Raw genomic sequence first — 72,089 nt, forward strand, 5'->3', positions numbered from 1 at the left:
ATGGGGGAGTTAAGCTGCTGGTCAATGGTGATTAGAGTGCTGTTTGTTTCTGGATTTTAAGAGGTCATACAGTGGAAACATTGGTCCAAGATCAGCTTCCATCTGATTTTGTTGGCTGTAATTGGAGTGATAAGGTTTGCTGTGTACTTGATGAAGTGGAGAACAGGCAGGGTGATGAGCAGGATGGCCGAGGGGAAGAACCCCTCCACGGTGGTCTGAAGATATGCTGAACTCCCACAGCCACAGTGCACTGACTGCTAGTGACCCTGATCACTCCAGCACTGACATGGAACCAATGCTCTTGCACTCGTGCCTCTAACTTTCTCTATTTCTATGCCATCCATCCATCCAACCATCCATCCTTATAATAATAATTTCTTCTTGCCATTACATAGCTGTGGTTTTAAAGGGATAATTCACCTAAAAATGAAACATCAAAAAATGGAAGTTATAAACAGGTATACTTTGTTCAGTTTTGCGCACACATTTTTACAGAATTGGTACTGTTAAAAATACAATTCTGATTTCAACTTAGATTGTTTTATTGTAATATTGTATATTCAACCAAAAATACTCTAGAATATCCTAATATTCCATGTATTCTGAAGCCATACAACATCTTTGTGTGAGAAACAGACAAATTTAAGTTGTTATTCCAGTCTGATCTCATTAGCATTTGTGGGTATTCATATGCAACGTTTATGTATAACGGATTTCAATTCGATTTCGATTCAATATCGGTTATTTTGAATATATATCAGGTACAATACATGCCAAAATTTCTCAAGGAAAACAAATCTATTAACTAATAGGCTACTGTACTGTAACTATGGGAGTCAGTTGTATAGCCTACTATAATATTGAAGGTAAAACTGAAAGCAGGATGACTAATCGATTCTTGGGATTTAAGAATCGAAATGGTTTCGTAAAAATGAGAATTGATTAAAATCGAGAAATTGATATTTTTTACCCAGCCCTAATATGTATATACAGCTTAAGAAACTAAAAAAATATGTGAACCATTATATTTATATTTTGAATATAGTTACATTATTGAATAGTTGATTTTATTATTATGTAGGTATAATAAACCTAACAACATTCCAACGAAATAAATAACATAATAGATAGATAAATGAATTGTGACAATTATTTTAATTTATTAGGATTTTTAAAGTTGTTTTTTATTTACTTGGTTGATTTGTTGGATATATACAGTACACTCATCTTCAAAAATGTTTAATGTTTTTATTTGATCAAAATACAGTAAAAACAGTAGTATTGTGAAATATTATTACATTTAAAATAATACTTTTCTATTTTAATATAATACACATTTTTATTTATTCCTGTGATGGCAAAGCTGAATTTTAAGAAGTCATTACTCCAGTCTTCAGTGTCTTAAATGCTGATTTGGTGCGCAAGAAATATTTCTTAGTATTTTGAATGTTGAAATTGAAAACAGTTTAAAACCGCTTAGGATTTTTTTGGACACTGTTACTTTTTTTCAGAATTCTTTGATGAATAGAAACTTCAAAAGTGCATTTATTTTGAAATAGAAATTATTTGTAACAATGTAAGTCTTCACTGTTACTTTTGATCAATTTAGTGAATGTTTGCTGAATAAAGTATTATTTTCTTTAAAAATCTTTCTGACCCCAAACTATTGAACAGTAGTGTAGATACTTTTATAACTTTTCTATTATAGAAATGACGTGAATAATGATAGACATGATCTGCATTGGTATCTATCCTGCTTTCTTACCTTACAAAATATGCAGTGGTGTGTCCTGCAGTCCAGGCAAGAAACCGATATACAGTACATCTTTTGTTGTGGCACAAACATGGATTGGAAGATAAAACTAATTCAAGCATACTTTTCATGTTCAAATAAACACAAGTGTACTTGTGTGGAAACATGGGGCAGAGAGGAACAAAACACACATTCACCAGCAATACAGCAAAATGAACCCCAGACTAAATAAGACAATCAAACACTGCAACTGACCCTTGGCGTGCCCAGGTTGGTTGGTTTACACCCAGGCCACCGGCCACCCCCTTCTCTTTACCCACAGCCAATCTTTGCCTTGACTGATGGATTGTATTGTTTGGCCTTCCTTGACTATAATTGGCTGTGTTGTATAGATTAACGCTTGAAATATACTCAGCAGATCCCAAACATGCCACGCATGGCCCCTGGGTCAATAACACTTCTATCAGTCTAGGGGCCTCTAAATGATAAACAGGGTCAACTTCAGCTCCAACAGAGGTCCGCTCCACGACTCCAGTCCACCAGGACCAAACATACAGAGCCGATGGAACAAATGACGCTTTTTCCCCCTCTCTTTTCACTGAACTGATAAATATTTAGTCAGCCCTAAGATGATGTGACAGACTGGTAGTCCAAACAATTCGCTAAACAATTGTCGAGACACGATCTGTATACTGTTCAGCTTCTTTGTGGTGAGTGTTGAAAATATTATTCCTAAACAGAGGGGCATTTGTATTCCCTTATCGCTAAAGGACCACCGGATTTACTCGAAATTATACATATAAAGTCATACAAATGCAATCTGAATTATAACAATGCTCCAGGTCGAACATGCAACCTATGCGGCCAGGACATTCCAGTGCAATGTGAGGTCTTTGAGCAGAAATCCTTATATGGAATGTGCGGGAAAGGCCTCACCTGCCATTCAGCGCAGGGCGTGACTTTGAAGTCCACTGCAATTAACATCATGTCTTACTTGGAGCTGCAATGCGACAATAATTGTCTGCGCAGACCTTTCAATGCATTCCATTCATAAAAAGGAGAAAAGGGAGAAAATGAAGCCTGGAAAGATGAAAAGAGGCAAAAGCAGTTAGGTGTGAGGTAACTGCTTATGAGCTCACAAAACAGTTCACTCAGAGTTCGACCAGTCTGTTTGCAACCTAACATCAAAGGAGAAAGCCATCATTTCGCAGCGACAATCCCACAATCTCATGTTAACAAAGATTACAAACTACACTGCTACAAATAGTGCTTGCTGACTTTTCCTAAACATTGAATATCGGCATGTTAAGCTGTTTTCCGCCATGAAATTTGAGTCAAAAGATCCATATCTACATCTTATCTCCACCTATATCCTTCATCGGAGTACTATGGCGTGTAATTTAAAGAGTTAATTCTCGGAAAGCTCAAGAGTGTTTGGACATCACTCGTGGGCAGCGACCGCAACAGTACACTGTCCAATTGACCATACAAATATTTGGAGTCATATTTGGCAGGCGACTCTTCCTCAAAGTGGCTTGGAAACCGCAGGTTGAGAGCGATAGAAAAAGGCCCTCCTAAAGGAAAGACAAGTGTTGAAAGGTCTTTGAGAGTTCCTCTGCGCACAGCAGTGATTGATGATTGATCAACCTCTTTGTTGCTGCATCAAAACAGGGTGTGTGAACGCAGCGAAGCAGATTCGTTGTGAGAACTCTGCAAACTTGGTGGGCCAAATGCATCCGATTGTAATGTCTCAGCTCATTAAACGTTTAATAAAAAACACACCTTGTGGCCTTGTTGCTTGGCACACGGAACAGCGGAGACGGCCTCGGTTTGTGAGAATCAAAGGGGCGCATGCAAATGCTACATTGATTCAGAGATTGATTAGAAACACTGGAAGTATGTGTGATATGACGCACACACACACACACACACACACACAAACCAAGTTCCTAAAATGAATACCTTCTGGATTAGATATTTATGCCTCATTAGCTGATTCTCAATATTTGGTATTCAGGCCATGCATTACAATGGAAAATTCCCATCTGTGGCACACAACACTCAAAAAGTGATGACAGCTCTGAATAATACAGTATGTTTCTTTTCTTGATCCCTTTTCACATACTGTTCTCCCATTGTGTTTGTTCCGGAATCTTCTTATGGAATATACTTCCAGGAGCATTTCTGAACAACACTGTTATGCTGAGTTTCACTCAAGTGCTTATGACATGTGATATTGTTCGCCAAAATATATAATATGCACATAAATTATAGCTGTGGTTTAACAGGGTATACAGGTTTCCTTCTTTTCACATTAGGTTTCTGCTTCAAGAGACAGAAAAGAACCAGAGGCAACGACAGAACGCTGCTCTGCTCTGGAAGCACAGACCTCACTGTCAAGTAGGGGTGGGCGATATATGGTCGTCTGGGTCATTAATGTTAATCAAACGGCAAAAAAAGAGAGAAAAACTCTCACTGCTCTTGACTGAATCACTTTTGTAACTTTAATAAGAATAGGTACAGTATATTTAATTTACACAGTGAAGACTATGCATTGTTTTTATACATTTGATTACGCTATACAATTTATGTATTAATGTTGGTTAAAAAACTATTGTAGTTTGTTGTCTTATTGTTTCTTTGTTCTTATTTTATCACTTGTCTTCAGTAAGCTTGAGGGTTTTTTGGGGGGTTGTTTTTTGTTTTGCTTAGGCTAGTAGGTATTTTTTATTTCAATGGTTCAAAAATGTTGATATCATAAGAAGCTTATTTAAAGCAGAAATAACTATATTGTCATATATATCATTATCGTGAAATAAAATTACTCATATCGTGTGATATAAGATTTTGGGCATACCCCTACTGGCAAGCCACAAAATGGACAGCCAATGTAGCAAAGCCCTTTATCTGAGTCTATATACATCTTAAGTCAATAAAGGGTACTTTGTGTCTTTGGTGGTCCGCTGGTGCTATCAGCATCTGGAATGCAGCAAATGTGGCGTGGACCACAGCTAGCTTAAGCCACAGCCCTGTGTCTTTGCAATTAGCTTAAGATAAACTTGGGGTTTGCATTTATCCTGATTTATACTTTGTTCTCTTGGATATTTACAGAATGGGCTTTCCAGCACAAAAGCAGCAGAACCTAGTGTCTGTTTATAGTTATTGGCACTGCTTAATTTATTACCAGGCTGATGTGGTCTGAGGATAACAGAAGGGGATGTTTGTTCAAAAACTGAGTGTAGTTGTGTGCTCAGTAATGTTTTTGTGTGAGAGCATTTGCGTGTAAGCCATTTTTAATATATGTATGTGTGTTAATTGATGTGTTTCCCAAATATGATCCCATTGCAGAGGCCCCATTTGATATATAATTCAAATGAAGCTATATACCTTAACGTTTGAAGACCCATTTATAGTGTATTATTTGTCAAATTAAATCATTATTTTGAATTATTGTTATTAAGACAAAGCATATTTTTGAAAATTATTTAAATGTATCATTATAAATGATTTCAATTATATTCATTTCATTATATTCTTTTTATCATACTCATAATTCCAGAGAAGTTTGACAGCCCTTTTCTTTCGATCTCTCCATGGAACCCCTATAAAACCATCTTGTCCCCACCTAGACGTCCCAGTTTGAAAAATGTACAGTAAAAAAATTATGAAATCATAATGTAAAATAAAAAAGCAGTTAGGCTATACTTAAAATAAAGCACTTAGTAAAAAAAGATGAAATAATTTTTTTGGTTACCTGCATGTCATGTGGACATCAGAGACCATGAATATGCAAATGTGTTGTTCAATTATGAAATATTACCTTAAAATCTCAGGGGTTAGTTCAAATAAATATTTATTTAAATAGTTTAGGTCAAAAGGGCTTGGCTCCAAAAAAAAGTTTGGGAATCTAGAATAACACATCTTACAACTCCATTTCCAAAAAAGTTGGAATGCAATAAAATCAAGAATCTGTGATTTGTTCATTCTTTTGAACCTTTATTTAACTGACAGAAGTACAAGAAAAGATGTCCAATATTTTCACTTACTTTTTTAAGATTTTGATGGCTGCAACGCACTCCAAAAGAGTTGGGACAGAGGCATGTTTACCAGTTTATCACATCACCTTTCCTTTTAATTAAACCTTTTAATCATTTGGAAATTGAGGATACTAATTGTTGCAGTTTTGCGAGTGGAATTTTTGCTCAATCTCACCTGATATAAGACAGCTGCTCAACAGTCCATGGTCGTCGTTGTCTGATTCATGATGGGCCATACATTTTCAATAAGAGACAGATCTGGACTGCAGGCGGGTCTGTCAAGCACATTCACTTTAGGGTGTAGAATGTCTAAGAAAGTACTTTGTTGTAGCACATGCAGAATGAGGAGGCTTAGCATTTTCTTGGCTCCCAGGGAAGAGGTCATCTTGATGCCGCTATACTGTATGTCTCTGTACAATCCCAATATACACTCACCTAAAGGATTATTAATACTAATACTAATACTGTGTTTGACCCCCTTTCGCCTTCAGAACTGCCTTAATTGTACGTGGCATTGATTCAACAAGGTGCTGATAGCATTCTTTAGAAATGCCATATTGATAGGATAGCATCTTGCAGTTGATGGAGATTTGTGGGATACACATCCAGGGCACGAAGCTCCCGTTCCACCACATCCCAAAGATGCTCTATTGGGTTGAGATCTGGTGACTGTGGGGGCCATTTTAGTGCAGTGAACTCATTGTCATGTTCAAGAAACCAATTTGAATTTATGGAATGATTCGAGCTTTGTGACATGGTGCATTATCCTGCTGGAAGTAGCTATCAGAGGATGGGTACATGGTGGTCATAAAGGGATGGACATGGTCAGAAACAATGCTTATGTAGGCCGTGGCATTTAAACGATGCCCAATTGGCACTAAGGGGGCTAAAGTGTGCCAAGAAAACATCCCCCACACCATTACACCACCACCACCAGCCTGCACAGTGGTAACAAGGCATGATGGATCCATGTTCTCATTCTGTTTACGCCAAATTCTGACTCTACCATCTGAATGTCTCAACAGAAATCGAGACTCATCAGACCAGGCAACATTTTTCCAGTCTTCAACTGTCCAATTTTGGTGAGCTTGTGCAAATTGTAGCCTCTTTTTCCTATTTGTAGTGGAGATGAGTGGTACCCGATGGGGTCTTCTGCTGTTGTAGCCCATCCGCCTCAAGGTTGTGCGTGTTGTGGCTTCACAAATGCTTTGCTGCATAGCTCGGTTGTAACAAGTGGTTTTTTCAGTCAAAGTTGCTCTTCTATCAGCTTGAATCAATCGGCCCATTCTCCTCAGACCTCTAGCATCAACAAGGCATTTTCGCATACAGGACGGCCGCATACTGGATGTTTTTCCCTTTTCACACCATTCTTTGTAAACCCTAGAAATGGTTGTGCGTGAAAATCCCAGTAACTGAGCAGATTGTGAAATACTCAAACCGGCCGGTCTGGCACCAACAACCATGCCACGCTTAAAATTGCTTAAATCACCTTTCTTTCCCATTCTGACATTCAGTTTGGAGTTCAGGAGATTGTCTTGACCAGGACCACACCCCTAAATGCATTGAAGCAACTGCCATGTGATTGGTTGATTAGATAATTGCATTAATGAGAAATTGAACAGAAATTCCTAATAATCCTTTAGGTGAGTGTACACCTCCACATCAATGGTGCCTTCACATATGCAAGTCACCCATACCGTTTGTACTAATGCACCCCCATACCATGACAGATGTTTGCTTTTGTATCTGTCGCTGATGAAAGTCTGGATGGTCCCTTTTGTCTTTGAGAACTCCATGTCCATTTCTCCCAAAAACAAGCTGAAACGTGGACTCATCTGACCACAGCACACATTTCCACTGTCTTTTGACCATCTGAGATGAGCAGCATCTCTGCATTGAACAGATTATGTATAGTTTTCTCCTTGCATAACAGATTCTAGTTCCATTTCTTGATGCAGCGTCAGACTGTTAAGTGACAACGGTTTTCCAAAGTACTCCCAAACCCATGTGGCTATATTTAAAGTGCCCCTATTATGGTTTTTCGAATATTCCCTTTCATGCAGTGTGTAATATAGCTGTTTGTGAATGTAAATGTTCTGCAAAGTTGTAAAGCCGACAATGCACGATAAATAAAGTTATTGTCTCCCAAAAGATAGAATCGACTCTGAACCATCTTATCGAGTCATTTTTAATTAGAATCCTACTGCTTTACAGTTCTATGTCACTAGAAGACACATTTGCATAATGTCCGCCTATGTTGTACGTTGTCAACAAGCGAACAACTTGACACACCCTCAAACGTCATTTTACTGATGACTGCTTCTCAAATCTCGGAGTTCAACGTAGGATTCACAAAACGCCTGCTCTTGAAAGATGGGTCAGTACCCAGTTTATTTGGACCAATTTGTTCCTCAGAATCAAAACCTGTAAATATGAATAATTATTGATGTATATATTTTCTACCGGATGTTCAAAATACGTAGTTTTGTGTTTTATATTCTGTAGGTCTCTGGCTAACTGACTAACTCACATTATTACTTTCTTACTGAAATAATACTGTAAGTTGTTATGGTAATGGACGTTTTTGTTTTCGACACGCGCTGTAAGTGGTAGACCAATCACAACAGACTGGGCCTCTGTCTCAACTTTTTTGAAGTTACAGCCATCAAAATCATCATTTGTTTATATTTCCAAAATATAAGTTGGCCAATGAAATCATTGGGAATCTTTTCTTTGTACTTTTGTTAGTTAAATAAAGGTTAAACAGAATTAACAAATCACAGATTCATGATTTCATTGCACTTTACAAAATGGGAATGGGGTTGTACATGTAAATAAACTATAGTAAGATGAAGGACATGAAGTGATCATATGCCTGCTGAGTTTCAGCAGAACAGACTGTCCCATGGCTCTATCTGGCTCCATGACACAGCTAAGGAATGAGAGACGACGTGTGGTTGTTAGACAGGGAGATGACCCCACTGCTCGCGAGGGTGAAGGCCCTGCTGGGAAAAGTCTGAGGCCCCGGTCCCACTAGCGCAATCATATTGGCTCAAGCCACCGCTTGCTGGGTGGACCTGGAGGAACACCCTGACACCAGCGTCACCCGGGAGCTAGCTAATGAGAACCTTCAGGCGAACCGCACTAACACCCATATGTATAAATAAAAAATAAATAATGCATAAATAGCAAACGCTTTGGCTGTCAGCAGCTTTTCGAAATACTCAGGAAAACACTTCGGACCAAATGGAGTGAAGCAACACGGGAGGGCATAAAAGAAATTCAATGTGAATGCTTGACCTGCACTGTCTGTACAACCAAATACCCACCATGAACTGTATCAGCAAATACAACACCAGCCGCAGTTTGTGTTTCATTCAGGGTGGCAGGATGGAAAAAATATTCTGAAGCTGTTGTTATATGGTTTCTGTTGGACTTACCTTCTGCTTAAAGGAGAAAAAAAGATGTAAAAAAACATATGGATGTAGAAAGCTGAGCTTACTAGTGGCATGAGTCATTCCTGGTAATAAGATGCACGTCAAAGGGAAGTTTTCACTTTGGTTTTTGATATAAAAGAATAGCCGGAGGACTAAGCTGGGAAATATTATTCTGCGAATGAGACCTCAGACCCTTTCCTGGGACAATAAAACATGGCGCAGTTACAAACTCATGACCTTTTGAACTGAGATGAAAGTGAGAGCTCAGCACGGAGCACACTGGACCAATCTACCGCCTGCCCACTGTGTATCTGAGCCTCTCGGCACTATCTGATCTGGGCACCCGCTCTTACTGGAAAAAAAGGCAGACTGAGTCAACATTGTTTCCATGTCACATTTCAGATTCCCACACACATTGTAGATCAGAACCTTACAGTGTTTAAAGTGTTAGTTCACCCAAAAATTTTAATTCTGTCATTTACTCATCCTCATGTCGTTCCAAACCCTTAAGACTGTTGTTCATCTTTGGAACACAAATTAAGATATTTGTAATATTCTCTCATCCTTTTAGTCCATAGAAAGTCTAGCTACAAAAAGTTCACAAATTGAAAAAGTAATCCAAATGAATAGACCTGTTTAAGTCTTCAATATAAACAGTAATTTCTCGATATCAGTCGGCAATATGTAACATGAGTATGCACAATGTCACACCGCAAATATACCAGTGGTGAACCGTGACTCTTGGACTTGGTGTCACAGACACGTCAGGTTCCACCCTCCACCAATCACAGCGCACTCCTTCCCCAGAGTACTGATCACCATCACCTGCACCTCATCACCACACTCATCACCAGCACTACAAGACTCACAACCACACAGCACTCCACGTCCGGTCTCGTTCGCATATACTTCAGGCTATGCTTACCTCAAGGACTCTACTACTGATACTTACCTGTCTCCAGCGTGTCTCCTTCCTTCCGTGTTCCTTGTCTGCTGTGTGGGTGTGTTCCTGTCCGTCCCTCAGTACTCCAGCGATCTCCAGTCTCCAGCGACCTCCAGGCTCCAGCGTCCTTCCATCTACAAAACAAAAGACAGTAACTCTCTCTCTCTCGTATCACCTTCTAATCTACCAACAACCGGTTTACTCACCTGCTCCACAACACCTGCTCTACTGTGGTCTAATAAACTACCCTTTCCTGTTAACATCTGTGTCTGCCTCCTGTGTACTTGTAACACTTGGCCCTCTCACCCCCTTTTTTCTCAGGGAAAAAGGTAAACTAAGCCTAAAATCAGCCTTAAAGCCAGTTTACGGTGTTCTTTTTTTATAATGCTGCATGTTACCTTTGACAAGAAATGCCACAAACAAACATCAGCGTGAGCGTGAGAATTATCACACAAAAAAACCCCAGTAAAAATGCAAATCATATTACAAATAATTGCATCACACAATCGGTGTGTTATTTCAACAGAATATGGTGACAACTGGCCACAAAACCATAATTTTAAACAAAATTTTATGTAAGCCAACACATCATGACAGCGCTCAGACCAAAGCACACATTAGCGAGATACGTCCGCATGTTGATAATAAATCACATCATTAGACTGGCACAGCAGCCAATTAAATATATGTAACAGACCGTATTAAACTTATGATTTGGGGAAAATGTAACTATTATGCAGAATCAAAGCAAATCTGCATGGTCGGTCACTCAGATTGTACATTTACAGACTGACCAGAATTTGTGCAAAATAACTGTTTTCTCAATTAAAGCTTAACATATAGAACAGTGGCAGCGATGGCCAGAATAAAATCAGTCACGTAACTATTCGTTTTTTTTTTAAAACTTACCCAAACAGCAAACAATGCTAACAGTAAAGCTTTAGCTTCTTGATTGATACTGTCATCCAGTTGTATTGCTTATAATTGCTGTGATTGAAATGCTTTCAAACGCTTTGGCTTTCTGCTCAAAATTAAGCTCTGGTGTAGGTCTTCCTTTTCCGATCTCCACCTTTTCTTTAAAAATTAATCTTGAAAACGGCGGAAATAATAAATTGGCAACGTTGTCCTCCTTATTATTGTTGCTTGCGGTTTCCATAGCGAATAGCGCTAGCTATTTTATCAGCAATCATGTTCCTCACAGCGGGCGGAACGCGTCTTATCCACAGCGATAACAAGTCCCACCCATTAAAAGGAACTATGTGATTGGTAAATTTTCCTGTCACTTGAAATTCGCCTGTCATTGACTTGTTATGGCTTGGCCCTCTGTAATTTCACAGCTGGACCACCAATCACAGAGCTGAAAATGTTGGAATGGAAAAATCCTAATATGAGCTGTGTCTCATTTCGAAGGCTGCGTCCTCCGGAGGTTGCATTTGAAGGCTGCATACGTCATCAATGATGTCTTATTTAAGAAAATTAAAGGGATAGTTCACCCAAAAATGAAAATTAGCCCATAATTTACTCACCCTCAAGTCATCCTAGGTGTATATGACATTCTTCTTTCAGACAAATAAAATCTGAGTTATATTACAAAAGTCCAGGCAAATCCAAGCATTCAAATTTTCGGCGGTCGGCCGATAGTTTACTTGATAAAGTTTAAAATATGGATATTTTTCTTACACAAACGCATCGATTCGCTTCAGAAGGCCTTTATTAACACCCCAGAGCCGCGTGTAGCACGTTATTTGATGGGCAGATGCACTTTTTATGGACTTCAAAAACAGAGCAACTATGAATCCAATTCTAATGCTTGGATTAGCCTGGACTTTTGTAATATAACTCAGATTTTATTTGTCTGAAAGAAGAATATCATATATACCTAGGATGACTTGAGGGTGAGTAAATTATGGGCTAATTTTCATTTTTGGGTGAACTATCCCTTTAACCGTAAAAAATTTGACTGTTATTCCTTGTGAGGTGTAAAATACTGTAATTTCTTTCTTACTTTGCAATCTAACGGTTACTTTTCTTAAATGAGAGCCTTGATGACGAATGCAGCCTTCAAATGCGACCTCCGGAGTACGCAGCCTTTGAAATGAGACGCAGCTATGGAGTAAACGGACGTCTGTACAACACAACCACAAACTGAATTGGCAGATTTGAAGGGTGAAATGTGTTTATTGTCACATTATAAATTACAAAAATAACATTAGAACTGAAGACTTTTTATTAAAAAAGTTTTTTTTCTTAAAAAAACTATTACTTAAGTTTGTAAATATAATTTTTCCTAGAGGACCCTGACGGTTCCCCCCTGGAATATACAAATAAGAATATTAACCCAGGGTTTAGGAATGCATAGTGTGAAACGTCAGTTTATGAATCCAGGATTAATTGTTAATGCCGGGTAAATTGAGCAACGTGAAACGAGAAGCAAGATAACCCAGGATTCTGTTTACCAAGAGTTAACTATTTCAAGGGTTAATAGCCCTAAAATGTGGTACACGGAAGCTGAACAGTACTGGACAACCAGTGAGGTTTGTTTTCGCATGCTACGCAAGTACCATGTTTGATTTGATTCCTTACAGGACTGCACTTCGTGTGGAACTGAATCCGAAACCACACTGATCCATTTTCTTCCCTAGATATTTTCGTTTTACTCACACTCTTGTTGTTACAAACCCATTTGACTTTCTTTCATCTGCAGAACACAAAACAAGATATTATGAAGAATGTTTCAACTGTATCTGTCCATGTAATGGGGTACAAATGGAGTCAATGGGGTCCTAAAAAAACATTAGGCCCTATTGACTTTCATTGTACTGTATGGACAAAAATACAGTTCTCAGAATATCTTGTTCCACAGAAGAAAGTGAGGAACAGTAATGTTTTTTTGAGTGCTTCAAAATATATGTTGCAGTGCTAATATGTACATCTTTTATTTTTCTCATATCTGAGGAGCAGTGGACTCCCACATCATTTGTGTGCCACTCACTCATTTGTCACAAGCACATTGGCGGTAGATTTGGTCAGCAGTGGTGGAGTGTCCTGCCAGTCTGGGTTTCATAAAACAGTAGAAGTCTGATAGAGATTTGAGTAGGCCGAGTCAGAACAGATGGGCCAAGCGTGGGGCACTGGTGGGATCATGTTGAAGGACCACCATCAATGCTGCAACACAGCACAACATGCTCGTAGCCCATTCTTCCCTTTCAACTCATTTGCAGTAAAGCCAGAGATGCAAAATCAGAACGAAGCCCCTGCTGCAATTTGCACTGACATATGGGAGGCAAATCTATGGGTCTACTTTGGGTAGTGCCGTTGGCCCCTACTGGAACCGTTTACAAATAATTAGCCTAGGGACAGGAAAAAAAGAATGAGAAAAAGAAAATCCATCTGTGTGCTAACCCTATGCTAACCTTTCAGGATGGGAAGCTTTGTGTGATCAGAATGAAATTTGGGAGGCCAAGCATAAAATGGACATAAATGATGTGGTTTATTTGACATTATCCAATCCGCTAGACCTCATAGTAAGCAGTGCAGGTTCCCTCTGGTCTGTAGAGGAATCAGAAAGAGATGGTCATGGATGATGAAAGGCATGTGTGAGTGTGCGTGTGATGGGGTGGTAGTGGTGTCGGGAGTGTGTGTGTGGTAAATGAATGCCTCTATGATGAAAAACCAGCATTACGCACAGGTCAGGGAACAGCTTTGGGTTACGCTTTGGTGGAGTCTCTTGAGAGGCCTGGTTTTGCCATACCAATCACTAATCTGTGTTCTTGATAGGACTGTGTTTCCTGTAAAGAACCGAATCCAACATCACACTGATCCGTTTCCTTCCCTAGAGCAATGTCTACCATCTTGCTCCAAAAAAGAAGTATCACTCTTTGGCTTTAACATGAAAGAAAGGGAACATTGAAAAATCAAGTGTCATGTTAACAGTTAATGAACTAATCCAGCATCTTGACTCGCTGCTTTCAAAAGGTTATGGTGAGGCACTATTTTGAAGAGTGTTTCCACTGTATTTGTCTATGTGAGGAAAGTCAATAGGGTCCAAAAAACACCGGGGTCCAATTTTTTTTCAGAATGTCTTGTTGTACAGAAGTTCTACAGAAAGTAAGGGTGAGTAAATAATGTCTTTTTTGAGTGTTTTAAAATATGCGTGAGTGCAGAAATTGCACTGAATGCACTGTTTTATTTTTACAATCCTTTTGGGGTTTACATTGTACAAGTTGCACAATTGGATATTGGAACTTTACACAGATATAGTACATTAACTTTTTTTCATACTATAATTGTTAACTTGCATATTGAGTATTTTATCGTTTACGGATTTGTCCCGTTCACATCCATTGTCAAGACTTAGTGGTGTAACCCGGAGTTTTGCTTCTTTTTAAGAAAAGGAGGGACAACATTAATTGAATTTGTTATGGTAATTAATATTAGGACATTATTCTTCAATTGAATAGGAATATTCCTTTATCAGAAAAAACAACAACTAATAAATGAAATAGATACGGGGGACAGGAGAGGCAAGAGAAAGGAGAAAGACTGGAAATTAGAGAAGAGGAGATACACTGATGCCAAGGTGAAAGATGAAATGGGAGAGAAGGATGTGACTAAGTTTTGGGAAAAGACGGAATGATACGAACAGAGGCAGGTAGTCAAACTGAAGCGGAGTAAAAGACGGGAATGAAGGAAACTTCGTGTGGTCCAATGGCAAAGGCCAATGATTTAGAGGTTGTTGATCCCGGGCAAGCGGCCCAGCGCAACCAATGACTCACTCCCTCTCTCACACTCACTGGGAGCTGGCTCTCTGTCTAAGTCACCGCACTTAAAACATCCTTATGTGTTTAGAGTCATTGAAGTGGAAACCAGGGCCTGCACCCATTGCTGGAAAGAGCTACTGAATCTCTCTCTCTCTCTCTCTCTCTCTCTCTCTCTCTCTCTCCCGCTCTCCCTCTCTCTCTCCCCAGAATGTTCATAAACAGATGGCAGTACCTCATTAGCCATGTCACAACTACTGAGAACATCATGAACACATTCCATTCTCTCTGAATATGAAAGCAGGTACATGAAACCGTAGACAATTACCATTAGTGCTGAAATAAGAAAAAAGTGTAGTAGGTTAAAAGATTGTTATTTTTTTATTATTTCTTTCTTTTTTTATTTTTTTTTTTTACTTTTTTGTTACATACTTCCAAATATGATGATCTCCTTGCAAGGGACCCTAAAACAGAAAGACAGCTATTTCACCAGTTCACAATTACAAATAATCAGATCAGTAAAAAAGCATGCATACTTGGCATAAGGAGAAGTCCGAACTGGCCCGAATCCAGAGTAAACCCCTCGCCCACTGCTGCGGCAGTAAACAAAAGGATCTTGTGGGAGGGGATTTGAGAAAAGATCTGCTACGGGGTTAATTTGTTAATGTGCAGCAGCAGCATTTCTTACATGCTCACAGCAATGTCTGTGAATGTATTGGCAGTAGCAAGTCTCGGTACCATGCCAATCTCTATTACCAATCTCATGACAGAAGTATGATTGGAGGGTTCTAGGAGAGACGGCTTGAAAAATGAAGTTGAGAGCAGTTTCAAGAAGGGGTTTCAATGGGTGGTTTATGGGAATATCTACTGAATAATGAGGTACTAGGGTTGGGTCCACCTCTGGTGCCAACAGCCAGTATTTCTGAAAAGAAAAACGATAGAGTCAGCTATTTGATTTTTGGACCCAGGAACATGTTTGGCAGTTATATTGAATTGATCGCAGGCTGAAATCCAAATAAGGCGTCTTAGGAGAGGCATCAGCGCTGGGGAACGGCCTTTATTAATGCAATGCACGGTTGCTTCGTCACAATGGTCTACAATGCTGTTGGTGCACCATTTTTCCCCCCACAGCAAGGCTGCTACAACTAGAGGATAGAGCTCGAACAGCGCTGAGGACATTAAGGACTGCAGTGAGTCTAAAAGCTGGGGAGCCACGTAGACGAGAACCAACAGCCTTGGTAAAAATCCCCTGAATCTGATGGAGGGGGCTGCTTCGGTAAACAGTTTAATATCGACGGGAAGAGAAGTCAAATCATTATAGAAAAAGGAAAGACCGTTCCACTGTTTAAGGAAGGTTATCCATAAACCAAGCTCATTGCGGCATGAACTACTTAGAGAGATTTGGTCCTCTAGCACGTGAATTGAAGATCCCTTGCAGGATTATGAGCATCACAAAGTGGCCGAACAAAGATAGCAGTTCGCTTTTAGAACAATTTGTATTGTCTAGGAGGGTGGATGTGACCAGAATTATCCTGTCGATTTTTTTCCTTGGGCAACGGGGCCTAGAAATTAACTGTATCTAAGTTCATGCCCAAAAATTCGATGGATGTGGCTGGACCCATGGTTTTATCCTGGGCAAATGGAATCCCGAGCTCAGCGAAAGCCTTTTGGATTGTGAGAAGATGTGCGACTGGGATGGCGTCGGGAGGCGAGATGATTAAGAAATTGTCAAGCAGGTTAATAACGTGAGAAATTGCATAGTTGTTAGAGAGAATGCAGAAAATAGTTTCTGAGAACATGTTGAAAATCTTGGGGCTGCTTTTGCAGGCAAAAGTTAAGCGGACGGTGGAAAACCATTTGTGCCAGCATACAATTAATACTGTAAATGCCATGAATCCAGGTGGATGGGCATCACTTTAAATGCAGAAGTGATGTCGACTTTGGTGAGCCAAGTTTTTGCTTGATCAATATTGTGATAATGAATAGAAAATTCTTTGAGAGAGATGAAATAGTTTATGCTTGGGAACGGGGAATTGTGCGGGCTCGATTATTAAGCGTTTTTTTACCTGAACATTTTCTGGTAGCCACTCCAATGGGGCTGTTATGGAAATGCTTGAAAGGGGGCCGATCATGACATCTGATTCAATTTCTTTTTCTTTTTTTAATTAAATTGTCCAGGGAATTGGCGCCTGAGGCTCGGTTGCGGTGTCCTGTGGAGCGCGAGTGCTCCTTGCATCAGTGGAATGCGGCGGAGGATCCTGGGAATGGAGGGAATCGTCATCAGATGGGAAGAGTTCGATCTCTGACATTGTTACAAATGGGTGGGACCAAATGCGGAAAACTGTCGATGAACATATGTGAGTCAGCTACGTATATATCATATGCATATATATATTCAGCCTCCTCTTGTGCTGAATGGATAGACGTGTTCATTGAATAGATCATTTGAACATGTTCCTCACAAACTTTGTTAATAAAACATCAAAAAGTTTAATGTACAAAGACCCATTTATACCCATTTAAAAAAGGTACAGTGTTACACAATTATAAAAACAACCACTGGTTTGCATAATTATATAGATGGATTGTTTATGATTGCTGTATTGAAGCCTGGAATCTGAATAATGCTTTGAGTTTAAGGGATAGTCCACCCAAAAATGAAAATGAAGTCACCATTTACTCATTTTCCTCAGGTTGTTCCAAAACGGTATGTTTTTTCTTCTTCTGTGGAATACAAAAGAAGTATTTGTTTTGTGCAATTTTGTCCACGCAATGAAAGTCAGTGGGGTCAAATAAACTTCTATTGTGTTCCGCAGAAGAAAGAAAGTCATACAGGTTTGGAACACCATGAAGTAAATGATGACAGTATTTAAATTTTTTGGTTGAACTATTCCTTTATATGTCTACAACAACACCCACCCACCCACCCCACACACACACACACAAACACACACACACACACACACACACACACACACACACACTAGCACTATTATATTGATGTTAAAAAAAAGTATAAACCTGAAAATAATCATTTTTAATTTGATCAAAATGTATATAATGCTATCACAAGAAATAAAATTCCAGACCATTAAGCAGCAAAAACTGTTTTCAACATTGATACAAATAAGAAATGTTTCTTGAGCACCAAATCAGCATATTAGAATGCTTTTGAAGGATCATGTGACATTGAAGACTGGAGTAATGATGCTTTAAATTATAATACTATTTCACAATATTTTACTGTATTTCTAATCAAGTAAATCAAGCCTGCTTTCTCATTGTACTTCTTGACAATTTTTCAGTGATGGAGGCAAATTGTTTGCAGTTTTCTATTCAAATGTGCTGTGTGCAAAAAGACATTTGAGGGTAGCGTAATACACAGGTAGGCACCACTTAAGAAGGACATTGACAAATGGGTGTTAACAGGATATTGTCACCTTTTCTCAAGCCTCTTAAAATATTTTCTTGAGTGTGGTTTGCCACCTCTGATCTGTGAGTTCAAGGGTGTTACTGGATTCTGTGTGGTCAGGGACTATCCACCCCTTGGTGGGGAGTATTTTTCTTCAAGGGCTATTGGACCAAAGCTGAGCCTTGTTATTGCTGAATGAGACAACAGATCTAACCCAGGGACTTTCCCAAATGACAAAGCAAGAAATATCCTGCCATCTCCAACCTCAATTGACGACTATATATTAGGTTCTGGTTATGGCATAACTTCTTTTATAAAACCAAAAGGATAGTGCGTATTGTTGTTAATGTCCTCTGTACTAAATCAGAGCATATGTGAAATTGCGGTTTTGCTTGAAATTGAAACTTTAAGAGTTTTCTCATAACAAAAACTCATTTCGCCATCTGTTGTTTGTTGAAACTGGGACCTGGAAAGGGTTACAAATTACTCATAATGTCTAATAGAAAGCTTAAATATTACTGATGGTGTTGTAATAGTCACAGTGTCACAACAGCAATGCTGAAAATTAGAGCTTAATGCATCATTTTAGAGCTCATAAATTCTTATTGAGTCACCAAAATATGGAACAGTTTGTTGTTCTCAGATGTATGTGAATATATGTTGCCTTCTATCATGGAATTGGCCCATAATATCAGTTCTTTAAGAAGGCGAGATGATGCCAGTAGAAGAATATTGGAGCTTCTGCACAATGGGAAGGGTTATATCTCTCCAAGCAGATGTATTCCCAAACCACAGCTGTATCGCACATGTTGTCACTTGCCAATGTGGCAACACTGGACTGATCACAAACCAGGCTAAGCCATCTCTCAAGGACCTTAACTTTGCCTCTGCACCCTACTGTATGTGAATCATTGTCATATTTACCATACAACGAGATAAATCAAATAGGCTGGACCCGCTTCTGATCGCAGAGCAGGCCTGGCTGGATATGGTGGCAGGCTGTTCAACGCTCAGGGCATTTTCCATAATTACCCAACAGTCCAATCACTGTGGATTCCTGCCACTCCTGATCTCTGCTGATAATCAGCCAGTGTTCTGGTCAGTGCTGGACCCCCAAGGATGAACAGGTGCGGTAATGCGACTGATTGCAACTAATGCAACTGAGGTCTGTTCTGAGAGGACATTCCCCTCTGGACCTGCAATCTGAAGATCTCTCTATAGATGAGAAGAAAAGAAGACTTGTCCCGCGTTTGGCTCAGTCTTATCAGAAACCCTCTGAAGAGCAAGAATGCCAGACATTCTCACAACTCTGTTAACGTGAGAGTGTCAGACACTCAGATCAACAAACTGTCGTGCTGTAGCCCCTGATCGCCAACAGAGCAGTTGGATGTTAGCATCTAATAGAAATAATTAATTGAGCAAGCGCATAAATAAATATACAATACATGAGAGATAATGTATTAGAGAAATACAGATTTATACCATCTCACGTGCTGCATTTAGGTTATTCAGTAACCATTTCTGCATCTAAATTCACAAAGAGCACAACACAGCTATGACTTTGAACTAAAGAGCAAATGCAAAGGATAAATTATTTATTTTATCAAGACTTTGTTTTTATAATAATAATAAAATGTAGTGACCTTTTTTTAACATAATTTACTCACCCTCGTGTTATCACCCTCAGAAGAAAGAAGTCATGCAAGTTTGGAACAACATTAGTGTAAGTAAATGATGACAGACTTTTAATTTTGGGGCATATAATGCCTTTAAATTTATGGGAAAAACAGGTATCAGTGATTGCCAGAAATCTATACTGTACTGTTGGTGAATGTATATTTTACACTATTTAATTGTAGCTTTGTTTTATCGAAGCGACTGATCCTCACTTAACAATATTCAATGAAGTGATTTTAGTAACATTATGATTATTATAATATTATTCATATTTTTATTTTATATTCTAATAACAATATACATGTGCTTCAACGTGCAACTAAAAACTTGTAGTAGGATACTAGAATGTGTAGGATTTTCTCTTGAAAAGTGCAAGCAGCCATTCACATGCAGAGAGAGCAGTGCGTGCCAAAGGTAGACAGAGAAAACGCACAACATCTGAAGCTAAATGTGACATTTATTATAGACTTAGTTTTTTGTGGTGTTTTATATTACATAAGTGCACAGTTCCACACACAAATGCACTATTAGGGGGGCACATGACAGTGAAATAATGCAATAAACATTAAATAAATAATATAAAATGCAACATAAAACACTCCATTGTAGCTGATAACATAAATAAAAACAAATGTGATGGTCTGGGTATGTCCCTTCCGCCATATGTTATAAATAAATTCTTACCTAGGCTATTAGCTAAAAAAAATTGATCAATATTTTACAGTCAATTTAAAGGTAATTGATTCCTATCTCTGCAGTTTAACATTTCCCCCCGTTACTTACACCATGACGCGCGTTCTCGGACTGGATAGACGTCATCGTGCGCGTTCCCCTTCTCGCGCGCTGGTTAAAAAGAAGGTGGAAAGAGCAAAGAGAAACATGTGAGTGCACTGAAGAGCATGCAACAGACAACTTAGTGCAACTTTTGATCACACGCATCAACCTTTGTGCACCAACGGGATTTAACTTTTGGGCAAGGAGACGTACTACGATTTCTGCATATAACCTGATCACTTTTCTTTTTTTTATATAGGCTATATATATTTAATTTCACATTAATATACAAAATCATGTTTTTTTTTTCCCTTTTTTCTATTTGAACAACATAATAACTAGCACTTGTCTTAATTTATTATCGTAATTTCCTTTTTTCTCTCTCTCAAAAAAGAAGAAAACATCTTAACTATAATTTAATTCAGACTAATTTATTAGCGAATAGTTGCTTAATCTAAATTAGTTATTTTATAACAACTTTCTGGGCGCGTGTGGACTGTCATACAGCAGTCTTGTTTATTTCTGAGCAGTCGCGTGTTTCGCTTTTGGTTTAAGGCTGTAAAATGAAGCATTTGCAATTTGTGCTCTTGTTGGCCATCGCGGCCAATTTTTGGGAATGTGGTGATGCGAAATTCGGCGAGAAAGGAGAATTAAGTCCAAGGAGGAGGAGATGTTACGATGGAAGTCTGCCGAAACGCCTGAAGAAGAAGGAGAGAAAACTGTCACTGGAGGGAAGCGGTGGAGGGGAGGTTTGTCACATGCTCTATCCTCGCGTGTCCTGCTGTCCGTCCAGGAGGGCTCCGTATCAAATACTTCATCGGAGAGATGCTCGGGTATGTTCAGGCTTCTTGCAACCTCAAATTAGCCAAGTGATTCTCATGCGTGTTTTGTTTCATAAATTGGCTGTAAGATGTTTGTAACAGCAGTATGCAGAAGAAGAATGTGCATTCGTGTAATAAACATATGGATAATGTACATGTAGCTTGTGCATTGAACGCGTTTATGCATTCAAAAACATTGAGCGCAGCTAAATGTAACAGAACGCACGAGTCTCGCGTTGAGACACAAGTTGAACTTGATTTACCTTGACACAAAAACATAGCACGAGACGCTAAACACAGCGAGACTCTTCGCGACGGTCAAACATGCACGTCGCGCGAGTGCTTACATTGAAAAACAATTAAAAACAGCTCGGACGGAGCAAGAACGCGTGCAGTGTTTCCATCCTGATCTGCTCTTCACTCGCGAACACGAGGCGTATGAATGAAATCGCTTCATACTCTGCTGCAAAAATATCGTCTCAGAATCGCTCTTAAAAGCTGTGTTTCTGCAGTTAAATGTTCGTATTTACACACTACCTATTTTGCGCAACTTTTCACGCTGATGTTTCAGTTGACAGCATGTGCTTCTCGTAGTGATGGATATGATTTCCATAAAACAGATGGGACACAAACGTCTCTTGGTCGGTAATGAATCGCACCTTACTGGTGCTTTTTTATAGACGTGAGAAGATTAATCTCAATAGTTTTATCAATGAACACAGTAGGCTATATGCCGAGAAAGCTCTCTCTTTTCTCATGTAAACAACCTCCGCAAATCGACATACGCGGCTGGGTGGCATCGCACGTCGGTTTGTGACAAAAAGCCATATTGCATCATTTAATTTGCTCAAGTCATGCAAATAAGAGCGAGGCTGAATGGAACAAAAAAGAGTCGACATCTCCTCCTCCCCACTACACTGCCCACACACGGAGTCTTTTTGCTTATGGCAAAAGAATAACAACAACACCATTGTGTTTGTTAGTTTCACTAATGGGTGAAGCTGGAGAACATCATTCTCCCCCAGTCCTTGGCTCTGTCCAAGTGTTAGTTAATGCCTTTGAGAGGGAGTATTTGTCCTGCTCCCCACCCCAAACTTACTTAGCCTACATCAATTCCCAGAGGGCCAAAATGGTTTCGCTTAAGCGGTTCGATAGCTACAAGTTTACAGTTTTTGTGGGGAAGTTAGCTCAGTTGTGGTTTCATTTGTGGGGGTTGAACTGTGAATTGTGTGAATAATGTCAGGTGATTCATTCGTTAAATCATCTATTTGTTTACTCTCATGGTTGCGGTAACTTCAATCATCGATCACCTTTCCTGGCACCTCAGTGAGAACTTGTGAGGGTGTAGCTGCCCTCATTGTTTGTCGCTTAATGACGAGCAATTGTTTTCAAATGAGTCTTTGTGTGTTTACGCTTGTTCTGTCAGTTTCAGTGACAAAGGATATTGTGTGCCGTGATGGATAATCCCAACATCTGCTCAGGTTTCACTATATAAACATGACTATCAATAGATTAGTCATCTAACTGTAGACATATTAACATTTGCATGCACAGCAACACAATTTCTAAGGATCTGCTATTAACAAGCCGCTAAAAATCTTGGTTGAGTAATGGACAGTTGGACGTAAACTCATATGCCTCTTATTTGCACTGGCATGTTTCAACGGTAGTTACATATGGCATTAAAAGGCTGTGATGTAGACCGTGGTGTGATTTAAAGCAGCTTTGAACAACTTTTGCCATTTTTTTGGAAAACACAAAAAAAACAAAGGTCCTCTTGTTGCTGGTGAGGCTGATGGCAACATTGGAGCCCATCCCAGCAACATATGGGAAGAGTGCATGGTTGAGAGCACACAAATGCTTCTCTCCATGGACCATGTGCCAGCCCATGGCTCACTAAATCAATGGGCAATTTAAAGCAGGAGAGTTGCCACTCTCAGACCAGGGTAACACACCAACCACTGCAAGAGTGAGACCATAGCTCGAAAATTCACTCAATTCCAAACGATCTGGTTCATATGGAGGTGTCAATACATTTTTAGGACACCGTTTTATCTTCCAGGCACAAAGATGGTTTTGATTCCCTCGAAAGAATCTGGAGAATCAAAATCAAAGAAATCTGTCCAAACGGTTTACTACACAGAGCAGCGGGCCGGGAAGGAGCTGGGCTGTCTATATGCTGTCTGCTGGGTGTGTTGGTCTAATTGACTTGGACAGACTGCTAATTTGTTGATACCAGCACGGGAATGATGTGCCCGTCTATCTGTAAATTGGTGTTTACACATGGACCTCACACAGAGAGAGAAGGAGGTTTACCAGACTGCTGCGGCCCAGGCACATGTCTGAGGAAGGGAGCAGATTACATTGTTGTTTTATTACAGCTAATTTGTTACATAAATAAGCCTGCTCATTTTCACTGCCCTAATCTACTGTTTACTTTTGTTTGGTGTCTTAAGAAACATTTCAAGTATCCTCATTTCGATCCGTTCGCTCCAGCATGGGCTCAGCTGCCATGCGAGGTGCAATTTTGGCTTAGCTGTTTGTGAGCTCAAATAAACAAATCAGGAGAAATCAAGTCCACATGGATGTGTGGTGTTTGTTAAGAGAGATGTTTAGAATGCGAATTGCGTCCAATTATGAGAAAACATTCCAAAAATGTGTGCCAAACCGCATAGTTCGTTTTTTTTATGATATACAGTCATTATATAGGAACAACTTTTTGTAGCATAAGTAAAATATGGATTAGCCATTAAATTAGAACCAAAGTTCTACCCTTTTCTCTCCTCAGATCTTCTCAACCAATAACACAGAGTGTTCTAGACTTCTGGAGGAGATTAAGTGTGCCCATTGCTCACCACATGCCCAGATGCTCTTCCACTCACCCAAACTTGAAAAAGTACCACACAGAGATCAAGATCTACCACGCTTATGCCACGACTACTGCCAAGAGTTCTACTACACCTGCCGGGGACACGTACCAGGTAACAAACAAAATACATACTAGAGTTTTGCATAAAGATCCTCAGCAAGTCCATAAGGAACTTCTCTTCAACTCTTCTGACACACACGTTGCAATTATTCCAATTGAACAAATTGCAAACAAATCACACTGGAAAGTTTTATAGGCTTTATGCCAAACGTCACATGAACAAACAAGAAAACGGGTCTCACTGCATCTACTTGTTGAAGACAGTGTTAACGGCCATGCAAACTTACGGCGACATCTATGGACCTTTAAGATAATCAGCTAACCTAGCTAGTTCTTTTAATTGTAGCCATTTTATTTGTGTAGTGAGAAGAAGAAAGAAGAAAACTTTTAACATCTACATATGCGCTAGACATCGGTTATGCTCATCTTTGCTTGCTTCTTTCAACGTTTCTTGAGTAAAACGGCTCTATATTTAATGAAGCACTTAAAAAAGACCTGAACTGGAAGAGATGCGACCTGTTTTATAGAATATGGAAGTTTGTTGCGCATAACCGCCCATTGTAGGAGAAAACTAATATCTGTGGCAGATATGCATGGCAACTTACTTTGAAACAGAGAGGTTGTTTAATCTGATGTTCAGCAAATGCCATTCAGGAACCACTTGTTGCAGGTTCTTTTTTCTTTTTTTTGTCCCTTGCAAGTATCACAAAAAGGCTTAAAATGAATAGTATTATATAAGCATTTAAAATATAATATATAAATGATGACAATTAAACAATTTAAATATTTTATATGGTTTGTTGAATGTTAATGAACCCAATGGCAACAGAATAGATTCAAAAACATGCCTGCAGGTCCCACCTTAAAGCATAAGTCACTGTTTATTAAATCACATGAATATAAATTGATCATTTGAATCCTTCATGTTACTACATTGGCATTGACCATAGAGGTCCATTCAGTGTTTCACTTTTTGATCCCTCAATAATCCTGTAATAGCTTTTCAAACTCTTATCATAGTTGTTAAGCTCACATGTAAACACACATCGGCGGACACATGCCCCAAACAAAGCTCGAAAATCTGTAGCTGTAAATGAATGATTTTATGACCTGTTTCTTCCCCTCGGTCCTTTGGCAAGCATCTTATTTTACGTCAGCACAGCCTGCCAAGATGTGTTTGGTGTTTATGTGCGTCTGTCTCTGGGAATGTGTGTGTGCGTGGTCTGACTACGGTCTAGACATGACTGACACTCACACCTCAGCTCACCAGCAGAACGCACACACTTTACAGGATGCAGTGGAAAACGAGGGCTGTTCAAGGCAATGCTCGCATAATCAGTTTGTTTTTCTTCGTGACCGCCTACGTTCAATGAAAAGACAAACATTAAAGCCTCTGAAACGTATGGGGGGGGGGGGAACAGATGGCAGTGGGGAGGAGTCCGAAGACCTGAAAAGCTCTAAGCCATCATGAGGTTTGTATTTTCTCCCAAACATGAATGACATCAGGAGCAAACATCCCATAGCTGCTCTACGGTGTTGCAACATTCGCTGCATGATGCATTCCATCAGATGGAATGGTATGCACAAGCTGGCCACCAGACCAAACCTTCTTCCTATCAGCGCAGCATAACAGATTAGATGGGGGCCGATATGCAAACAGAGAGCAAATGCAAGCCACACGCACATACGCACCAACGGAAATGCGAATAGACCAACAAATCATACACCGTATACATACAGTTTACCTCTTGGTCTTCCTCTATAAAATAAATAAGGGTGTGCAGTCTGTTTCAACTTTTTTCAGAGGGTGGAAGCGTATGGGAAGGAGAGGGAGAGAGAAAAATAGTGGTAAAGACTCTGAGAACAGGAGCCGGGGCCAAAAGACTTTACCCCCTCCCCTTTCCGCCTCCCAAATCAGCATATGTGGTGACGAATGACACATTTATTTTTCTATAAAGGTTGTGTATATGTAAAACTGCTGAAGTGCATCAAGATGTCAAGTACTTTGGGTGGCCACCCAGGTTGCTTTGGAAGATAACCAGATGGAAGTATAACTATAGCGCTAAGGATGTGGAGTCTTTTTCACTCTGTCCTGTTTTTCATAGGCCAGTACAATAAAACTAGAACGTATTGTGGAAGGGCTGAGACCATAGTGGTGGCCACACACTGTTTTTGCCATGTTTGGGGAAGTTATTAAATTGTTCAAATTAGACGGTTCATGTGATTTATTCATATACATATTTTTTAAGTAGGTTTTAAGACCATGATTGCACATTGGTTTTCAACAGTAAAACATGCCTTCATATTTTCATGCTGTTAACTTTCAGTCCCCTTACACATTTCAGTTCAGTTACTTTTATAGCCGTTGTCTTTTCAATGTATTGGTCTCAGTTGATTTGGGAAAGATTAAGCTATAAATTGGGCTGATTTGATTAAAGCTGCAGTCCGTAACTTTTTGCGCTCTAGCGGTTAATAAACAGAACTGCGTGCGTCTTGCGGAAGAACATTGCAGCCGGAGCTACTTCTATCGGTTTATGTCTATGGCGAGTCACGCAGGGACTGTGCTCCTCCGCAGCGGTTCCTACCAGTCCAATCTGACATAGTCCCAAAGTAAACACTTATTATAAGTGTACCATAATGATTTAGGGTAAGACAAAAACTTGGTTTGGAAAATGGATTCATGTTGTACATTCTCATTATATATTTTTTGTAAATCTTGAACACAAAAAAAGTTACGGACAGCAGCTTTACGGTTAGCTCATAGCTGTTTTGGGAGGGGGTTGGCACAAATATCAATTTCAATATTGATTCAGTATCATAACCTACTGAACATATACAGAAAAATACGTTTGCCTTTTTAGCACTATTTTAAACTTTTCTTGGGTTAAATTATATTTGATCACATTCATTAATATTCAATTGTGTGTGCTTTTATAAGTATCACTAAAATATCAGGATGTAAGTTATTAACGTTTTAAAATTTCAAACTTAAAGAAATCTAGTGTTTGATCATGTCTAAATATTTTTTTTCAAATGCAAAACCTAAAAATAAGTAAGCCGTTTTGATTTGCAATATTTTTTTTGAGCAACTAGGCTAGATATATGTACATTTATTAAAGAACCATACAGGCATCTAGTGGGTAATGGCTTTACAAATGAAAATTATTAATTTCCAGCCACAAAATTATTCTAATTTGCATTGAAATTCTCAATTTTAACTTTAATTACTACACTAATTATAATATAAATAATACAAATATTAGAAGAAAAATATTTAAAGTGGTCATAAAAGTATTTAGTACCAAAAGATCTCCTCAAAATATTCAATACATATTATTGAACTATATATTGAAATATGAAACATTTATTTAATTGAAAAATAGTTAAGGTGTATGGTCACATTTGACCACCAATGATGGGTGTGACCAATTAGTAAGGAATACCTGAAGTTTAAGACTTCCACACCCCTCATTGGCACAGACCCTTTTTTGATGACCTGAACACTCATAGAGGGACCATTTTTGGGTTCCCCAAAGAACCTTTCAGTTATCAGTTATTAAAAGAAGATTTTAATAATATGAATAACCCTTTTCCATCACAAAAATATCTTTGTGTATTGGATATATTTAATGCATGAGTCACAAAAAATCTGGAAATATCAGGGAATTTTAAAATTGTGTTCACTAGGCCCGGAAAAGTTATTTTACAGTCTTTAGAAATAATAGACAATAGAAATAAAGAAATAATAGACGATTTCTATAGTGAATATTGTACTTCTACCAACAATTTCTTTAGTGAACAATATACTTATTTTCTACCATATTTTGTCAAATATTTGAGTGAATCATTCTTTTGAATTGTTCCATTGAATCCAAATTGGTTGAACTGGTTCACACATCAGTCTGAATGATTCATTAGTTAATAGGTAAATAATAAACAAAAATACTTATCCAGCAATCCAAAATAACCGGACATTGAAAGGACATGGAAATTTAAAAGTGTGGGAACTGCATAAAGGTTCTGACCTCTCAGCTACTATTGACAACAACTCCCAGACCCTTACCTCTCACACCAGCAGGCCCAAGATAACCACTGCGGTTTGTGTGTGGGTGGCATGGCAGTGTGAGTGTCGATGGTGGTGGGAGTGCTTGTGTGTTTGATCTCACTGTTGTGTTTAGATGTTTAGGGATATCCTATCACCTCTGTTGTTGGTGCTGCTGCCTCACTCCCACACATAGCCCCTTTCCTCAGACGGCATGGGGGACTCATTGGAGATGAAAGGAAGGAGAGGAGTGTGTTTGTGTTTCTATCACTGCTGTATTTGCTCTACTCCTCACCATGAGAGGGTTTAGCTGAGGTGGTAACCATATCAGTGTGGTTTTTAGGTCACGCTGGGGCTGCCAAAACGAGCCCTGTTCTCCCCCCTTGTCATCGTACTGACGGTTTCTAGATACTGACCACGATTTAGGTGCCACATGCTTAGTTTTTCAGGTTTTTTATCACACATTCCTCAACTCAAGATGTCTGAATTATGGTGAATTTATTTTGGCTACTATTGGAGAAATAAATAAGGGTGTTTTCTCTAAAAGTAAGCAAGCAAACCTAATCTCTGAAATATAATCAATCAGTTTGGGTGTGCACTTATCATTTATTTGGACTTGACCTGCACGTTTCTACTGAAAAATACAACGGTGACGGAGATACAGATTGAGCGTTTGGCATTTTTGGATTTATTAAACTCACAACATACGGACCACACATGTCTGAAATGGTTTATAATACCTCACTGGGGTTCAAACATCACATAATTGTTGCACTCAGAAGTGTGTATCAACGTGGCTCTGTCAAATATGACCGTTTAAAACAAATGGTTAAAGATCTGGACCGGTTTGAATGACCATGACTTGCACTTGTCAGATATGAGAGGCAAAAACAAATGTCTTGATTTGAGACTCAGTATTTTATAAATGCACCATAGAAAAGATTGGAATTAAGCTTGGCACCGGAAACACCACCAAAACGCCCACACAATAAGCCGTCTGATGGCTGAGGACATACTTGACTCGAGTACAGCTTTGACTGTAGGGGATTCAGTTGGTTTTGGAGGTTATTACATCATCAATGGACCCTGTGTGGTGTCTATCTCAGGCTGAGACCAGTTGTCTGTCTGTCTGTGTTTTTTAGAACTGTTCCAAGCCGACGTGGGTGAGTTCTGCCAGTACTATGGAAGGAAGGACGGAGGGCTGTGCTTTCCAGATTTTCACCGAAAGCAGTTGCGCCGTGATTCCAACTACCTGTTAGATGACAAAATAGAAGTGATTAACAGGTATATTTATTTCAGTTTTACACACATTTTTTATAATTACTGTTGAAAACTAAATTCTGATTTCAGCTTTCTTTGTTTTATATGGTATATTCAACAGAGGTTTTAAATTGTACAAGAATAGTTCACCCAAAATTCTGAGAAAATTAAGAGTTCATTTATAAAGAATATTCTGGCCAATCTTTGCAATACAATAAAAGTAAATTGGGGCCGTCAAGCTCCAAAATGCCAATGGTCCACATGACTTGTTCGATATATATATATACAGTACCTTGTCTTCTAAAGTCATCCAATGAAACTTTTAATTAAAGATACAAATATTTACAAAACTCTTGGCACCTGCCCTAATGCTCCTTGGAACTTCGATGAGAGTATAGAAGAGAAGTAACGATGTTTGATCTAATCGTTCTTGGAGTCTTTCATAAATCGGTTGATCCAGTTCACAAAAAGAGTGTGAATGATTCATAAATTATTTGGACTACCTGGTTCTGAAGTCCAGCTCAGACTCAATCTTGTTGCAACAGCCAATGGCAAGGAATATTATCAGTGAATACCACATGCTTTAATGGCGCAAATACCAGTAAATTGACTAGCGCAAAACTTAGTAAATCACCTTGCATGCTTCATTTAAATCATAATTTTTGTGTCTGAAAGGAAACTCCTACAAATGCATAAGCAATAAGGTCATCCCCAAAAGTAACTGTGTCCATGCCTTTTCAGCCCTAATTTTTTACTGCATGTCTTTAGTAAATCCTGACAGTAACGCCAAAAAAGCACTGACGCAAGCTGTTAGTAAATCTGGTCCTTGGTGAATCTAGTGAAGTTGTATGGACTACTTTTACGGTACTTTTGCATTTGTTGCAAAATTACTTGAAAGCTCCAGTTCCCATATATTGTAATAATGATGAAATGTCCAAGTTTTGGATGAACTATTCTGTGTAATGACATCTGCCTGTTACAACATTCATCATCAGGCATGAGAGAAACTTCCTTACTGTCATCCCATGTCCCATGATCCAGTATGACTGGCCTGCTTTGACTACTTGGTCATTAGGCCATCAGGCCTTGTCATCAGGCTGAACAAGGTCACTAGAGACAAGACACGCCTGACTAACCTTCCATGTCACAACATTCCTGCATGTACTCGTTCACTGGTCCACTGCCCCCCTTTCCAAGCCAGAGCTTTGTGTCCAGACTGAGTTTAGCCAGCATTGAGAACACACAAAAAAAGTGCTTATACTGCAGTAGCTCTGATCCGCTAGTGACAGTCAGAGGGCTTTGACCATTTATGACAGGACACGGTGACGGATGTCAATTGATAAAAATTTAGCTCATAGCTGATTATCCTGCTGATTGTTAACTCAGAATAATGTTATTCACTTTGCACAACTTATAATAATGGATTTACACTATATTACCAAAAGTTTTGGGACACCTGCCTTTACATGCACATGAACTTTAATGCCATCCCATTCTTAATCAGTTGGGTTTAATATAGAGTTGGCTCACCCTTTGCAGCTATAACAGATTTAACTCTTCTGGGAAGGCTTTCCACGAGGTTTAGGAATGTGTTTATGAGAATTTTTGACCATTCTTCTAGAAGCGCATGTGTGAGATCATGCACTGATGTTGGACGAGAAGGCGTGGCAGCCAGTCTCCGCTTTAATTCATCCCAAAGGTGTTGTATCGGGTTGAGGTGCAGAGGGCCATCTCGAAACTGTTCCCATAAAGTTGAGAGCATGAAATTGTCCAAATTGTCTTGGTATGCTAAAGCATCTATTCACTGGAACTAAGGGGCCAAGCCCAATCCCTGAAAAACAACCCCCACACCATAATCCCCCCTCAACCAAACATTACACTTGGCACAATGCAGTCAGGCAAGTACTTTTCTCCTGGTAACCACCAAACCCAGATTTGTCCATCGGATTTCCAGACAGAGAAACGTAATTTGTCACTCCAGAGAACATGCCTACACTGCTCTAGAGTCCAGTGGTATGCTTTACACCACTGCATCTGACACTTTGCATTGCAATTGGTGATGTATGTTTGGATGCAGCTGCTCGGCCCTGGAAACCCATTCCATGAAGCTCTCTACACACTGTTCTTGAGCTAATCTGAAGGTCACACGAAACTTGCAGGTCTTTAGCTATTGACTCTGCAGAAAGTTGGCGACTTCTGCACACTGTTCGCCTCAGCATGCTCTGACCCCGCTCTGTGATTTTACGTGGCCTACCACTTTGTGGCTGAGTTGCTGTTGTTCCCAATTGCTTCCACTTTGTTATAATACCACTAACAGTTGACCGTGGAATATTTATTAGTGAGGAAATTTCACGAATGAACGAATTGCACAGGTGGAAACCTATCATGGTACTACACTTGAATTCACTGAGCTCCTGAGAGCGACCCATTCTTTCACAAATGTTTGTAGAAGCAGTCTGCATGCCTAGGTGCTCGATTTTATACATCTGTGGCCATGGAAGTGATTTGAACACCTGAATTCAATTATTTGGTGGAGTGTCCCAATACTTTTGGCAATATAGTGTTTATGTACAGTCAACAATACACCTGTTGGACTCAATGGATCTGCAGTTTGTTTCCCAAAAGCACTGTTAGCCAAATATGGTAACAAATTCAGTTGTTGTTACCAACATAGTTCATAGAGTCTGCATTTCTCGAAACCATAGTTCCAATGTACATTCTCAAAAAGCAGGGCAAATTTGTATGGGTGTAACTAGAGCTCTTGACCCGTGCTTAGAAGCATAGTTTATTGTTGGTATGACATGTGTAATTTAAAAAGATCATGCTCTTGTGCACTATAAGCAAACTATCGTAGTACATTCTATACATTCTTTCATTCCATTTATATATATATATATAATAATATATATATATATATATATATATATATATATATATATATATATATATATATATATATATATATATATATATATATATATATATATATATATATATATATATATATATATATATATATATATATATATATATATATATATATGTTTCAATCTAAAGATTTTATTGCATCAACAATTAGCACCTTTCTTTAAGTGTGCCAATGAGTGTAAATGCGTATGAACCGCATATATAGCCTATGAGAGTATGCCATTTACATACTACTTTACATTAACTGCTTTCTAGCTCGTTAATTCCTCCAACTATGCATCGTACTATGGTAGTTAAGCAGTGAGTTATATCGTTGTAAGAAAGTCACACCCCTGATCTCTTAATGACACGCGTGTCAGTGTCATCCTTGGCATACCTTTACTTCACTTCTCCTTTCAGTCAAGTGTGCCGTTCATCTCCTTGCTGACCTCAGTTTAGTGTTAACTGTGAAAAATGCCTCACTTTCGTGTGACCTTCTGAGGAAAATAATCACGAGCTGTGAATCCACCGTGTGTTTTGAGAAGGCCCTGAGCCCACAGTCATTGTAAACGAACGTCATAATTCTTCATCGGACCTCCCAGTGCGAAGGGCCAGTAAAGCAGCATATCTGATCAGGCAAAGTGAATGTTAGCACGTCAGACTGACGTTACAGCTCAGGCACGAGATGTCAGAGGTACGCTCACTGCCAGTCCACCCCCTATTAGATCTATGGAAAATCACTCAAAGACTGCTTGTTAACAGGAGCACCCACACCACTGATGCCCTTGTTTTATTTAAGGCATAATCTGAGTTGGCTTGTCCCCACATCAAATGTGACTTGCGGTTAATGGAACACTTGTTTCACAGCTTGAGAGCCCCCAACGTCTGACTGTGAATAAAACGCCACAGTGGAAGTTAATTTAACAGTCTACTTCCAAACCTTTTCTGTCAAGCAGAAAAATTATTTATAACAATTCCTCTTACACAGTTATACTGTTAACAACTAAAATTTGACTGTTATTGTTCTTGAATTTGATCGGTACAGGTAAATTACAGCAGTTCTAAAGCCTGATGCCTAAGCTAATCTTACAAAATTTCTAATCTTGTCATTCCCTTCATACAGAAAACATAAACACAACTGCTACTGCGCTCAGGAGATCCTTAGTGGTCTTCGACAGCCTGTTGGCGTGGTGCATTGTGGGGATGGATCACAGCGGCTTTTTATTTTGGAGAAGGAAGGCTTTGTACGAATCCTAACACACAACATGGAGCTCCTAAAAGAGCCTTTTCTGGACATTCATAAGCTGGTCCAAAGCGGTATGAAGGTAAGTGGCACTTAGCTCTTGTTTGTTGGTATTGTGGAGTTAACAGTTGGCTGGATTGACAATAATCAACCAATTTTTTGGACCTCTTAATGTTTAATCGAAATATCTTTTGATGAAAATCACTTTTCCAAACTTCTCCAAACATTTAGTCTGCTTAAATCCCACCCCTTCAGATTCAAATGCAATCTCACATTAATTTTTGAGCGCAATGACTATCTCAAAATCCAATCAACAACTGGATGGATAGAACCAAGTCCCCACCCTACATGTATTTTCTTCTACAATAATCTCTTCCACTCTGATTTGTTGCTATCTCCGTTTGATTGTGACTTTAATTAAAAACGATTTATTTAGCATGATTTCTTTCGCTGCATCCAAGACCAAGATAAAGGCCTTTTCGGCTAACGCAATATCAACCAAAATGACAGAGTGCACCGTTAAAACATAATCGGGATTGTTTATTCCGAATTGTATCCTAGTGGATTGATATACTTGCCTCTAATACATTCTTTCAAGTATTTTTAAGCATGCTAAAAATAGAGAGTTTTTGCTCAACTTTGACAGGTTTTCTCTCCCGACACTGCTGACATATCTGCCTCTGATGAGGAACTAGCTCCTATTTGATATTCATGCAGCCTGACCTCCCACCATCATAGAAGTCTATCTCCCATAAATCAGGAAGCCTCACTGAAACTTGAAAGATCTGTTGTTCATCATTTTGGTTTGGCACCTTCTCAGACAAAGCCGAAGTGGGAGAAATGAAGCCCCCTAACAGAATAGAATCTTTAAGGAGCACAATAACAACTTCTATGGATTAATTTCCATTTTTCCTCTCCTCCCACCACAAATCAAACCCTGAATAGAGGGTGATACTGAAGCCAAAAATAGTGTTGGCACAACGATTATATTATTATACAAATGTATTCTGTATGTGGGCTTCTATGTGTGTGGTTTGCTTGCTGTCAACCTGACTGCCAGCAGAGGAAACCTTGTGTTTGGTTGTTGAGGATCAGTGAGAAAGGCTGAAATGTTGCCAGCTGTAGCATTCGCTTACATGCATGTCTGTCAGCAGTAGTTATGGTGTGTGTCACAACAGATGTTTATCTGCCCCCACAAGAACTGAGGCATTCTGTAATTCGAGAACATTTCATTTAGGAAGTGTCCAGAGAATGTAGGAAGAGACCTGCTTTTTGACAGGAAGTTTATGTATATTGCATACCTCCTGTTGCTTCACTTATAAAGGGAGAAAGAGCAATTATGGAGTCAACATGCAACAGCCCCACAGGAAAGACCCCAAATGTTCCTTATCATCATTAAACATAATTGGCTGTGGATAAAGCAATCATTATGACAATTAGAGTAAGCTCAAGCCCAAGCGTTCCCCTAGAGTGCTATTCTGTCAAGTTTGTCCAAGTCATTCTGAGTAAGCCGTGTTTACTTGAAGCATCAACAGGACATGTGCCCTTTGTGCCCGTGGAAGGCCTCGAGACCCGCTGGGACCCAACTTGGGCATGAAGGGGAATGATAGTGTTTTATCATGACTTTGATTCTAATGTTCTGTATTTCCTCAAAGCCCAATCCCCTCACTGCCAATTAAGACAAACTGATTGAAAACAATGCTCTGTCTACTTGAGGGAGTCTCCCAGAGCACTGTGGGTGTTCTCTGATGAAACCATATCTCTTCACTCACTCGCACACGCACACACACTGTGTGACATTATCAAATATCCTGTGCAACTTGCGCTTCTCAGAGTACTGCTACAAGTTTTGTACTGAAAAGCAGACACCCTCTCTGATCATCTCCCCCCCGATCAATTAATGTATTCATAAATACCATAAAATGCAATTCATGAATACAATGAATTGAATACACCTCTTATATGATGACATGATTTTCATTTCTGAATTCAAATGTCTTTCTGTCGTTATAAAGAAAAAAATAATTAAAAGCCTTTGTTTCTGTGTTATTATTACAAATAATACAAAGCAAAGTCATGTGGTTGAACCAACAAGCAGAAACATGCTGGTGGGGGGCTATGCACAGGCTACGCATAGAACATTTATGCATTTAGCAAACGCTTTTATCCAAAGCGCCTTACAACTTTGGGGTACACGAAGCGATTGGTCATGAAGAGTCGAGTAAGTGCAACAAGTGCCTGAAATACTGAGACCGTGTACATTGCTCAGTGTAGCACAGGCTAGAGTAGGGAGGAAAAAGAGGGGGGAAAAGTTTTTTTTTTTATATATAAGGTTAAATGCTCACGGAAAAGCTGAGTTTTTGTCAAAGAACTGATTGAGAACATGTCAAAGAAATAAAAAAGCAAACACCTTGTTATCACTGTTGACTTTGCTTACATAATGGAATATCATACATCTCGCAGGTTATTTTGGCAAAAACGACTTGTAACCAAATTCAAGGTTGTTTTGCCTAGAAGTGGGTAACTCATTGCCCGACTATATCAGGTCTATAGTTAACCGAGACGGTAAAATGACGGCTATTTCTTGCTGGGTTTTTAGTTGATGGTTACACCACATGACATTTTTTAGAGAGTGTATAGTTGCGTAAATTATGTTATTTAAATTATTTATTTTTAAAAACCATATGAAACCATATTTGTTTATGCTACGTTTGAAAGATTTGTCTTTTTCATTATCGTAGACACTCTGTCATTGACCCAAATGTCTTAATTGTGATCTTCCAATGAAAGAGTGAAAGATCAAATACATAATGCCTTATTGTTTTTGGCCCGGCGGAGACAGCTTTGTCGTTTTGCATCTGCTGCATAGATCTTGCAAGGTGGATTGCACTGGCTGCTGTGGAAGCATGCCATAGGATTTTGGTCCTGTTTGATTTTTTTCAAACTACTTTATTACACTCTCACATCTGTGGCTAGTCTTTAAGCACACTCCTGCACCAGCCTGACTACCATGTACTGGTTTCAGCAAAGTAAGAGTGCTATCGTTGGTACTTAAATAGTTAACTACCAGTTAACTATTTTGGGATGTTTTGCAAACTCATTACCGTGTTCCAGATGCTGAAAAAGAGTCATACAGTGACAAGCAAAATCCTGAAGCGTAGGATTTCAGCGCCCTAAAGTGTTTATCTTCTAAACTATTTGTGTGAAAGAGGCCTGATTCAGTCCATGTTGACGTGATAGGTACACAAGTATGGTACTGCTTTGTTGTTGTCCTTGCTAGACGTAGTGAAGAAGACATCTGCACGCAATGTGAGCGCAGTTCCATTGTGGTGTATCAACTAACTCAAGGGGTCCAGCTGCAAAAAACTATTTCTTGCTGAAGCAAATAGATCACAGCATGTTGTGCACTCTGTCACTTGACACGCACAGCTGTTGAGCTCTTTCAGCTAGACGAGCAGGAGGGCTCTTGACTCTGTCAAAAAATAAGTATCCTAGCTTTGACAAATGGACCTTTTCCTCTCTCGTCCTTTGACTCTTTTAACAGTTCTCTTTGAGAAACAGCCGCTGCTTCGCTGTCATCTCACATAGCTTCCTCTGAGTTCCCGGCCAAGGTTTAGACTTTGCAAGGACCCCCGAGACAGGATGAGCACCTGTGATAGAGCCATTCAGAAGATTTGTGGATTGCTCCAGAGAGCTGCCGCTGTAATGAGTGAATGTTATCCTACGATTCGATCTGCTCTTTTCACTGCTTGAAAGTGAGCGATCCTCACCCAGAACTCCAGTGCTGTCACAGGATTAATGTGTGTTAACAGGTGGAGGAGGGGGATTTGACTTGGGTCTTGGGATTCATTGTGTTGAACTAAATGGAGCTCTGAATTAGTGTGAGCATTTCAGATTGCCTTTGAGGTAGGCACACATTGTTTTTCTCCAATCAGCTCGGGTGGAATGCCTCTTTATGCAGGATTGCCTGAGCCAATAAGGATCAAAAGGTGCTCAGAAACAATGTGCAAGCCAGGCCATGCATCAAGTCCTGAAAGGCAAGCAGCTGCCGATGGGTTGGGTGGGGGGCTTGGAGGGAGGCGATAGTGCTCTGTTCCTGTCTGCAAATTCATCTGACCCTGATGTATTCTCACTAACATTCTTGCCGAGAAGCTGTTACAACCTAATCTCCGGACTGTCAAAGCAACAGGCAATGCACAGAATGCTTACGATAAAATAGCGAAGAACCTCGTTTGAAGCCACATTTCAGAGCTGAAGTGTTCCTATCGACATCAGCATGCTGCAACGTACCCTGGTTAAGTGTCTAACAAAAGTTCTTATGGCTCCTACAGTGGAACAATGTGTACTACTAGCTTTGCAACTAAGCTGAGGCTTGTATGCGTAGCCCCACATCTGCTATGATGGATGGAGGGAGGCTATCATGAAGTTTGTCTTTTCTTAATTAAGTTTTTGGTAGCACCCAGAGGAATTGGCCTGGAAAAGTAAAAAAGGTTTGTGCCTACTTGTTGAAGGAACGATCATTAGCAAAAGCTAATATTTCAGCTAATTTACAGTTGTTCTTTGGTGGTCCCTGGCCTGAGATCATACGACTCTCTGGAATTCTTAACTTGACCTGCTCCTCTGTGTTTGTTTTGGGATTCAGGTCAGTGCATCAGGAGTCCAGCATGTTGGGAGGGAGTTTCGGGGAAAGGAAGAATGTTTTATTCGAAAATGCAGAGAAAGGATACATTATCAACCTGCTGTTAACTCAACCCAACCTCATTTTGTATTTGACTAATATAGAACAGACATTTAATGGGCACCAAAAAGTTTTGCTCGTGTTTTCGCTCTTTGTGGTCAACTAAAGAGGCCTCCTGAGTGTTATTATTCGTGTCCCTACAGATCCAATTCGAACTCCTCTGGAGCATTCCAAAGATGGAGCGCTAGTACTTGAATCCTATCCGAATTGGATTACTTCAGCACAGCCCAACAGAGCCGCTCTGACCAATTTATGATCTGTATGTTTTGGCATGTACCGTGAGCTGAACCACACCGTTAACTTCAGCAATCCACAGAAGACCTCTCTTTGCTAAATTCCTGTGAGAAATGAGAAAGGAATGCCGCAGAGATGGCACAGACAGCTAATATCATGAAAACTCTATTTGTTTACTTACTTGACAGCCAATATCACTAAATTGTCAGTGTATGTGTTGTAATCAAACCACTGTTATGTCTTATCCCAAAGCATTAAATCATATTCATTTTTCAGGGACTCTCCTCAAACCCATTTGTTCATTCATTGATTCGTTCATTCATTCATGAGGCATATGCTTAGCAATCTGTTCATTCATTTAATTTGTGTTACCAGAAAGAAAACAAAGTTGAAAAGATGAAAGGGAGGAAAGCCCAACATTATTACTTTTCCCAGGAACTAAAGCGACATAGCTGCTTATTACAGATGAGTGGACCACCAGAGTAGTGACAACTCATGTAGTTGCCTCCGGGATGAGAGGTTTTACCTATTACACAAGCAATTTCAATGTTTTCCAACTTGTTGCCAAGACAGTGGGAGTTTTTTTTCTGTCCATTCTTTTTCTTGCCTCTCTCAAATTTTGCACGGGTTTAAAAATAAAAAAGAGAGAGAGGAAAGAGGGTGGATGGGGGGGGGGGGGGGTCTAAAGGAATCCTGGACTTTTGTGCTCTCTATGAACTGCGAGCGAGCTAATGAATTGTTTCAGCCACTCAGCACTGCATTCACGGATATCCCCCAAAGATTACACACACAAATCACTTGCACAATGGAGGCCGCAAGGAGGGCCTGGGCATCCCAGAGGAGCCTGGCCCCAAATACAAGCGTCTATAACCAAGACTGGGTTGGTGAAAAGGTGGGTGTGGAGGGGGTTTGCTTGAAGTCAAATGTTTTATAATCATTTGTAATGCAGTAGTCAAGGAGAGGGGAGGTAAAAAAAAAAAAATAAGCAAAGGGGCAAGAGGGCATGGGGTAACTGGCCCCCATATGGAGAGAGACTAAGATGAAGAAAGACAGAGAGAAAAAGGAAAGAGAGAGGGGGACATGGGGAGGGACTTCTTTAGCATTTTGCAGCCCAGCCCAATCTAAAAAAAAGGGACATAATTAACTTCTGGATTCTTTGTGTACCCCATCTGACTTGCAGGGAGGAGATGAAAGGGGCTTGCTAAGCCTTGTATTCCACCCCAATTATAAGAAAAATGGAAAGCTCTACGTCTCCTACACGACCAACCAGGAGCGCTGGGCTATCGGACCACACGACCACATTCTTCGTGTAGTCGAGTACACAGTGTCCAGGTAATGGGAAACCAGTCACAGCTTGACTAACCAGAGTCGTAGCCTTCATAGACATTGGGGGACGTATTCTCTTTCATATTCAGATATTGTCAAACTGCCCTCTTGATTAAAAACAACAACAACATTATATTATTGTCACAAAAAAGGGAAAAAAATCTGTTCATGAAAAAAACATGCTTTGCCCACACATTTGGTCCCCCCAATGTCAATATGTGGTGAGGGCCTTGGATCAAACCCTTTACACATGGACGTGCATGCGTAATGTTTGTTTTCCATGTGGTTTTGGATCAGTCTTGAGAAGCCAAGCTCCTCGTGAAATGTTCTCACTGACAGTGATGAATGTTTTATAGAGATATGTAATCACAACATATAATTATCACGAAAGCTGACATCCATTCTGATTGTGTTTAGCTCCCCAGCTGCAATGCAAAACACCCAGCATTAACAAAACAAGCTGAAGTATACATTTTGTCTTAATCACATTGTAAATTAGCCTTTCAGATGCCAAGCTTGCCAGTGTCATCTGGTTGGAAGTTATAATCAGGCTTAGACAAGTTTGTTGACTTGTCTTTTTTTTATTTTTCTGTGCTGATATTTATGGGCAATTTATCGTCATTTTTTAACAATATTAAGTACAATTAAATATATTTGTATATCTTTCAATTCATTTTACAGATAAAAAAATTACAAATAATTTTTTTAATATATATATATATTTATATATGTATTTAAATGTATTTCGTTTTCTATGGCTTGTGACGCTTGGATAAACTTCAGCATCCCTGTGAGTGTGACCCTACATAGGACAAGCGGTTTGGAAAATGTATGGATGGATGGATATAGTTTTTTGTTTAAATGTATTTGAATATTTGGTTTTAGGAAAAATCCGAACCAGGTGGACACGAGGACTACTCGGATGTTAATGGAAGTAGCTGAGCTCCACCGAAAGCATCTGGGAGGGCAGCTTCTCTTTGGACCTGATGGACTTCTACACATCTTTTTAGGTGATGGCATGATCACTTTGGACGATATGGAGGAGATGGACGGCCTGAGGTACAGTATTAAATGCAGTAGCTGCGATAAATCAGGCACTATTTGATGAGTCAAGCTATGATGCATTAATAGTGATTTCAGTATTGTGTTAAATATGTTCAATGGAGTGTTTTTCTGCCATAGTGATTTCACAGGATCTGTCCTTCGAGTGGATGTGGACACAGATACTTGTAGCACGCCCTACTCTATACCCAGAAACAACCCCTATTTCAACAGCACAAATCAACCCCCTGAAATCTTTGCCCATGGACTGCATGACCCAGGAAGGTAAGGTCAAATATTTCACTGACTTTCCAAAAAAGAATTCACTTTTTAGTCAAAAGTAAGTGGACATTCAAACATCACATTGATTGCCGAACATTTAATTTAAGCATTTAATTTCAAAACCACTGATCATTTGGGAATTTGTCCACCCTAACAGCTGCTCTTAATGTGTGCCATATCATTAAGATTTTTTCTGGAATTAAGAGACCTTGCCAAACCTATGAATTCGAATTATATATCGTATAATTAAATAAATAGTAATATAACAAAAAATATCAGTGTTGTTTACATTGCTGCTGTCTTGAAAAATGAATTTACAAATAATACTTTGTGTTCTAGGTGTGCAGTGGATAAGCTCCGCATGGACACCAATGGGAGTCTGCTGATCCTGTGCACAGATACTGTTGGCAAAAATATGACAACAGGCAGGATCCTACAGGTCATCAAAGGGAAAGACTACGGTATGTCTGTCAGAAGTGGCTGGTTTCTGAGAACATGATGGATTACTGTACTGGCAGAAAGGCTTTTCAACAAGCCAAGTAGTTCCAACCAGGCAACCACTCAAGAAGTTCCTGTATTGTGTTTCAGAAAGCATTAAATTATCAGTCCATGTACTGGTTATAAAATAATGTTAAGTTTTTATGCTGAAAGAATGTCTTCGATGGAATGAGGCTGTTCCAAAAAAAATGATTTAAGACTTTCTGTAGCAACCGATCAAAGCATTATTCAAGAATACCATTGCAATACTATTGTTTCTTAACATGAGACCACACTTTAAATATAAAAATAATTTTCATTTCTGGGGATATGCAAGCAGCACATATACAACAATTCAATGTATCGCTATCAAAGAGCGTTTATATGGTAATTTAGGCAAGGCAAGGCAAGGCAAGTTTATTTGTATAGCACATTCATACACAGTGGCAATTCAAAGTGCTTTACACAGAAATGAAATAAAAATATTACAGTTATAATAGGAATTAAAAGAAATAAAAAATAAAGAAAATATTGAAAGATAAAAATAAAGAGTATAATTAAAAATAAAAATAAAAACAGGGTTAAATTTAAGCATATAAATTAAAATGCAAGCAGTTCGGACAAAGCACGTACAGTGGCACAGTGCTCATTCAGTAAATGCACAGCTGAAACAAATTTAGTACATTGTTGAAACATAGAATGACCAACATAGCAGTTCAAGACCCTAAATCAATACCAGATCATTTCCTATGGCCAAAGTAATGCATTGGCTTTCTTGTACTCCTTACACATTGGCAGCAAACAAATATGGCTCTCTCCCAACCAATGCATTTAAACCCCAAAAAGATTGTCTCACAAGTGTGCCAAATTACCCCAAACACCAGGCCATTTACGATGTTAAACCATCACCATGGTGAATGACTTACTTCATTAAATCACATTTTGTTGTTTTACAGGGGCTCTGACTGTAACATTATAATACTTGCCATTCCCTAAGCTGCTGTATAATCTTTGTAGCCATACAAACTTACACAAATATACACAAACACTCAATAGTAATTGTAGGATTACCTCACCCTTTCGCCGTTCCTCTCACATCCATTCCCTAATCTATTTGAGCTATAATGTGAACTTAACAGTGCTCAAACTGAATGTTAATAAGTACGTTTAGTGAAATGAACACAGCCCTCCATATCAAGTTTACATAGTGTTTTTATAACCGTCTGGGGAATAGCTAATTAAAACCACCCTGTGTGAAGTGCTAATGGTCTCTTGACTGATTGTGGTAAACATGGATATCCCTTACACAAACAAAGAAAACTGTTATCATGGTGATAAAGTAACTTTGCAACACATGTAGGATGGTGATTGAAGACATTTCGTTTGTTAAATGTGTAAAATTGATTTATCTAAACAATACAAATGATTAGGATTAATTTCTGTTAACTCAAATAACCCATAAAACTGTACATAAAATGTACCACCACATGTGGACTTGTTGCTTGGTTTTGCTTTTCTTCCATGATAGTGAATTGTTGGTGTGTCTGCCCACAGAAAATGAACCATCTATATTTGACTTGGGGTCAAACGGAGGTGCCACCCCGGTTGGTGGATTTATCTACAGGGGATGTCAGTCAAGAAGACTTTATGGAAGTTTTGTATTTGGAGACAAAAATGGGTAGGTTCCCTTATATGATGTGATATTATAATTAATAATTATGCTAAACTACTTTTTGATCTTCGCACTCCTAGTACAACTTGGTATGTATCTTATATTCTGTTAAACACAGCAGAGATACAAAATAGTTATGTTTCCAAAAAAACAAAACAGATATTGTGCTCCCATTTTCATATCACTCCTCATTGCTAGGGTTTTGTGGTAATCATTGAATTGCGAAAGGAAACTGCCATCTTTCCTGTGTTATTGACTGTGCCAACACACGCACACTGACTTGCCACATACCCCAATGAGGAAAAAGAGCTTTTTCAGGGTAAATTGAGAGCAGGTTTCCTGCCAGGTCAATTGGCCGCCGGTATATGTTTTTCACACTTTGTGCTGATTTGTAATTCATCCTCTTTCACTATCAGCCTGCCTTTTTTGTCAACAGTGAGAGATAAACTGTAGAAAAGAAATTGTTCCTGGAAATCCAAAGCAGTAAATTATCCCTAATGTTTTGTCATGTCATTTTGTGTTGATGTTCACTCATGTCTGGGGCATCATAAATGATAGACAGCAAAGAGTATTGGAGTATTTATGATTTAAACCCCCGACTGTATGATTGTTTCAGGAACTTCAGAATTCTCCAGAGGCCTTTAGAAGACAGACCGTGGCAAGAGAAGCCTCTTTGTCTTGGTACTAGCAGTTCCTGTGGTTCCTTGCTGGTAGGCCACATCCTGGGGTTTGGCGAAGATGAATTAGGTCAGTGAGCTCTCAATAAGCTTTATGTATGTTCATTTCACCGCAAATTTTGTGTTTCTGTTGTAACCTTTATTCATGGTTCTGTCAAGGTTTCTTTAAAAACTGTATTACGCAAAGTATTAGGGCTGGGTGATATGGTCAAAAATATATTTTTTTTCCATATCATACGATATTGAAATTGATCACAACATTAATTTACCTTTACTGGGGAAGAAAATGCTTTCCACATATTTGTTAGACCTTGAGAATGAAAGTAAACTTGTTCATTCACAATTAAACCCCTTTCAAATTTGGGTCTAATGAAATCCATTTTATTTTTCCATAAATTCTGTCTTCAATTACATTTTTTGGTGATTCTGTGTTTTACGATTTAATTAAAAAAAAATTATAAACTTTTACCAATTTAATCAAGCTTTTAAAATGTAAGATGTAGGCTGTTAGATTAATCCATATAGATTAAAAAATGTCCAGAGTTTATTATCATTATCAACTTAAATTTTACTGCAATCTCTATATGATATTGTTTATCGCCCAGCCATAAAAAATTTAAAAGTTACTGTTCGAAAGTTTGGGCTTAGTAAGATTTTTTGTTTTCTTATTCACCAAGGATATGTTAAATTTTTCAAAAGCGACAGTAAAGTCTTTTACATAGTTTCCAAAAAACATAATAAACGCAAATAAATTATTTTCTTTGAAACTTTCTATTCATCAAAGAATCCATCCTGAAAAAAATGGTTTCCACAAACATATTAAGCGGTACAACAGCAAAGATTCTGCTTTGCCGTGAAAGGAAAACATTACATTTTAAAATATATCAAAATAGACACCAGTTATTTTAATTTGTAATAATATTTTACAATATTAGAGTTTTTACTGTATTTTTTTATTCTATAAATCTTAATGACCCCAAACTTTTGAACAGTAGTGTAAGTTCAGACAAAACTAACACAAAAAAAGCAAACAGGATTTGTTTAGTTTAGACAGGTCGTTTTACATTAAAATGTGTATACCGTAGTCACAGGAAGGAGAAAAAAATCTCTGCTGGAATCCAAGAATCATCTGAATGATACAGAACAGAACGAAAACCAATCCCTTGTCCTACCTCCCACTTTCAAATATCTTTCCTCCAAGGAACATTCTGGTATGACACAGTACTCCTTTAGTTTCCTGACAGATTACTTCCTCTTTTTTTTGCTGCTGACAGACGGTACAATTGGAAATCAGAGGTCAGCGTAATCTGTCAGCATATAGGGTTTATATGCGCAATCTCCTGCCTTTCCTTGCATGAACATTTAACATTGGTAACATCTGATTTTTGGAACACTGGAATGGTAAAGGGATTAATTTATGTGAACTTGATGCCAGCCCCTCTGACAGTGCATTGCTCAGTTGTGTCCACTTGCCTAGGCTGCTACTAGGCTGTACTCTCTGCCACCATGTAATGTCCTCACAGCTCAGTGCATCACAGGGAACATAAACTCTCAAATCCAAACACCAGGTCAAGTGTGACAGAGAATAAATCTCATGCTTTGCCAAGAGTGGGCCTCTGTGAGGGAGAGATAGCATTTGTTGCTGATTTGTAAGAGGGATTCAGTGGAAGGCTGTACTGGAGACCCACATGGCAGTCTCCTTGACACATGTTTACAATCTGTGCACGGTGCTGCAAGCTTGCTCCTCATTAAATTACTTGCATGAGGATTTAATGAGCCCCTCTTGAAACCCTCTCATGCACCAGTGTCAAGTGCACCGAGTAGGAAGGAAGGAAGGTGAAAGAAGACAGATGAGATCCCTCAAAGTCCTACATGTTTTTTTTTTTTCCTGCAGGTGAGGTCTACGTCCTTGCCTCCAGCAAAAGCACGGTGATACAGTCGCACAGCGGAAAACTCTACAAGTTGGTGGACCCCAAAAGGTGCGTTGAGCTTTGAATACACAGAGCAACATATTGTATACAATAGAGTTTATGCAATAGCCTCTCTGTTTTTCCGTTTTCATTGCTCGCATGCGAATTATGTGATGTTACTGCTGAACAATGCTAATATTGAAACTCGCCTAATTAATTCCATTTTTATTCCGCTTTACAAAACATCCTCTGGTATTCTTCTTACATGTTTTGGTTTGCACATCTGTGTGGTTGGTTCATTTCAAAGAATGTTAAAACTGGTTTTGTTCATCCAATGAAAGTCAATGGGGTCCAAAACTACATTGAACTGCATTGACTCTCATTGTGTGGACAAAAACACTGAGATATTTTACAAAATAGCTCTCTTTTGTGTTCCACGGTTTGAAACGACATAAGGGTGAGTTAATAATGACAGAATATTAATTTTTGGATGAACTATCCTATTAAAGCATTACTCGTTTTCGCTCAAAGACACGCACAAGGAGTCTAGCTTCCCTTAAACAAATCATCACACAACTGCCGGTCTTGGCCAACACAAACCTCAGCCATAATTGGAGAGTAAGCATACCATTTCCAAATGTTAGTGTAACGTGTTTCTAACACCAACACAGTCAAGTTGGCTCAGACAGCGCTGGTTAACTAGTGAGCCTGTGTGGTCTGTTGGGTGTTTTTCTTGCTTTGACAGGACTTACACACCTGTCTTCAACAGAGGGAATGTTTTCCTTGAGAACGTTCATACTGTATGTTGGCAAATCTGCGGCCGAACAAAATGTATCTAATTGACATACATGTGCACGGGTTCACGGCAAGAGCTTCAACACGTGTGAATGGAGTCAGTTAAAGGATTTAATCATTTCTGTATGCTCATTGGCTTTTTTCAATATGGCATAATTTACCCCGTGTGTTTTACACCACTAAAAGCCACTTTTATGATAGATCTTGAAAATATGTCGTTCTCACCAAGCCAAGTACATATGAAAGGCATATCATCTATTAGAAATGAGCATATGAATTCCCACATAACAACTGCCAAAAGTGTTTGCATGTTTAATAGATCAGATATATCATTTCCAGAAAAAAGGGACATTACAATAGGCACAGGCAGATCTGTCAAGTCTCTAATTCAAACCAATCGCTCATGAAACTTGTTTTTGTCCTTTCTACGCCATTCAGTATCCTTTTACTGGACCTTTTTACACCATTAAAACTATATAAATTACCAGCAATTATCAGGTGAAATAATTTAAAATTTGAAAATAAATATTTTTTAGTTTTTTAAGAAAGAAAAAAACTGCTAAAAATACATCTGGTTCATTAGACACATGCAAAATTGTCCTAAAGTACAAATCATACATTTAGTCGGTCATATGACAAAGCACTGAAAAATCTCATTTTAATAATTTGCAGATCCAACTTGCAATAATATCACCCTTTAGTTTACACAGTTGTCTGGTTCTAATGAAGACACAATTGCATTACAGTTGGTCTTATGTAAATCCAGAACAAAACATATTCTGAATAAAAACTCTTTATAATAGACATCCTTATTTAAAGGGATAGTTCACCCAAAAATGAAAATTAATAATTTACTCACCCTCAAGTCATCCTAGGTGTAAATGACATTCTTTTTTCAGACGAATAAAATCGGAGTTATTTTACAAAAGTCCAGGCTAATCCAAGCATTAGAATTGGATTTATAGTTGCTCTGTTTTTGAAGTCCATAAAAAGTGCATCTGTCCGTCAAATAACGTGCTCCACGCGGCTCCGGGGTGTTAATAAAGGCCTTCTGAAGCAAATCGATGCGTTTGTGTAAGAAAAATATCCATATTTAAAACTTTATCAAGTAAACTTTCGGCCGATCTTTATGGACTTCAAAAACAGAGCAACTATAAATACAATTCTAATGCTTGGATTTGCCTGGACTTTTGTAATATAACTCTGATTTTATGCGATATTTAAGAATGTCATATACACCTAGGATGACTTGAGGGTGAGTAAATTATGGGCTAATTTTCATTTTTGGGTGAACTATCCCTTAAAAGTGAGACATGAAGGCTGTGAAAATAATATCCAAGAACAAAATAATATGCTAAATGCTAAATGACTAAATGTAAATGTAAATGTAAAATAATATCCAAGAGGTGACTGTCAGTTCACTTATCTGGAAGTGGAAGCAACCCAGACACTGGCAAGGTTGTTCCTCTAAACTCTAAACCATAAAAACAAGAAGCAGAAAGGCTAATGAACACTTTGAAAAAGCTACAAAGTTCAGTATCTAAGAACAATTAGTCAATCTAGTCAATTATAAGAGAAGAGTTCTTTGTAACACTGACAGGTATAGGGGACCATGAGACGGCGCATCTGAAGTTTTGCTTAGTAGTGGCCATGTGGCAGTTTTGGTCTAGATAAGACCTAGATTCAAAGCAATATGTGTGGCACAAATCTAACACTGCCCACATCTTGATGTACACTATGCCTGCAGTGAAGTATTCTGGTGAATGCACCATGAGTGGATATGTTTTATCAGCAGGAAATGGGTATCTTGTTAAAAAAAAAGGAGAAAGATGTATCAGTCTGCAAAAACACAACAAATGACAGTAACAAAAATGTCAGTGTCCTACCCTGTCAAGTCTAGTCTCATTCTAAACATTTTTCCAGTCCAAACTGAAACCTGGAGTGAATCTGCCTGGAAGAATGAGCCAATATCACATTTAATAAATAAATAAATAGAGATTGCCATTACATTAAAAATATATTTTTTGTGTGTGTATTGAATCATTATGCAAACTATGAAATGCAGATATTGCAGAGAACATTTACCTGTAGGAATTCAGCAAGGATTGAGAGAAAATTGCTTGAAGGCCTGAATATTTTTGCAAGGCACTGTATACCCAGGTGACGACAGTGCCACCCAAGTCTAATGCTATTAATTACCACAGATGTTTCCATGAGTCTCCTAAACAAGGCCCCTCAAACATACTTTATTTATGTTTTCTGGCATTGCTGCATTTTTCCAAAGAACAATTCTTTCCACCATTGATTGGAGTTGTTTAGTCTGTCAGACCTGTGGTGTTGGGTTCACTGTTTTATACATCTTGTCACTTTTTGTGATCTAATTACCAAATAAAAGAGGTGATATAACAATTCTGAGTGACTAGCACTGTCAAGTAGGGTGGTCCAGCATTTACATCTCGAGTATCTACATTTACATCTTTCCTGTACCCTTTAACCTGTGCGTTCTGGCTAGGGTTGAGCTCCAAAACAGCCACGTTGTTTTGATTTTGATCTGCTTGCACTTTTGGGTTATACAACTGTGTCATAGGGGAGAGGGCATTAATTATCATATCATATGAAAGTCTAGTGTTTGAGATGTTGCAGTAAACCTCACCGGGATGACTGCACCCATCCGTGTTTGTTTAGCAGTCCGTTAACGTAGAATAATAAATAGGCCACCGCACATTGAAATGTATGCATGTCGATGTCCAATGTGGACAAGAGAGAGACTGTAGGATTGTTTATTGGCTGGTGGCAATAACTGTCGAAATTCCAGTAACTGAAATATTTATGAATTGGTCAAATTAAACATAATCTGACACACATCCAGTCTCATTCCATTTTTTTTTACTAGTCCAGTGTATTCAGTATTGAAATCAGTAGCGGCTCCTGACCGTAAATTTAGGTTGGGCAGATTCTGTCTCCTAGCACTAGTTTAGACATTTACATTTTGTAAGCTTTATATTCTAATCGCTGAACGCATGCAGAACACTTTTGGCAGAGGTCTAATGTCCTTACATTATTCAGCCTGAGGGCGACGCTCAAATGTTAATAGGATTTAAGTACACACGACACATGCATAGAACGCTATTTTACAATTGTTTTAATGTAGTATTTATTGCCTCCGAATGTTGTTTTATAATGTTACAGGTTGTAGAGGAATTCCGGTGAGGAAAGGAAAGTCAACATAAAACAAACACAATAGAACTATAAAGGCTAACATAGCACATTTAAACTAAAGGTTTTATGCTTTCATTAATATGATTTGCTACTTCACATAGGAAAAACAGGCATGGTACTGACCTGATGCAGACTAATATACACATAGCTGAAGCGGATTGATCTCGTCTGGGTCTGGAGTGAGGGCAGTTTCAAATATGCCCCAATGGCTCTCAATTAGATCAAACTGCAGTTCCATGTTTCAACACATATTTACATTGGAAAACTGTGGGGCGCTGTAGAGTTGGGAAGGGCTCAGGCAACCGCTGCCCCACTTAGGGCCCTATCATACACGATCAAGCCATGCACTAAATTTTAATATATCCTGCTCACTTTACAACTGACTTAGTATAGAAAATCTGGAAAATATTTGTTGTAGAATGCTTAGTTAATTTAGAGGTCTATGTTTTGGATGAATATTTTGCCCTTACACACAGTACAAGCCACAGCTAATTGAACTGGTATCTCAGTTGGCGTATTCATTGTAAGAAAAAGTCATTCAGTCAGCAAGCAAAGTTCATCACATGCAAGATACTAGAAGTGAGAACTTAAATATCCACCCCAAAATTAAAATCCCATATCCCATAATTTACTCACACTCAAGCCATCCTAGGTATGTATGACTTTCTTCTTTCAGCCAAATACAATTGGAGTTATGTTAAAAATATCCTGGCTCTTCCTAGCGTGAAGCCCAGAAAAGCGAATCCATCCATCATAAAGGTAATCCATATGTCTCCAGGGGGTTAATAAACCCATTCTGAAGCAAACCGATGCATTTTTGTAAGAAAAATATCCATATTTATAACTATATAAAAGTATTATAACTGCCCGTGTGAGTCTAATACCGGCGGAAGAGTGACCTCTGACTCAACACATGACGTATTGATGAACTCTGAAGTACAAATGATAGAGCAAAACAAAACACCGGCCACAAATTAGAATTAGAACAAAAAAATGTTTTAACCAAGATGTCGGAGGAGCTTGAGTTTGTTGCAAGAGCCCTCTACTCTCACCTAAGCTTATGCTACTCATACACGTCAAACGTCGGGTCAGAAGTCGTACCGTCGTTATCGAAAGCCAGTTATTATACTTTATAAAGTTTTAAATATGGATTTTTTCTTACAAAAATGCAGTTACTATTCACTCCCATTATAAACACTTGGAAAAGCCAGGATATGTTTTAATATAACTCCGATTGTGTTTGGATGAAAGAAGCAAGTCATATACACCTAGGATGGCTTGAGGGTGAGTAAATCACGGGATAATTTTTGGGTGAACTATTCCTTTAATAGTGATTATTTTGGAATATACAGTCTGTTCTGACAGCTGTATAAGAACATCCAAACATATCAGTAGAAAGCAATACATTTTTGAGGAATGCATCACATAATCACATTTCTCATTGCGTCTTCACTCAAATAGATGCAAGCATTGCAGGGTTGTGGTTGAGTGCTATTTGAGTGACTTCTGAAGTGACTTTTATTCACTCACTACATTTTCAAGCCTCAGAACTGAAGATATGTGATAAAGTAAGCAACAATGTATCTTCCACGACTTTGGATTTTGTTGGCTGGATGTGTTGAGTAGGTTCTTTTGAAGCGCTTTTCTGCAGCGATATGGAGGTTGCAAATTCCTCTAGGCCTAAGTATGTATCAAGATATACAAACACTTTTAAATAGTGCTCACATTCTCCTGGTCCCCATCTCTCGCAAGTCTCTTTTATTTCATGGTCTGTCCTAAATCTCTCCCGCTCACAACCATGTTCCTCCCCTTGACAAAGACCCTTAGGGGTGGTATTGAATGGCCTACAGCTACAATACACAGTAAATTTTTTGATACAATGTATTCACAAAGAGGTGCTAACAAAAGAGAGAGATGACAAAAAGGACAGAGTCACACAGAGTGCCTTGATGAAGCCTTTTATTTTTGTCATGCTCGAACACTCCTGAGCTCTTCACCCCTCTACCCATGCACTTGCTTTCATTAAATAACTCAACTGTTTCTTACTATCAAAGCCAACAAGTTAAGCCAAGAGATATTAAACTGTCTTCTAAAGAAAAGCTCAGAGATACTGGACTTATTACCCATGAGTGGTCACACACGGAATCTGAATTCCTCAAAAAGCAGATTTCCACAAAATTTTATTCATTCACCAAGTTCTACATGTCTCTCATCCCTTGCGTTTTCAGTTATGAAATATTGTGGCTTATTAATTATGCTTTCAGCTACCAATAAGTGTCTAGTACATCTAAATCGATTCCACATAATTAAACACTACTACTTCTAAAATCATCATAAGAGGCACCAAAAAATCCAGGACTTCCTTTGCTTCAGTGTAGATGATTTCTCCCTATATGGAAAATGCAGAACAGGGAGGAAAACTAGGATATTGGTTAGCATATTGTGCCAAACAATCCTTGGATGGACAAAAAGAGTGGTTGGGCAGCTGATGTGTTCAACCTCCCATTCAAGCTACAGGACAGTCTTAAACTAATAAGCTGGGGCATTCTTTTAATTTATCAGTCTGTGTTTTATGCAAGTGGCCTCACAGAGTTGATACATTCCCACAGTGCCTGTTGACCCAGCTGTCTTTGTCAAGTGCCACGGCAGCAGGTGTTGTTTTCATGGCCACCCTGCCAGTAATACAAACTGTTTAGTAGTGCCGCTGACCCCAACGTCATTAACAGTGTTAGCCCAATCCTCTAGGGAGCGCCTCTTTCTCTCCTTTCCCTCCCTCTCTTTCTTTTTCACTATCCATCTCTATTTCTTTCTCTTTCTCATCTTTTCTGTCTCTCTGTTTTTTAACAACATAACAGCCTGTCACAACAACACAAAAAACAACAAAAAACTAAAGTGTGGATGTGAGACAAGGGAGACCTGATTTGGGTGCTGAAAGCGTTAGAGGGGAGCATGGGAACTGCTCCCCCACTAGACCCCCCAGTGCATCCTGCCAGAATTCCCTTGTTACCACCCTACTCCTGCCATCAGTCACTAAAGCTGTCAGGGAAACTCAGAGATCCAACATCCCATTCTCTTATAGACACTCATAAGTCTGGTTCACACTGTCCTGACGAGCACCAACATCCAACGGTTGTTGGGTTTGGTTAAACCGGTTTCAGTTTGTAAAACCTGTTGTCGTCTGTTGTCAATGAATCAACATGTTCAATCGATGTTTTGAATAATCAAACTTCTTTGCGAACCGTTGGCATGACAAGGTAAGCATCCCTGCCAGCTCATTAGAAACAAATGTGCACAGGAGCAACAACTGCTTTAAAGGGTTAGTTCACCCAAAAATGAAAATTAGCCCATGATTTACTCCCCCTCAAGTCATCCTTGGTGTATATGACATCCTTCTTTCAGACAAACACAATCAGAGTTATATTCAAAATGTCCTGGCTCTTCCAAGATTTATAATGGCAGTGAAATGTTGCTTCGTTCATAGTCCATAAGAGAGCATCTATCCATCATATAACTGCTCCACACGGTTCTGGGGGGTTAATAAAGGCCTTCTGAAGCGAAGCGATGCATTTTTGTAAGAAATATATCCATATTTAAAACTTTATAAAGTAAAATATCTAGCTTACGCCAGGTCGGAAAAAACGTAACTGGTGTGCAGTGTCGTCAGATGTAGCGTAAGCATTTTGAACTGCGAGAGGCACTACACTTTTTCCGTAAGTTGAATACGGAAGGCGATATGGCGGAAGCTAGATAATTTACTTTTTTAAAGTTTTAAATATGGATATTTTTCTCACACAAATACATCGCTTCGCTTCAGAAGGCCTTTATTAACACCCCGGAGTTGTGTGGAGCAGTTATATGTTGGATAAATGCACTTTTATGGAATCAAAAACAAAGCAACAATTAATTGCAATTAGAGCCATTAAAAATGAGTTTAATCCAAGTCTTCTGAAGAGATACAATCACTTTATATGATGAACAGATATCATTTTGGCTTTTAATCATATATAAAAATTGACCAACGCACATACATAGAGCTCATCAAATATAGTAAACATAGAACCATGCTTACTTAACACATGAGAACCAATGAGGTTTGTTGGTACATTCATACTGTAGGTATGAGATGTGTATAAAACTGGGGTGAAGTACTTTCAATCCTGGGCTCTCAGTCCAGTACATTCTGCAGCACAAGTGGCATGAAACTGAACTGCAAAAAGTAATCATTGTTTCCCACTATTGGTTGTGCCAGGCGTTGCATAAGCCCACACTATGTACCCTTAGTGTCTGCACATTAAACTGCATTTAGTATTTTAACACAGAAAAAATGACACACTTCACCTTTAAATACTGTAATTCTACTTCCATTCTTTCCACAACCCTCAGCATTAAGCACAGAATCATTGCCCACCTAACTTTCCAATACACCACCTCTAGTGAGATACACAGGATGTGAACTCACCAAGAGCTCTCCAGCCTGTTTCCCATAGAGTTACTGCTTCAATGGAGTCCAATTACAGTGTGCTTGTGTGCGTGCTGGCCTGTTGGGTATGTCAACAGCCCTGCTGCTCACTAATAGACAGCCTTCAAGAGATTTGCCTGGCTCATTAAGCAGTGTGTTTAGCTGAGTGATGCATAAGAATGTTTGAACTTCGGACAGGTTCATCACTAGCAACTTACTTTGACACTGAGGTTTTGCATTTAAAATTCCTTACACACAAGCATTATTGTTTCCAGACATTGCCATGCAGAGCCTGAATTGTGTTGTAGGTATTGATCATGATGCATTCAATTTCCACACACATTAGTTTTAGGTGATAACAGGTATAGGTGAGACTAATTAATCCACAAAGATCAAACTAATCAAATCAATAATTCTGTCTTTCTGACTGTTCATACAAAGTATGAGTCACACTTACAGAACTTCTGTTACAGACAGACTACCAGATGAAACTGAAATGGACACTAATTGCACAGTACAATACATTTAGTCAACATTGTCAACTACTCGTTTTTGAAATACCTGTGGTGAATATTTACTTGTACTCTAGTAATTGTCAATGGTTTATTTTGTATAAAGTTTCTGTGAAACAACAGCGTATAAAAAGATCAGCATACGATTGAATCCCACAACAAGTGACTGTAAATAAATATTTATATTTATTTAATTATAATTAAGTATTTTTTACAGCAACAAAAAAAAAATCAGAGGCAACAATTGCGAGATAGATAAACATTCAAGTGAATGGATTTCACCAATATTAAAATTATGAACGATAGCAATAAGCCAATAATATAATTTTCTATTGTATAGCCAATATTGGGTAAATGGCTGATATTAACGTTCTGTATTGTTTGACAAATATTAAAAATAATACACTAAAAAGTAAAAATCAGTCATCACATGTTGATATGTTACTGATATATTGTGCATGCTTTGTTAATAAATCACATATTTCAAAAGTGATCATGTCTTCCCATAAAAGGAGGGCTCATTTGTCTCTAAACAAGTTTTCCACATGTATGCTTATTTATGAAATACTATGCTTTATCAAGGCATTATAAAATCCTATGTTTGCATCTTTGGCAAGTGTTTAATTTGTGAGCTGAAATATGTGAAACCCATAGTTTTAAGAAATATACGATTTCCTGCTACTGCTATGCTGACGATACACAGTTTTATCTACTGGCAAACACTGACAGCTCTTATCCCTTGGACGTACTGGGTGACTGTTTTGAGGAGATCAAATGTTGGATGTCTAATAATTTTTTGCAACTAAATAAAAGCAAAAGCAAAATTTTGATCTTAGGCCCATCCAGGTCTCCATCTTCTTTTAATTTAGGTTCTATCTCCGCCACTGTTCAACCTAATGGAAGGAATCTGGGGGTTACATTGGATTCGTCACTAAACTTTGAAAAACAAATCAGTTCAGTGGTAAAGGGCAGTTTCTTTCATTTGAGATCAATTGCGAAATGAAAACAGTTTTTGTCTACAAAAGACTTAGAGACCGTAATCCTTCATAACATCACGTCTGGACTAATGTAATTCTCTTTACTGTGGCCTGCCTCAAACTACTATCTCTCGCCTGCAAATTGTCCAAAATGCTGCAGCGAGACTTCTTACTGGCACAAAAAAGAGAGATCCCATCTCTCCCATTTTAGCGACTTTACACTGGCTTCCTATTAAGTTCAGAATCGATTTTAAAGTTGCAGTATTTGTGTACAAGGCTCTATCTGGTGTTGCACCAAAACACATTAGTGACCTTGTGATTCCTTACACTCCCAAAGAACTCTTAGGTCGTGTAATCAGCTTCTTTTAACTGTCCCACGTTTTTGTTGTAAAACTAAGGGTGGTCGGGCCTTCTCTGCTGCAGCACCTAAACTCTGGAACAGTCTGCCCTTCAATGTGAGGTCTGCTCCTTCATTAGCCAGTTTTAAATCGACTCTTAAATCTCATCTGTTCTCTCTGGCTTTTGATTAGATCGATATTGGTAGATTTGATATTATTTATTATCTTAGATTGTATCGGGTCAAAAGTGTTTATATTGCGTATTTATTGTGTTTATATTGTGTATCTGCCTTGTTTCTTTTTATGCTTTCGTTTATATGCACTTTGTCTTATTGTACAACACTTTTTAAATGTGCTATATAAATAAAATTTGACTTTGACTTGACTTGACCATCAATGTTCTGTGACTCCTGCAGGCCACAGGTCCCTAAGGAGTGCAGACGGCCAGTGGAGGATCCAGAGATGCTAAGCACCGCTTGCTCCCGTGAATGCAAGAACGGCCACTGTACACCCACTGGCAAATGCTGCTGCAGTGCTGGCTGGGAGGGCCCCTTCTGCTTACGAGGTAGAGAACCAATCAGGGAGAGCACATTGCCTCGGTCTTTGATTTCAAAGTTGCATAAAAACCTCCAACCTCTTTCAAAAAATGTTAAGCTTATTTCTGCTCTTGCATGTCATTCGCAGCTAAATGCGAACCCGCCTGTCGCAACGGCGGGGTCTGCGTGGAGCCCAACAAGTGTCTCTGCAAGGAAGGATTCTCGGGCGGCCAGTGCGAGAAAGGAGAGCGAGGAACACGAGGGGACGGTGAGAAAGACAGCATCCTGGAGCACATCATTGACATGACGTCTTACCTGCTGGACCTCACCAGTTATATTGTATAAAAAGCAGGGCAGGATGATAATGCACTCTTCACCAGTTGGCAGACTGAACGTTACGGAGGCATTTCAGAGTTTGCCTTCAGGACACCATCCTCAATCTCCAACTGCCCCTCACCTGATCCTCCTCTCCCACCACTGTTCGTATTCACGAGCCACAGGCTTTGATCTTCATGCTCCCCTACACCATCTGCACTCCCAGCCCTATGCACAAATACACACGTAAAACAATAACTGGGTGGCCAATGGAACCTCTATGCGCATAGCTGAAGGGGTCGCATGTTAGAGGTACCAAGCAGGGTTCTCCGGTTTTTACTGCTGGTATGGTGTGTAAAGTCTGGTCCACTTTAAAGTCAAGTGTCCCTGCAAGAGGACTCACAAAGCACTGGAAGCCCCACATGAGACCAACTGGGATGTTCGGTCCAACCCCAACATGGGCACCGATTTGTACTACAGGACTAATTGGGATTTTTAGGGAGTCAACAACGCTCATTTAGAAAAGTCAAACGGACAGTCTACCAAACTGAACTGTGCCATAAAGAAAATCACTGCCATGGATTCACAGGTTGTTTAAAGAAGGGAGGGGAAGTAGCTGTCAGTACAGCCACAAAACCATACAACAGACTTAGTCTTATCCAGCAGGTCTTTGTATAACTGGAGAATCATTTTGATGGGACTTGATGCCAGTTTACATGCAGTTTAGAAAAGGATCTGCTAAAATGTCATCCATCTTCTTGATATAATTGCTGAAACGATCAATGAGGAACTTTAATGTCAAAACTGAATATTGGTTGTATCCCATTGATGTTTCATTTAGATGAAAACTAAAGTGAAATGTAAATCTTTAAGAATGTTCAGACAGTCACTTTTATTACATTAATTTAATAATTAAGATGACTGGTTTGCAGAGAAACTAACCTAAAGAGGAAACTGATCTGGTTAAAGTTGCAGTATCAGCTATACTATTTTCCTATAGTTGTTCATCATGACCATGCACGCTGCTTTCATTGCAAATTGTATATCTTATCATATTTTAAAATGTTCATATATCTTCTTTCTGTGAGATATCAAGCACAGAATCTTGTTTTGTTTTTGTTTTTTCATATGGAAAACCCTCATAAGGTGTTTTTAGCAAATACACAGGTTATTTGTCACAATGGGAAGCTTCATGTAATGTTCTCTTTTTTTTTTTGTCTAAACACCAAACCATATTCAGTTTTGTCATATACAAAAGGGAACAAGACTGGTGACTGGTGTACATTTCATATAGTACTGTACTGAGATATATACTACTTAGATTCGCCATTGTTTTAATAGAGGAGGGTTTATTTTTTTAAGGAATAATATATGGGAAAGGAGCAGTTTTGCATTAAGCCTGTAAAATCATTTTACATATGTTACTTACAGATACTTACACACACAGTTCCGTTGAAGTAACAACTTCTATAAAAATCTAATTTAAAGCTATAATATTGTTCTCTTACTATCAAGAGTTCAAAAAACTAGTTTCCTTCTGACTATGTGATGTTTCTCTAAAACGAGGCTCAAGCTATAATTTTAGAGACAGTTTTCTATTTTAGTCAATCTGCTCATGATTGAATAGAAGAAAATGTTAAATGCTTTATGTCCTCAAGACCCCATAGTATACCTCGAAAACGTATTCTTCATAGAGAGTAGTAGAAGTTGTTTGTTGAGCTCTATCCAGTAGACAAACTAGCAAATTCACTACATCTCAAGTAGAAATGATCCCATACTTCATCATATTTCCTCATCAGATCAGCTGTTTTATTTACTGAATATCTAATATTACTGAAACTAGATTAATATGAAACCACTAGTACATTCTGTTCAGTTTTAGACTCATTTGTAACCAGCAGGTCATGAATAACCTGAATTAACCATGTTTCATTGAGCCCTTTTTTGATGTGATTCTTTTCATTGAAGGTTTACAGCCCTCTCTGAAGTCTAGTCGGGTGTATTCAATGCTTATAATATAATCACTTATTTCTCCCAAAGACAAGTCTAATTAACAACAATCCCCATGTGTTTATTACTTTCTACTCGGTGCATTTTAGCATTCTTTGTTACAGTACATGTAAGGAATCCAAGCTGTAAATCTACTCTAATTTTAGCACTTAATGTGAAACCTGCATTGGAGCTGCTGGGAAGGTGTCATGTGAACAGAGTAACCCTGTTTCTTTTATTATTTAAGTAGTTACGCCTTAAAGTTATTTAAGTTGTCTACAATGTTTTTACTGTTGTATGTGAAGAAATATGGTCATTTATTGTAAATAACTAGGTTTATCTTGGGTTCTTCTCAGAAATATCAATATGTTTATTAAAGTGTATAGCATGTTTGAGAACTTAATGAATGACTCCTTTATTGTTTTTTTCTCAAAGATGTGATCCAATTTGATCTGAATATGTGATATGGGTGGTTTTTCATAAACATTTTACTACATGAATCTATATTATATCAGATGATAGTATCTGTAGGGTGACAGCAGTTTTACACACATGCATATTGTTTTCTCCTGCGAAACTAAATAAAAAAGACAATATTTTCCCGTTAAACATGCATTTACACATGCATCTGGGAATTGTCTCATTTCTTGTGTCACCATCCAAATTTCTATTTTCTTCTGTCATTAAGGTACAGCGGACAGAAAGTTGCAAAAGAGGTCAACATTTCCCAGTGTAGAATGGCAATCACCACCAATATTTTTGACGCTCAGATAACGCATTTAAATGAGGGTATTATATGGTATGCCCACAACAACAACAAAAAACCGTTTGTGTTAAAAATGCCCGTTCAATGCGGTCCTCTGCAAAACTTTACAGGAAACTTCACAAACAGAACAGTACATGTTGAGTGTAGGTTGATAGCGTTATTAAATTCCATCTCCAAACATCAATCAGGTTGAGTGGTCGTTATAATAATGAATGAGGACCACCCACATCACCATATTCACCCCAATGTATTTAGAGTAACGCAATACTAAGTTGTCTGTGCGTTGTTCGGAGCCAATCAAAATTGTGTTGGGGAGCAGGGCTGATAGGGGTGTATTTGAGTTTATATACTATCTGTGGCATGAATCATTACTTTTCATTTGGAATGGTTTTCTTTCTCTTCCCCAAAGGGCCTTTGCCTGGCTATATTTCATAAACAGTGTAACCCGGCACTCAACATAAACATGACGAGTCTGTATACTAAATATTTGCAAAACTCTGATGGTTGGAAAACTCACTTATAATATCATATACACAGAATAAAGACTTATCGGCCAGATAATGGGTTTAGATAAGAGAATGACAAGAGATAGGGACATAAAACTTTATCTATATTGTATTTGTGGATATATGTATATTGATGAACTTCCAGGAACACCATACTTAATCTATTAAACAGAACACACACATTTACTTTTAATCGCACCCGTGCTTTAGCAAGAGTATTCTATTACCTCATATATTTATGTGACTGAGTCAGTGAGGACTACTGCTGAAGTGTGTGTGTGGTCAAAACTGAGGAAGTCTGAGTCCCTCAGAGCCTCACTGATGAAGCTATGGATCAAAACGCACCCTCAAAATTAGAGCAAACATGCATCAATGGTCTCTCTTGAGTCACCTCCTTAAAGGGATAGTTCACCCAAAAAGGAAAATTCTGTCATCAATTGATTGCAATGAATTGCTTTCTTCTGTGGAACACAAAAGCAGATTTTTGAAGAACTGTTTTTGTCCGTTCAGTGGAAGTCAATGGGGTCCAAAAATGTCTTCACATGATCACTTTGTGTGATGAACAGAGGGAAATATAAGTGGTTATTTACAACAACCCAAATTAAATATGGCAATAATAGACCTAACAGTCAGGGAAGTGCCATCTTTAATTTTTGACAGGAATGAAAATGTGGCTGTGAGGGATAGAAGTGTGTTCAATGGAGTGTACCTTTGTTTAACAACATAATGTAGCCTGACGTTGTCATACTCAATTCTAGTCAGAATATGAGTCTGATACTGCTCCGTTGGGCTGTGATTATGGGGCGTGTTTCAACCGAACCAGGAAAGACCTCAATTGGATAGACCTACAACCAATCAGAGCAACGGAGCGACGCAAAACGTTAGTTGTCAAATGTCAATAGAACTCAACTCCGCACACTGTTGCCAAGTCTGCTGTTTTCCCGCGGCCTGTTTTTCCATGTCCGCGGGTTGAAGCGACACCAATTATGTGATATTCAGACCCAGGAATGCAAATTTTTTAATAGGCAAGCTGCCAAAAAAACACATTTTACCCCCCAAACGCAATTTTTTCCGGAGAACCCCCCCCCCCCCGGGAAGCTATTGGACTTGTTTTGGGCTAGTTTTGAGTAGCAATTGGGCGGGTTTTGTTGTGAAGACCTGGCAACCCTGTCTGCACGCACGCTGAAAGAAGTAGAATCTTTACAATCTTTGCCGGTGTTGTAAAAAAGTACTTACCAACACAATCATCATTTCTGAGAGAAATAGTGAAGGTGAATGCATATATGAACAAGTTCTCCATTTAGGATTAGAACCATAGACTGTAAAAACATATGGACGTAGTGTCCGTGACGTCACCCATAGGATTCTGATGAGCAGTTTTGAAACGCAAAGTAGGGACGAGATGGTCATCACGCGTCACTCCCGGATAACAGAAAATGGGCAAAAAGGTGGGATGTGGGCAGAGCTGAAGTGACGCGATGACTAACAGACAGCAGATAAATGGCTATCCACCTGTCACTCGAAGTGGCCACGCCCTTAATTACGCAGAACTGTAATGCTTTATATAATGTAAACGAATGAGTTATAAAAAAAAATTCACCCCCCTCACAGTTGTCATGAAGGGCAAAATTAGACGTATAGACCAAAACCACAATTTGTACCAGGCTGTAAACATGCTTTATTCTGCTGTAAAGTTGGCCATTTTAACATGGGGCTCAATGAGATTCTGCTCCCTTCTGGAGCCTGTCCCTAGCGGCCAGTCGATGAATTGCAGTATATGTCACTTCCGTATTGGCTTCAAGAGAAACTGCGGGAGGTTGCCGCTTGATTAGAACGAATTCAACCCAAGTGCTCTTTGGTGACGTGGATGATTACGTTACTGTTTATCATCTGTCCATCATCATATAAAGCCCGCCCTGACAATTTGATTGGTCCGAACAGCTTCTGTTCGGGCATAGTTGCTCCACAACGGACCAAGTCCAGACCGAACTTCAAATGTTGTGGGCGGGGCTAAGTTCGGCTGGCATCCAGGCTAAACATAATGATTATTCAGCTGACAAAATTTCTTTCCGGAAAAAAAACTTTCAGTTGACATAAACTTTTAAAAATTACGTGATCTATCACTCGCAGCCTTGTTTTCATCCGTGTTAAATTGTCATCTAACATGACTAAAAATATGGCGCCTAACACAACCTCTCTGGTTCTTGAGTGACGACGTCATGATGTGATATCACATGATCAAATGACTGTATTGCTTCAGAGCAACTAGTGTTGTTTGGATTACTTTTAAGCAACCCTTATGTCCTATTTGGATCTTGAAGTTTTTGGACCCCACTGACTTTAATTGTATGGAGAAAACAGCTGAAACGTTCTTAAATTATTTTCTTTTGTGTTCCGCAGAAAAAATAAAATCATTTGAGTTTGGAACGACCTTACGGCGAGTAAATAATGACATAATTATTTGGGTGAGCTATCCCCTAAAACTTCACAAAAAAGAAAACAACACACTAGGTAGTGATATACATGTCAACAGGTCCATGCTATCTTCCAGGTTTTACCTCTGCTAGTAGAACTAACCTCTCTTTGTTAAGTGCTCTAGCACATTGCATATGGCAGATTAGCTTAAAAGAGAAACTCTCTCCAAGGCCTTGGATCTCCAATCCTGACTCGCATCCATGAAATGATGCAATTATTGTTCCTACTGGGGCCCAATCTGTCATGTAAACACACACACAGCCCCATCCAAGGACAAGGACTGGAGATTGGCAGGAGGAGACAGGTAGATGTCAGGATGAGAGAATGGTAGAAAGGGGGGATGGGTGTGGAGGACTTTGGCTTGCATGCCAATTTGGTGTTTGCGTGTGGCATTTTAGATGCAGGATGTGAATTCAAACATGGGTGTGTGCGGCACTGTACTCATGCAATGAGACACTTTGTCTTTTTTGTCCATCTTCCTGTACAGCGATCCTTAGCAGGCTTAGTAAACAATTGGTATCAACAGAATGGGACCACCTAGGTAAAAGTTTCCATGTTGAGGCATTTTTTCAAACTGTGGCCGCAAATTTCCCAAACACATTAAAACAAGCTAGGCAAATGTTTTATGATGGTACTTACGTAGCATATTGTTATATTAACCTGTGCAAATGGTCATTCATCTTGGCAAATTTGCTGTGGTTCTGTGCTTCAGATCTGTGAGGCCCCTTGAGCTTACCCAACTAAAAAGTCAACATGCTACATCAAAAGCCACAGTACAGTCTTCTGCAGTATGATCAAAGGGGATGAATGGGCTTTAGCTTAAAGATGTGCACTAAAGACCTTGCAAGGTCATCTGTAAAAGTGGATTCTGGCACCAGTGAAGTGATAATAATTTCATGTAAGTCCAGCAAAGAATTGCACTGAACATTCTGTACATTTCCAATACTTCTGTTAAATATACTAACTTAAAGGCATATTTAACCCCCCAAACCTACAAAAAAAGTCACAATTCTGTCATCATTTAGGGTACATTTACATGACAATGTTCGAAAAACTTTTTCCTTTTGCGTTTTTCAAGTATAGACAACAACGTTGTCAAACCGATCCCCATTCACACAGATGCATGACAGGCCAGTAGTTGGCCTTTGTAAAACATGTCACTTTGTAAAGAAACACTACACACCCGAACATGTAAAAAGCATGCACATTTTTCCCAAATTTGCATTTTTGTACGATAACGGTATCGTTTTCAAAAACTTGTACTTTATCGACAGTTTCATCGGATGCACGCACGTTGCCACGGTTACGCGCCTGGCCCGAAGTTAACTTCCGGTCTGTTTGTTTATCGGTCTGGCAAGGGGATAGTATGGCGCACTACTCAGTAAAAACACATTTTTGACGTACTATTCTTGGATAACATGATATAAATATTAACGATCAAGCAGAGAGAATATGACACCAGCTCAAAAACAGTGTGTGCGACTCACCAAAAAGCCTTAAATGTTTCATAAATGTCCTACGAGAGCAGCGTCCAGGGACGTCGTTAGGCCTATTTTAGGGGGGCTGAAGCTACCCCAAAATGTTCCTAAGCCCCCCTAAATGATAATTAGAACAACGATAACAATTTGATTTATCAATAACTGTATCCTCATTCATATTTAGACGCAACAAATTATAAATATCCAGCTACAAAAAAATAGCCGAAAAGTCGGAAGTTGGACAGAAGTACGAGTTGTGCTATGAAGATGATGCACCGCGTCTCCTTGCATTGGTGTGAACTGTGGCAGCTTTCAGAGCGTTGCAGACCGGAGCGCTACGGCAAGTTACTGCCTGGACTCGAGGATTCATCTCCTCTCGTCGTTACCAAGGTTATAATCGTTAACGAAAATGAACGAAAAAACTAAAACTCGGTGGGTTGTCGTTAACTGAAAAAAAAAAAAAAAAAAAAACAGAGGCATTACAAAAAAAACGATATATCTAACCAAATCTGTAATGTGTGTTTGGCAAAACTAACTAAAATAAAATTATAGATTAAAATGTCCTTAGCTGTCGTCTTTATCAATGTCTTTCATAGAGCAAATAACGTTCAGCTGCATTTCCTTTCCCTGCGTCTCTCACTCACGCACGCCGCGCCCCACACACACACACACACACACACACACACACACACACACACACACACACACACACACACACACACACACACACAGCCCATCCCCTCCGTGCGAGTGTTTGACGTTGAAACTAGCAAGTTCGCGAAAGGTTGGTATCTCGTGAACACCTTTACACAATCACACATTAAAAAGTGGTATAAAAATATTTTTAATTCAGGATATAATTTTGTCAGTGTTAATGTCGACCCGAGAAGCGATTGCTACTTTAGAAAGTTAACTAGTCACAAGTTTGAGGTAAAATGCACTTGGGTTGTCGACGTCAAAACACTATTTAAGCTGTGATTCAAATATTAAATAATGTTATGTCATTAGGCTATTGTAGGCTATAGGGTAAATTTAGTATAGGGTGTGAAAATTGTACAGCTGTGGCATTTGTATAGGTTTAGCTCAATTTAGGTTTAGCTGTATATTTGTATTTTAGCTCAAATGGGTTGAATACATGCGGTTCTGTGTAATTAAATAGCATTCTGTGGACAACTTATATAGAGAGGAATTAGATATTGTGTGCTATTACTTTATCATGTACATGAGCAGACAGATAGCATTTTCATTGTTTATAGTAACTCATCAGGAGCAAAGTCTGGCCTAAGTAAATTCCCCCATGCAGCTTTGATGTGTCTAAAAGCTAACATTACAGTAACTTTTCTTTAACAGAGTAGAAATGGATGAAGAGGATTTCTGTCACATTTTACTTGTTAACATCTCGGTTTCTTGACTGGTTGTTGACATAAGTGTAGCTCTAGATGTGAGTGCAAAGATTTTGCAAACGCAAATTACAAATACCCTGGGGGCTAAGCCCCCCCTGTCTTCCAATCCTAGTGACGTCCCTGGCAGCGTCTAATGTAATTTAGACTGTATGTCTAATGTAATTTACTTTTGTAATTTATGTTGCTTGTTATCAGAAATAATCTACTCTAGAGGTAATTTATTCTGGCTGCGTTTGGCATTAACATGCGATCACCGTGATCATCAGTCAATCAGGACACAGCAAGTTTACATTTGTTCACATCAAGTGGTCGCCATGTGGATAAATTATCAGATTTATGTTTCCCGCAAAATATTTAAATGTGCCTTTATCACGGAGTGCAAAACAACTTTCGCTTTGTCCTCTATTAATGGCAGTGTCCATAGAGCATGGGATTTTTTGTGATGCATTCAAATACAATCAATTTCAAATACTTTATCTACAAGTTAACTTTCCCAACATTAATCTTATGTTATGAAACAAAGAAACATATTATTCCGATGCATTGCATGATTGAAGGTGAGCGATACTTACAGACCACATTAGATACTGTACAGAAAACAGCATTACACGGTTAGTTCACCCAAAAAATTTTAAATCTGTCATTATTACTCTCCCTCATGTCGTTCCAAATCTATAAGACCTTCGTTCATCTTCGGAACACAACTTAAGATATTTTTCATCTTCTCTACGGTCTTACGGGTTGGGGTCGACATGAGGGTGAGTAATTAATGTATGAATTTACATTTTTGGGTGAACTAACCCTTTAAGGGGGGTGTTTCCCCCACTCTAATTGGAGATTATTTATAATAAACATGCTGAAACAATATAAACATGTAAATTAAGATAATGTTGCCCAATTAAAATGAAAAATGATAGCGCATAAGAAAGATAACGCAGCCTCTGTTGTTATTGATTCTTTGGGGACGTCTACCGAAAGTTAAGTTTGGGCCACAAAAGCGTGCATGCGCAGTAACGTTTGTTTATGTTGTTGCCGTTGAAACTGTCTATAACTTGTTTTCAAAAGATTGTGTTTTCAGGCCACCAAAACACATTGTCATGTAAATGAACGTCCAAAACGTCCGTTTTTAGTTGACAACGATGTAATGTAAATGGCCCCTTAGTGTAAAATATTATTACAACTTAAAATTACTGTTTTCTATTCGAATATGTTTTAAAATGTGTAATTTATTCCTGTGATGGCACTGCTGAATCTTCAGCAATCATTACTCCATTCTTCAGTGTCACATGATCATTCAGAAATCATTCTAATGCTGCGTTCACACCAAACGCGAATATAGCGCCAAAATCGCGCCTAGTTGGACGCTTGAACATTTTGAATCCATTCACAGTGAAGTGGAAGGCGCTCCAGGAGAAATATGTCATAAAAGCACTCACTTCCTGATGGCTGAGTGTACTGCGCAGCCTCAGACTGAGCTTGATGACGTAGATGTGACGTGAGCAACCTGTCTGACAGTTGTATGTCTTCTAGTAGGAGTGCAAAGTGAATTCTGAATCACCGAATCTTGTAGAGACAGAGAGAGTGAGCAGGAGCAACTTTTGATGAATGAAGCAGGATTTGCGACATCTCAGGATCTGCGTCATCGGCGTTTATGCCTCCACGTCCCCCCGATTGCCTCACAGACAGTAAAAGATTGCCTACAAGCTTCTCCTCGGGTCTATACGGTACAGCGTGACGAAGTCTTGTGGTTATGACGCAATCGTTAGCCTATTTTTTTACAAAAACAGCTTCTATGGGGCGATAGTGTAAGATACAAGGTAATGGAGCATTTTATACATTGTCGTGTTTGTTTAGAAATAAACAATGGACAAATGGAGTCTTTAAACGCCTCAGATGTAAAGATATTCGCTGTCAAAGTGAGGCCAAAATGAATGGGAGTCAATGGGATGCTAACAGCAGGTGATGGCTTGGTTAGCAATGGCTGCCCCTATGGAAGATACGCTTTCCGGGGGCTGGATTACCCCCTTGCATAAAACACCACTCTGCCTCTTTTCATTTTCATTAAAAATATATATTAAACATTAATAGCCACACAAATGTGGTCCAGGCAACTCCTACATTATCTTCACTGCATGTATATTTAAATATCCATAAAAAAATAAAGTTATGAAACTTCTCTTTGCCCTCAGTCAAAATGATTTGGCAGACAACAAATTATAGATTCATGACACCAAAGATCGGCCGTTAGATTCACACAAGACGAACCACTACAGGACATCAGAGCCAGCGGCAGACAGCAGAAGGACTGGCCGAGGAAAGGCTGCTCTTGCCGGGGTTAATCGCCTGGATGTCACAACTCAAAAAACACAAGATTATTATTTTTTTAAAACAGGCGCTCTCTTTATAAATAAACCACAGATTTTAGCTTTAAACAAATACATTCTCACCTGAAATAGTCTTAAAACTACATTTTGTGACACAATAGTAGTATTTTTAAATTATGCAGGCTCTCATCACGTCACTTTACCACGTGACAGCAGCAGCCACGTGACAGCAGCAAGCAGGCTAACCAATCAGGAGCCTGCTTGGCGTGAATTGACGCCAAAGTTAAAAAATTGAAACTCGGCGTCAGACGCAAATTCGCTTCAAACGCATGAATGCACTAAAAGCACCACTCACGCATATTGCGCAAGACGCTCAATTTGCGTGCAACGCGCGAATGAGGCAGAATCGCGTCCATCGCGCCGTGCGAAACGCGTCTATCACGCCGCAGGACCTCTCGCTCCTGACGCTCGCGTTTGGTGTGAACACAGCATAATAGTTCAATTTGGTGCTAAAGAAACATTTCTTATTATAATCAATGTTGAAAACAGTTGTGCTTCTTTATTTGTGTGGAAACTGTGATAAATTTTTCCCAGATTTTATTCAGAAAAAAAATATGAGAAACTTCGAATTCACTTGCAAAGAGAGAAAAACGCAAAACATTTTGAAAGCGAACGCAGTTTCTTGGGGGAACGCAAAGGTTTTGTGAGTGGACACAAAGTTTCTCGGGGGGAAAGCAAAGGTTTTTCAGTGTTTCCTGACTAATTTTTGATCAATTTAATGCATCCCTGCCGAATAACTATTCATTTATTGGAAAAAAAATTTGAATGGTAGTTTTATATAAATTATTAATTTAAGATTCAAGATCAAGACTGAGTTTGGATCAACAAATGTGTGACTTGTCCCCTTCCTCAATAAAGAAAATACACTTAGAAATTACTGATAAATTTAGACATAGACGTGATAGTCATATAAATGTTTTTGTGTTATGTTCCTCGGAATAGAGCTTAATCAGCACAGTATGTGCTTATGACTCAAGCACGTTGTGTTTACAATGGCTCTTTTGTGTATCGGGTGGGTTAATGAGGCCAGGCATAGCTGAACCATGATGTGCGTGATGATTTCTTGTGTTGCTGTTGTCTGTGTAAGTTGCCTTACTGTCTGTCAACTCCCTGAGAATCTGGAGTTTACAACCTGCATTGTGAATCTGAAAGGGATAACAGTCAAAACTGACAGCCCACACACGCTCCTGATAAACATGTACTTGTGCATGTGGAGAAAAACACAAACACACACATCCTTAATGGGAAACATCCTGATCTGTCCGTGGTCTTGTCCACCCTGAACTAAATGTGCATGTTGAAATGAATCCTAAAGTAACCTGCATGGTTTAATATAATAAGAATCCAGTGTTTCTTCTTGTACATTGATATTGTCCTATATACTGTATCTGTGGTGTGTGGTGGGTGGCAATGTCAATGCATTTTCTTTTTTTTTAGCCCACTGTTAAGTTACAGGCCAATCTAGACAATTAATGCACTCAAAAAATATTTAGGCCTAAATTTGAGATGTATGTATTTGAAATGCACATACTATTTTGGTTACACTTTTTTCCTGTTTCCTTTGTTCAAGTTTCCCGCCACTCAGTTTCCATGGGCACTCATTAATCATCACAGCTGTTAGTCATTATGTTCTCATCACATGTGTATTTAGTTCCTCACCTCCACTCATTCAGTTGTGCGGCATTGTTTGTGCTTGCACAGTGTTTCGTTTGCTTTGTCTTTGGATTGGATTACCTGAATTTACATTGTTTATTTTGATCTACGTCTATCTTCTTCATCAGACCAAACGTGACAGAATGCCGGACCTTAAAAAAGAAGATGGATATTACATCCGTTAACCCTTTCAAGCATGATTTTTTTTATTTTTTTTTACATATAGCTTACACTCAAGTCAGAATAAGGTTATCATGTTTATATTCTTTCACATTTTCATGTTAAGAAAAACAATAATATGTGATGATATTATTCTCAGGTGAGAAAATGTGCCCCACTGACAGACGTCTGCTCTTACCCCCTCGAAAAAACTTAAAGGAAGCATTTGTCTCAAGATCATTTTGCTGTCATATAAGTTATCTTCTCGCTCTCACTCTGGGTACAGCTGCTCTTACCTGCACTTGTGAATGCAGTGATGGGACAGCTGTCTTTCCTCATTCGTCTGGTGTATGGATTTCATGTGATTTCTCTTTGGGGTTGTGATATTATGATAACTCAGTTTCATTAATTCATTTTATCAAAAGTTACTCCATTTTGTAAGATAATTTTAAATTTTTATCGAAGTAATTCCAAACATTGAGAGGCAGACAATGACATTATGCGATCAAATATACTCAACTTATTAACACGCTCCACAACGCCACCCAGTGGATTTAGCTACAACTGCACGTTTTAGTGGGATTTATCATGGATTCATTGCATTTACGGCCAGCACGGCAACATAGTAAAATTCGTATAGTTTTTAAATTTTTTGAATATTAATTACAGATCGAATATTCGACTATTCGCGTACACCCCTACTTCAGGGAGGCCATAATAGCGGAATACATAGTGGAAGAGGTGTTCTGCCGTTTTGAAGGCTGATGGGAGCTTAGACAGTGGTATTAGTCGACATGCCTTAGAGAAACAATCAATGACAGTTAGTATGGTGGTGTTACCTTGAAAGACTGGTAAATCGGTGATGAAGTCAATGGCGATGTGGGACCATGGTCGTTGCGGGATGGCAAGGGGTTGTAGTCCTGCTGGTAGTTGTCTGGGGGTCTTTTGCTGCAGCACAGGTGTGACAAGCATTCACGAAAGTGCTGGTGTCTGCCTGTAAGGTCTCGAGTTTCTTAATAGTCGTACTGTGGTAGTGATACCTGGGTGGCCGGAGCTTGTGGATGAGTGCACCGAGCAAATCACCTTTTCCCGGAAATGTTCGGTTGGGCGTGCATTCTGAAGGGGGTGGGTCTTGTGCGTGGGCCTGGGTTATTTCGGACATGATACCCCACTGGACCGGAGCTAGAATCAGAGAGGACGAGATGATGGGATCTTGAGGGGAATTATGAGGAGTGGGGTCATACTGACTGTCACGGAACTGAGAAAACACAGACGGCAGGCAGAGAAGTAGGATCCAAATGCAGGGGAGAATTTAATGATGAAAAAACAATAAAGATCAAAAATCAGGAACAAAATAGACACCAAAGAAAACACGGGGAACAGAAACACCTGCATAACTTTAAACAACGACTGAGAGAGAACTGAAGCACTGGGGTATATATACACAAGGGAACAAGGTTAACAAGATAAAAAGGGGAGTGGTGAATGGGAAACACCTGGGAAAACTAATCAACATGAAAAACTACAAGAACTACAAAACTCCACAGGAAACAGGACACAGAAAAGAACACAAGACAATTTAAAGATAAACTACAACATAAAAGTCCCAGAGTGCAAGACACAGAACCCCCCCCCCCCCCCCCCAGGAGTGGACAATGGAAGAAGGATGGAACCTGGGGTGGATTGGGTGGCCTGGGTGGAAAAGGCTGGTCTGGTGGTTTGGGTGACACAGGCTGGTCAGGTGGCTTGGGTGGCACAAACTGCAGAGCGCTGGGT

General features: G+C 39.0%; 1 protein-coding gene across 1 annotated transcript; it reads left to right on the forward strand.

Annotated features, from left to right (window-relative positions):
- The first annotated feature begins 20,876 nt into the window (after nucleotides 1-20,876).
- Nucleotides 20,877-60,149, forward strand: hhip (hedgehog interacting protein). Its single transcript, XM_079813623.1, has 13 exons — nucleotides 20,877-21,623; nucleotides 24,400-24,592; nucleotides 29,725-29,866; nucleotides 33,873-34,074; nucleotides 40,145-40,296; nucleotides 41,176-41,349; nucleotides 41,473-41,616; nucleotides 41,953-42,074; nucleotides 43,645-43,768; nucleotides 44,379-44,509; nucleotides 46,334-46,418; nucleotides 57,066-57,214; nucleotides 57,334-60,149. The coding sequence occupies exons 1-13, from the start codon at nucleotides 21,354-21,356 to the stop codon at nucleotides 57,528-57,530; spliced, it is 2,085 nt and encodes a 694-aa protein (XP_079669749.1). The 5' UTR covers nucleotides 20,877-21,353; the 3' UTR covers nucleotides 57,531-60,149.
- The last annotated feature ends 11,940 nt before the right edge of the window (nucleotides 60,150-72,089 follow it).

Source organism: Gobio gobio, assembly GCF_949357685.1.
Source record: "Gobio gobio genome assembly, chromosome: 3".
Taxonomy (NCBI): Eukaryota; Metazoa; Chordata; class Actinopteri; order Cypriniformes; family Gobionidae; genus Gobio; species Gobio gobio.

Coding starts and splice junctions, on each gene's coding strand:
- hhip (XM_079813623.1), top strand. CDS start 21,354: ATGAAGCATTTGCAATTTGTGCTCTTGTTGGCCATCGCGGCCAATTTT. Junction 24,593..29,724: donor CTGCCGGGGACACGTACCAG/GTAACAAACAAA, acceptor TGTGTTTTTTAG/AACTGTTCCAAGCCGACGTG. Junction 57,215..57,333: donor GGGCCCCTTCTGCTTACGAG/GTAGAGAACCAA, acceptor TGTCATTCGCAG/CTAAATGCGAACCCGCCTGT.